This window comes from Urtica dioica, chromosome 2 (genome assembly GCF_054948205.1).
Source record: "Urtica dioica subsp. dioica isolate 48M chromosome 2, U.dioica_male_clone48M_v1_H2, whole genome shotgun sequence".
NCBI lineage: Eukaryota > Viridiplantae > Streptophyta > Magnoliopsida > Rosales > Urticaceae > Urtica > Urtica dioica.
In genome coordinates this window covers 37,157,797-37,229,885 of record NC_142757.1, presented here as the reverse complement: position 1 = coordinate 37,229,885, position 72,089 = coordinate 37,157,797, and the positions used below count along the sequence as shown (strand labels likewise).

The window sequence follows — 72,089 nt, the reverse complement described above, 5'->3', positions numbered from 1 at the left end:
TTGCCACTCATTATGATTATGAGATCTGGCAAATGGACGTAAAGACAGCATTCTTGAATGTCTATCTGGAAGAAGAAATCTATATGGCTCAACCAGAAGGATTCATACAAAAGGGTCAAGAGCGCAAGGTTTGCAAATTATTGAAGTCCATTTATGGACCTAAGCAATCGTCTAGATCCTGGAACCAAAGGTTTAATGGGGTTATCAAGACCTATGGTTTCGAACAAAACCTTTCTGAGCCTTGTTTTTACAAGTACTCAAAGGGAAAGGTAATGGTTTTCTTAGCACTTTATGCAGACGATATCCTTCTTATAGGGAGTGCTATTGAGATCATGTCTGACATAAAAGCATGGCTGGCAAAGCGATTCCAAATAAAATATTTGGGAAATGTAGTTTTTGTTCTTGGAATCCAAATCATTCGTGATAGAAAGAAAAAAACTACTAGCTCTGTCTCAAGATACTTATATTGATAAGGTACTTGCCCGCTCCTTGATGAAAAATGTTCATGGCGCATTGTTACCGATGTGCTTAGGGTTAGCCCTGTCTAAAGAGCAGTGTCCTAAGACACCTCAAGAAGTGAAGGATATGAGTCGAGTTCCATATGCATCATCGGTTGGGAGTCTGATGTATACCATGTTGTGTATAAGACCCGACATATGCTATGCAGTGGGAGTTGTTAGTAGATACCAGTCTAATCCTTGTCTTGATCATTGCATAGCTATTAAGCATATCCTCAAATATCTTAAGAGAACTAGGGATGTGATGCTTGTGTACACAAGTAGTGACTTGGTGGTATATGTTGAAGTCAACATCTGGGTCAGTGTTCACTCTTAATGGAGGGGCGATTCTCTAGAGAGGCATTAAGCAATCTAGTATCGCGGACTCTATGATGGAAGCTGAATATATTGCAGCATCCGAGGTAGCCAAAGAGGATGTTTGGCTTAAGAAACTCTTAGCTGAACTAGAGGTGGTTCCTGATATGAACGAGCTTGTGCAACTTCAGTATGATAACGATTGCAAACTCGAAGGAATCTCGCAGCCATAAGAGAGGAAAACATATAGAGCGAAAATACCACCTTATAAGGGAGATGGTTCGGAGGGGAGACGTGGCTGTCATGAAGATCTCGATGCTGGATAACATCGCGAATCCGATGAATAAGCAACTTCCTGAACGTGTGTTCTTGAAACACATAGAAGGGATGGGTCTTAGATATATGCCACATCTTCTCTAGGTCAAAGTGGAAGATTGTTAGCAATTCTTGCCCACAAGAAGATGCTTATGTAAATTCTCCTTGAAATTATTAATAAAATAAAGTTTTTCCATTAATAATGTATTCGAATCGAAAGCGTTATTTCTTATACATTAAGATTTATCAAACATTCATCAACTCATAGTCTCCGTATCAAACTGAGTCACATGCTCGGTGATAGGATTATTGCCCACTAGAAGCTGATGATTACTAAATAAGATAAGAAGTTACTTTATTAGTATAATATGATTACTGGGTTGAAGTATGATTAAATTCAGAATCAATAACAACTATAATCTGGAGTCTCCGTATCAAATTGAGTCACATGCTGGGCATCTGAGTTTGGGCGGTGAACTAAAATAAGGTCGATGACTGATATGCGCCTTGAAAGCCTTATCTAAAGTCATATATGTAGAACAATAATGAAAGTTGATCATCAGTGGGAGCATTCTACACTTTTGGTAAATGTACGACTCGGACAGACTTTGGTTTGGATAGATGTGTCATTTAAGAACTAGTATGACGCACTAGCCGAGGTCACTTATGATGGTCACGGTGACGCTTGATCTAAATCCATTAGTAATTATGGACTTCTAGGTCATGTTACCGGGTTCTTTTATTCACTGTATCAAAGGCTAATGAAACGCTGACTAAATATGTGTTTTGGTAAGTCGGGACATGATCGTAGAAGAAAGTGATTTACAGATACAGAATCCAACCTTCCTGAAAGAAGGTAAATGTTCTCTCACCTAAGGATTGATTCCTGAACCGATAGATTTCTAGCACTTCCGAAGTTGGATTACGTTCGGAATAATCTTTCGCTGGGGAAGCAACTGTGCTTAAGTTATATGTATAACGAGAAAGGTATAACGCATTAAATTGACCTATCTCGATACGGGTTGAACCTGGAGGATCATGATCACGTACTGACTAAATCAGTGGATACTCGTCACGATGAGTAAATATAATTCTCGTATTATGGGAGAGTTTAGTTTTGGCTTCCACGGTGGAGTACTTACACTACTACAAGTTTTTTTTTCTGATGCGGAAAAGTATCATGTCCCACCTAAATGGGCATTGGGTGCGACATGTCGCACCAGATACCTTTCCAGAAAACCAAAAATTTTGCTCATTTTAAGTGGTATCGGGTGCGATATGTCGCACCCAATACTATCTTGTGCAACATGTCGCACCTAAAAGTTTTAAAAATTTTAGACGAAAGTTTTTTTTTAGTATCAGGTGCGACATGTCGCACGTAAAAATATTAGGTTATATTTATAAAACACGGCTCTTTCTTCTTCTTCTTCTTCTTCTTCTTCTTCACGTCTCTCTCATTCCCTCTATCTCTCTCTCACTATCTCTCTCTCTCATCCCTCTTCCGCCGCCCGTCCTCCTCACCGCTGACCATCCTCCTCCCCGCCGCCTTTCCTCCTCGCCATTGAGCCTAGTTAAGCTCTCTCACTCGGCAGACGACCTCAGCCACCTCCGCTGTCCAAGACTGCGAGGGCTGACCTCTTTTGCTCTTCACCCTCAAACAGAGCACAACGCATCCTCCCTCGCCCATCGAGGGCGAGGCCGGAGAGGGATGACGGGGAGGAGGGACAGCGAGGGATGAGGCCCGACGAGGTAGGAGGGGGAGGTCGGAGAGGAAAGATGGGGAGGCCGGCGAGGGATGAGAGGGAGGCCGGCGAGGGAGGAGGGGGATGATGGGGGAGGCCGGCGAGGGAAGATGGGGAGGATGGGCGGCGAGGGCTGAGGCCGGGTGAGGGAGAAGGGGGAGGAGGGGCGGCGAGGGCTGAGGCCCGGCGAGGGAGGAGGGGCGGCGTACAATTTTTTTAATTAAAATAACGTAAATTAAAATAACATATTAGGTGCGACATATCGTACCTAATACTCGTTTTTTTAGATTTTCTGAAGCCAAATAGGTGCGACTTTGGGTGCGACATGTCGCACCTAAAGTGTCACATATTAATTCATCATGTCACTTTAGATGTGACACTTTACGGTGCGACATGTCGCACCCGAAGCCTTTAGCGACGGACTTTTGGGTGCAATAATGTCGCACCTAAAGTCACACCCGAAGAACTTTTGGGTGCGACTTTCTTAGCACCCGATGCCTATATTTGTAGTAGTGTGACCAAGATTAGATAAAAAGATACGTAAAAGAGAAAGGGTTGTTTCGTCTTTTGATCGAGTTTGTTGAGCTTCAAATACTAGGTCCATAGTCCCCGATTCGGCTTCGATAAAGTCGGATAAGAACATTCATATGATAATTGTTTCATTATTATAGTCTCACATGTTGTAACTGTGATTGACAACATTAATTCAATAATTGTGATTGACAACATTAATTCAATAATTGTGATTGACAACATTAATTCGCCACCTCCCTACTAGGAGGTGGGCGATTTTTTATACTGGTTTTATACCAGTTTATTCTCTTTATTTGTTCCTAAAATAAAGGAGAGAAAATATAGGAAATAATTTATTGTCCTATATTCTCTCCTTATATTTAGGAGAAATATTTTCCTATAATCTCTCAACAAATAAAATATTTTATATTTTGATATAAAATAAAATCCTAGATACTGATCTGATGGATGAGAGAAAATGTAAGATTCTTGAGATGAGATCCAAGGCCTGAGAATAAATCCACTAGTATGAACACAATAAAATGAAATAATATATTCTAGAATATTCTAGAATATCTCATTTTAACTGCTATAAATAGGGGGCCTCCTCTGATGAGAAGCAAAATTTAACCTAAACTGTATTAAAAAGTTCGGCCTCCTCTCTTTGGTTTGGCTGAGACTTTGCTTCTTCCTCTTCCCCTCGGAATTGCTTCAATTCCATTCTTAAAAATTAGAGAGAAATATCTGAAACACCTCGTTTCAAATCTAAGTGAGATCAAGAATCGTTGCCCACTCATTAGTCTTATCTTCCTTGAAGATTATGTTTCGGAAGACTACGGTGTCATCAATATGACGAGAAGGAATCAGAGAGTTTCATAATCATCTCGAAAGTCTGATCGTGAGGAGTCTTTTATAGACTGAAGACGGATTGTGAAAGCCTGATGGTTCGTGAGCCCAAATTTGTATCGGTTGCTTGATATATTGCGTTTGCTCTCATTAAATAACGTAAAGCTATATCTTGTTTAATTAATAACCATATTTTAATTAGCTTATGATAGCGTAATTAACATTTTCCGCATTTAAATGGTTGCTTGAGGTGCAATAATCACCAGCACTCAGCATCTGAGTTTGGGCGGTGAACTAAATCTGGTCGACGATCGATTCATGCTTGGGTAGCTGAATCTGAAACCATATATGTGGAACACAAGTGAAGATTTATCACTTAGTGAGAGCACTCTACACTTTTAGTAAGTACACGACCCGGATAGGTCTTGGTTGTAGATGTGTCATATAAGGACCGTTACGACACACTAACTGAGGTTGCTAATGATGGTCACAGTGAGACTTGATTTAAATCCTGAAGTGATCATGGACACGGGATCATGTTACCACGCTCTTTGACTCATTCGCTAAAAGGCCACTATCATTCTAATCACACCTTATGTCTTGGGAGTTTCGGAACATGGTTCGAGTGGTAAGTGATTTACAGATATGGAATCCAGCCTTCCTAAATGAAGGTAGATGTTCTCTCACCTAAGGGTTGAATCCAGAACTGATATATTGCGCGCACTTCCGAAGTATGAAAATTCGAAAGAATCTTTCGCTGGAGAAGCAACAGTGCTTAGGGCTTACAGGTGTCTAGAAAAGTATAACGAAATAATTGACTTTTCTCGACAGGGGTTGAACCTGAAGTTTCTTGATCACGAACTGACGATATCAGTGGACACTCGTCACGATGAGTAAATATAATTCTAGTACCAAGGAGGATTCAGTCTTGGATTGCAAGGTGGACTCTGACCAAGATTAGACAAATCGATGTGGAAAAGAGAAAGCATTTTTTCATCTTTTCATCAGATTTGTTAAGCTTCCAATACTAGGTCCATTGTCCTCTATTTGGCTATGATAAATTCGGATAAAAACTTTCGAATAATAATGTTTCATTATTATAATATGATGAGCTGTAATTGTAATTGACAACATCAATTCAGAAACATGGGTATTAGAAGAATTAAATAATTATTTATGGTAGTATCAATCATTTAATGTTTGATCAAGTAAATAATTAATCAATTACTTATTTATTTATTGTTGGACCAAGTAAATAAATAATTAATTGGGTTTTAAGCAATTGAGTCTTGTACAAAATGAGGTGGACGAATTTTTGGGATTTGGGCACAAGGATTTGGCATAAACCCTCTTGGGTGTGTGTAAAAATTCGTCCATAGCATAATTGGTACTTACCAATTTTTCTCTTTAGTTGTTTAAATTAAGGAGAGAGAAAAATATTTAAAAGGAAATAAGATATTGTCATTTATTCTCTCTCATGAATATTATGAGAGAATAATATTTAAAAGGAAATAAGATGGTCTTTCCATGATGAAACTGTATCGATGTGGTCTCCAGGATCAGTCTTTCCATCGTATGCTCGGATGCTTGGCATCCTGAAATGATAGAGTAACGTGCTCTTCCAAGGTATTTCTCAATCTGAGACTCTTGCTCTACGGGCTCTTTGCCGGGTCGGTGTGAGGGTTCTTCATCTAGGATCACTAATGCACTTCCCAGCTTGACATTCTTAGGTTGGGTGCCAGTTCTACGTGAGTATTGGGTGGTTATTCCTCGTGTGTTCGGTCTAAACCATCGAGGTGAGAATTTTGCTTTTGATTTTGCACGTGTTTAGTTTGTTTTGACTAGTCTCTGATCTACCATTTTCTCTTCTCTTCGAAGTTCTACTTGATAGGGTTCGTTCTTGACTTATGAACGGGTCATTCCTTAACCATCAAGAGTTCTCGGGCTTATTTGACTCAAACTCAGTGATGAATATCTTATGTTCTCAGATTATGGTTTTTTAGTGAGAATCTGCAGCGGTAAAGTGGACGTACGTAGCTTTCGCATTGAAAGTGAACTACTATAAATCTGTGTGTGCTAATTTTGTTCTTTGAGAATTTTGTTCTATGGGAATTTTTATTTTTATTTTAAGTTGAATTTGTCACTACCACAAAAAGGCCCTTTAACTATAGTCTTTGAATGTAGTCTATATAATTTCTCTACGGGTATTTTTCCTGCGTCATGTGAAATTGTCGTAGGATTTCAAAGGATCTCCTTAGATCCTCGGTATGTTCGCTTGTTTTTCGACTTTTGACTAGTAGATTATCGATGTATGCTTCCATCATGACCCCGAGTAAGTTTGCGAACATCCGATTTACTAATCTTTGGTATGTGGCTCCAGGATTCTTTAGTCTGAATGGTATCCTCGGTCTGTTATGAATGCAGCATGATCCTAGTCGGGACCATAAATTAGGATCTGGTTGTAAGACGAGATTTTCTACCCAGTTCAGATATTTGATTTCCGTGGTTGACCTATTTGAGATTAATTTGTCTACGTCTTCTTTTAAAGCAGTGTATCTTTACGTATCCATATCTCTTTTCTTTTGTTTAATAGGTTTTTTTTCTCGGGATTTATATACAGCCTATGACATGCTAGTTTGGGAACTTTCTGTTAGGAATTCTTGCTTACGAGAAGATGCTTTTGTAAATTCTCGCTGAATTATTAATCAAATAAAGTTTTTTCATTTATAATTTATTCGAATCGAAAGCATTATTTCTTATTTATAAAGATTTATCAAGCATTCATCAACCCATAGTCTTCGTATCGAACTGAGTCATATGCATGTAATATGAGTTTGGGCGGTGAACTAAAATAGATCGATGATTATTTCAAGCCTGGGTAGCTGAATATGAAATTATATATGTGGAACACAAGTGAATGTTGATCACTTAGTGGGAGCATTCTACGATTGTGGTAAGTGTATGACCCGGACAGGTCTTGGTCATAAATGTGTCGTTTAAGGACCATTACGACGCAGAGGAGCAAGCGATGCTAGACATTCTCGGGAACCGTCAATTGGTATGTTGGAATAGGTCCAGCGGTCCCGAGATCATCTTGGTCTATTGCTCAGGCTCAGGACGAAAGCTCGTCGTCAGGTTCGTCATCGCGGCGCGTTCGAGATCCAGTGGTTGGTGAGCTCCAGGCTCAGTTGGCGGTACAACAAGTCGCTATGGAGGAGATGAGGCGAGCCTCGCAACAGCAGATGAGGAGATGCAGCGACAAATGTTCGCGTTCACGCAGTATTTTTCGCCCTTGCCTCAGATGTCGCCTGGCATGATGCCACAGATGCCTCAGATGTCGCCCGGCATGTTGCCACGGATGCCTCAGACGACGCCGTCGCCTCAAATGCACCCGTCGCCTCAGATGCCTCAGACGACGCCGTCGCCTCAAATGCACCCGTCGCCTCAGATGCACCCTATGCATCAGACAATGCCGCCATCAGTTTCAATGGCAGATGCTCAGACGACGCCGCCAGCTTCAGCAGAGTTCCAGCGAGAGCGTATGAGCGGCAGTGCACGAGGAGGTAGCAGCAGTTCCGGAGGAAGATTTGGCGGAAGAGGAAGTAAAACATTCAATGAGTGGTTTACAAACCGAGGAAAGGGAAAGGGAAAGGGAAAAGATAAAGAAAAAGATTGAACATTTTTTTAAATATTTGTCGTACATTATAATTATTATTGTAATCGAAGAACAAACGGATAATTTTTAGGGTTATTTAGTTATATAGCCACACGGATATAGTGGATTGAGATATAGCCCACCTTTGGTTAATTTCTTGTAAATAACCAAGTAAACTTATTAACAAATTAATAAAAGCCTTATTTAACACAACCAAACATATATTTTAGGTAGTTAATAGGCTGCCACGTATGCAAGTTGGCTATTTACAAATTATTTACCAAAGGTTGGCTAATTTACAATTCATATAGTTTAGGTGGCTTACGTAGCCAATTTTTTGTAATTTTTATTATAATTATGAATATTAATTAATGAATTTTCTAATTAATAAACTATTTAGTTATATTATTTTATTACAATCATAGAATTTATAAGCATAACAGAAAAAAAACAAATTAAAAAAAATACTATCGGCTACGAATAGTCGCACCCAAAGGTCAATATTCCCCGCCAAATTATGGCGGGAAGACCATTGGGTGCGACTTTTCGCACCCAAAAGTTTGGCGGGAAGGCCATTGGGTGCGACTAGTCGCACCCAAAGGTTTGGCGGGTAGGCATTTGGGTGCGAAAAGTCGCACCCAATGGCCTTCGCGCAGACTTTTTCGCATCACTTTTGTGACTTATGGGTGCGAATGTGGGTGCGAAAAGCCGCACCTAAAAAGTCGCACCTAAAAGTCATGACCATCGGGTGCGACTTTTCGCACCCACGACCTTTAGGTGCAGACTTTCGGGTGCGGAAAAGTCGCACCTAAAGCCGCACCTAAAGGTATCATTGGGTGCGACTTTTGACTTTTAGGTGCGAAAAAAGTCACACCCAATGGTGTTTTTTGTACTAGTGTGTTTTTCAACTGAACAAACAATATACGACTCATAAACTTATTTTTTCAACCGAACAAGGCAATATACATCTTCAACTAAACCACATAACTAGCGTTCCTAATTTAAAAATTGGTAAGAAAAGGAAAAATCAAATAAGTTATTAGCTCTGCCTCTAGAGCGGAAACTAGTTGAGAAAAACAATTTATAGTATTACCTTTTTACCGAATCGAGCAAAGTAACCCCAAATTTCTAAGACATTAACCCCTAACTTTCTAAAATCCGTCACTAATATCCCTAATCAAGCAAACAAAAGAAACCCTTACTAACAAAATTGATAAAGAAATCCACTATTGTTCAGATTAAGATGAAGGAGGGTAAAAAATTTGTACCGACGAAGTCCAAGGCCTTCACGAAGATGGGATTGAGTAGAAGAAGTCGAAGATGGGTTTTTGTGAAAGAAGTCGAAGATGGGTTTGAGTGGAAGAAGTCAAAGATGGGTTTGGGCAAGCTACAGCCGTCGCCAGGGACGGTGATGGCCACGACAAGCGATGGTGTGGGTCTGTAAAAAAAATTTCGGTCAAATGTAAAAAGTCATTGTAAAAGTAATAGTATGTATGTACATATTCTATACTTCGTAACTTTTGGGTTTTCATTTGCCTCCAAATAAAAAATAATGGTTGGCAAACTTCCCTCCTTTTTCAATTGGGTAAAAATTTAGCAATTTTTTTTAGATTTTATGATTTAGACTTCGTCTTTTCGTTGACCGTAGAGGAATTTGCTATAATCTCTACAGTTTTACACTTGAATGGAGTCTAACAAACCCCCAAAAATAGATGACCGTAGTCTACTTTAAAAGACTTTGGTTTAAGGTAAAACCGCAGACTTCTAAAAAAAATGTAGTTAAATACCTCTTTTCTGGTAGTGTGTGTGTCAAATCCTAACAATTTAAAAAGTGGGGATGCTTTACAAATTGGATTAGTCTCCCTCGTCATGGTTTGTCATTTTTGTTATTATTGGAGGAACAATAGGGAGATACAATTTTACCAGCCTAGGTATATTTGAGCTCTTTATATTAAATTTAATAGGATTTAACATATTTTGAATTCGTAGTTCTTCTAATTATCTTTTGAGGTGTTCTATTTACATAGTCAACTGAAACTATTGAATTTGAAAAATAACGATGTTGCTCTAAAATTAGAAAAATAGTCATAATTTAAAGCAATTCGTGCGAGATGGAACTAAATTTCTAACTCTTTTTATACTGTGTATTTTAAACGGGAGACATTATCTTATATATATGACATATATATATATATATATATATATATATCATTATTTGTATTGCAAGCGTCAATATTGACATCGTGCATTGTCTATTTTTCAAAATAACTATTTTGCTCAAAAAGCATCATATTTTTTTATTTTTTTAATGCAATTTAATTAGTTTTGACTGAAAATGAGCAATAACATTGTTGCTAAAAACCAAAACCAAAACTAACAGAAAAATTTTATTTGATTTTTAAGCGAGTTATTTTTAATAATTTTTTATAATATATTTATTTAAATCATTTATGAGATATCATCATAACAAAAAAAAAACTGTGATATTAGCGCACACAAATAATAATACTTAGGCTTGAAGTTTTTAACTTTTGCTTGACAATATCAATATCAATAAATAAGAGTAGCTATTAGCAGCACTGATTGTTATAAAAATAATATACCAAACAATAAAGCAGCTTATCACTTTTATCAAGCTATGAATTAGCTTACCAAGAACTAATTTTTTTGGATTCATATCATTTTTACCAAACAAGAAATAAGCTTATAATAGCCATAATCATTATAGGCATAATTACCAAACAAGAGAGCAGCAACATTCTCATACTACAAATTCTATAGCTCTTATAATAATATACATATATATATATATACTAATATACACTACATACTTTTACATGAAGTGTACATAATAAATTGTAAAATTGTTAATATTTGTTGTCATTTGAAGCAAATATAATCGATAATTGAGTTAGAGATTAAAAAAAAAAAAGTACTTAAGTTGATTGGTGTTTCCATATTTTTCTTGAACTTATGCGCCTTTTGTAATGGTTTTAAATAAATATAAATATTTAAATTTTTAGTAATTAACGTATATTCAATCAGGAAAAATATATTTTATTGTTAAATTATGTTGATTACGTTGATATTCATGTCTTGTATTCTAAAGCTTTTTATTTATGTATTATAGATATAGCTAAAATGACGGTTTCCTTATCCATACCTTTCTTAAAACCGTTTCCTAACCCATAGCCGAGTATACATTGTCAAACATAGATTGGACGTATTTTTGTGGCGTGGGAAAGTATTGGAGAATTCGTACATACATTGTCGAGAATTTGTAGGACCATTCGTTTCTAGTTACCCATATGTATTCTCTCGCCTTTTTCTTTTTTCGTTTTTTTTCTTATGTTTGGATTTTAAATATCTAAGTTACTTTTCCTACAATACTAGTATAACTTAAGCTGAACTCAAACAATCTTTATTACTTTTTGGACGAAAGAAAAAGAAGAGAAGACTGCTACATTTTGTTCCATTGTAATTATGCTTATTAGATATGTGAATTGCATTGTAGTCGCAAAAGGTTATTACTATGAAGAAAACGTGTTCCCAAATTATATTTTCTCTTTATTCCCCAACATTATTCACACGTGGAATAAATTATGGTTGAATGAAATTAAAAAGTATTTAATTTTGTGAATTCAATGGCTATTGAAGGCGCTATGGTTTGATTTACATTTTTGGTTTTTATGCTGATTAAAAACGTTTACGATTGTTGTGCATTATGGGCCATTAAATTGCTACTGTTTTGATGATATGTAACATTTCTGGTTCATTTGGTTGGTTCAATGCTCATTATTATTACGTAGTAATGAGTTTGAATGAGCATATATCTATAAGTTACTGTCTAAGTCTATAAAAGGCTGAACGGTTTCTTATTCAAGAGGAGATAGAAAAAAAAAGAGGAGAAATATGAGAGTTTCTCCTTAGCTTATGCAGTAAAGAAATGAGCCAAGCCAATGGCTGAAACTAGAGTTTTACACATACAAAAATATTTCCTTCTTTCCTCTCAATTTTCTCGATGTAGGTGGTAGTATTCTGGCACGTGTTCAAGTTAGCCGGAGTTGAACAAGTTGGTGTTGTGTTCATCTCGTACATCGTTGTATCCTGGGAGGCGGTTGCTCACGCTATTCCAGCACCTCGTGGGAGAGCAATAACGCTTTAAGGAAATTGTCGAACAAGCCTCGACGTGTTCTCATTTCCCTTTCTATACCGGTTTCTTGGTGATATCCGGTCTAGTTATTATTATTATTATTATTATTATTATTATTATTATTATTGTATTCCATGTCTACGTATTTATTTCATTAGTTTCATTTATTATTTATTTAATTATTTTATGCAATTTGTCTAATTATTTTCCCGCCTATTATTACCAATATGGCTAACAATCTTAAAGCGTTATTTGTGTAGACATGGATGACTACAATTTTGTTGATCCGATGGCGCCTCCGGATTTGGCTTGTTTACCACCTCCACGTGGTATAACCATTGGGTTATTTAAATCCCTTTTTTTTTTGGTAAAAGATGCGTTGATGGCTACGGCCGGAATTAGACCCGAGGGTCTTATTCCATGTGGTTTGTGGCACGAGTGCTCACAACTATGTTGTTGGTCGTGTAGCCAATAAAAGGATATGGGCTGAAATCCCATGAAATTGAAAACAAATTTTTTTTACCATGACGGTCTCGTGAGGTTCTTGGCAATGGGTCGAACGCGTGTGGTTGGAATCTATCTAACAATGGCTTATGACCCTTAAGAAAAAGATTTAAAATTCTGACCTCGTGTGTTGAATTTTTTTGTTGACAAGTCTTTAGTGACATGCTATACTTTATATAGCTTGAAACGCTCTTTTATGGAGTGTTAGATTTTATTGGATGAGAAATCCATAACCATGGATGTAGGCTCTAAATTCTAAGTTTGAGCCACGTTCTAGTGTTGTCTTTGGTGAGGTCAAAGATGGTGGTAAATTATGTGTTAGATTTTTTTTTTCATGAAATTTACACGAAAGGGATTTAATTTTATTAATCCAATTTATGTGGTTTTTCTTTGTTACGACCGATAGTCTTTATCCCACTTATTTTTGGGAAACAACTCGATGGCGGTTACGATATGAATGAACTCGTGAGTATCATTCACTTGCTCGTGGCTACGGCGTAGAACGGACCCACGGGTCTCGTTCATTAAATGACAACTAAGGTTGAGAATGAACCTGTGGGTTTGTTCGGAATGATTGTGTGGCACCTGTGCCCACTATGCTGATTTTGGCTGGATGGCCAAAGAATTTCATGAGTTTTGAACTTCATAATATTGCAATTAAATTGGATATTCATGTTTGAATAATATGACTAAGTATGTCTAGATTATACATTGAAGAGTCTTGGTGACTCATTATACATGTTGTATAACTGATAATAAATTTTGATTTTATTGGTTATTATATAGACTTATGATGTGAGTTTTAAATATGAAATGCTTGAGCCACTTTGTAATGTCTAAAGTGATAGACTCTAAGTGTGGTAGGTCAAGATCAAGATTTGCAATTGATCAGTCATGAGATTCATGGATAGATGTAATTGAAAAATTATTTAAAGATGTGGTCTCGGTCATCGAGATTGTGCCTTCGGATTCGGAAGGTAATCAAAACAATTTTAACACCTGTGAAACATGTTATGTTTTGATAACGAGATTGGCTTTCTGTAGTTCAAAGAGATCAATAATGGCTCCAAAGAGAAGTTCTTGACCACTTAGGAGATCTTTTTACATGGTTGATTGCCGAGAATAAGTATATCCTCAACCGAGCTTGAGGTAAATAGAGGAGCATTGTAAAGGAAGTATTTCCAAAGTTCTTTGGTATATATTTTCCGAGTGACAATTACGGTTGCTGATTTACGGTTTGTTGATAACCGTAATATGGAAGAATTGGGAAACCAATACGGCGGACGTTGTTGTTACCGTGGTCTCCTATGTAAACTTAGAGTTTTGAACTTCTAATGTTTGTGGCTTTCCACCACATTTTTTATACACGAATATCTTTATGACATGGACTTGAATAAGTCATGGTTACATGTACTTGAATTTTCATGGGATGAGCTCCGCTATCCCGAGATAAGATGGTTTTAATTTTTGTTACATGCTTGAAATAAGAGAGAATCTTATTTATGATAAATTGTTTAACCATTTGTCTGAATTGGTTTATGAGACCTATATTTTACCATGAGTGGTTTGAATATAGACGTGTGTTATGTGAAACATGACTTTGTCATCACGTCTTTTTTTTTTTTTTTTTTTTTTTTTTTTTTTTGCATATGTATGGAATGACTATGGCATGTGGGTATTGACATAATGCGAAAAATAATATTAATTTCGAACACATAAATGAAATTTGTGTTGAATCAATAATTGAGAAAATCCTTTCATAATATTGGAAGTTTGGAATTTTTCCAATAATGATTTATGAACCAACGAAAGGTGAAAATAATCATTTTGTGATTTTCATTGACGAAATTTCGAAATAAGTTATTTGCTTATAAGCAAGTTTGTGGCAATTGAGTAATTTGCTTTGTTTAAAATTGAAGGTTGAGAGTCAACTTTATTAAAGTTTAATATGGTGCGAAGTGACCGTAGAAGTGAATATGATGAATCATTTGGTGTTTTTATGCACAAAAGAATTTATTCACAACATCAATCCATCATATTATCATATATTGCATGACTTTGCCAAATAATTGTATCACACTTTATTTAGTGAATGTGGTATTGGTCAAGTTACCATAAGACATGTGGGGGGTAACCGGCATGTTGGTAATTTACCCTTTTGAATAAGGTATATGGATGAAGGATGTTATATCCTTATTCAAGTTATTTAAAGGAAGGAATGCTTCCAAAAATATTTTCGAATGTGGGGGATACTCTGTTTGGGTGATGGAAACCGCTCCCAAGGAAATAGAAGAGTGAGCCAAAGGCCTTGGCTGCATCTTTATTGAATACACACATTGTAGATATGTGTATTGGTGTATTGTGTATGGTTCAAAAACCTTGATATACACAATGATTTTTTTATGGAATCTAAAATGCTTCGTTCTTCGAGCATGTATTTCCTTATAAGTCTGAGGAAGATGAACCGAGCTCTTCTTATTTAAGCAATGAGGTTATTGAAGAAATAACTCAAGAACTTGATAATGACCCCGAGGAAGAGGTTGAGTTTAAATAACTCAAGAACCTTTGGTTGGTTCAATGCTCATTATTATTACATAGTAATGAGTTTGAATGAGCATATCTATAAGTTATTGTCTAAGCCTATAAAAGGCTGAATGGTTTCTCATTCAAGAGGAGATAGAAAAAAATAGGAGAAATATGAGAGTTTCTCGTTAGCTTATGCAGTAGAGAAATGAGCCAAGCCAATTGTTGAAACTAGAGTTTTACACACACAAAAATATTTCCTTCTTTCCTCTCAATTCTCTCGATGTAGGTGGTAGTATTCTGGCACGTGTTCAAGTTCGTCAGAGTTGAACAAGTTGGTGTTGTGTTCATCTCGTACGTCGTTGTATCCTGGGAGACGGTTGCTCACGTTATTCTAGCACCCGGTGGGAGAGCAATAACGTTTTAAGGAAATTTTCGAACAAGCCTCGACGTGTTCTTATTTCCCTTTCTATACCGGTTTCTTGGTGATATCCGGTCTAGTTATTATTATTATTATTATTTTTGTATTCCATGTCTACGTATTTATTTCATTAGTTTCATTTATTATTTATTTAATTATTTTATGCAATATGTCTAATTATTTTCCCGCCTATTATTAGCAATATGACTAGCAAATTATATATATGGACAACAAAAATTTATTTTATTTTTGATATAAAGTTTTTTTTAATTATTAACAAAATCAAAATTTAATAATGTTTTTTAATATTTTTTATATAAATTAGATAATTGTTTTTACTTTTAATATAAATTAGATAACGTTTTTGTTAGGAGATAATTTCGAGATTTCACAAAAAAATGAGGATATTAAAGTAATTGTATATCAAGATACATAAACGTTTTTTCCAAAAGCTAGGATTTCTAGCTTTTCCGTTTCATGTACAATTTCTAAAATCGTTTTTAAAGTTTTTTCTAAAAACTGTTTTACCAAATGCAAACAAGCGGTTTGGTTTTTTCTAAATACAAAAACAGTGATTAATAAGCTGTGTCAAACGGGGCCAAAGTAGTGGATGGACAAACAAATATAGTACCAATCATCAAAACGAGAGAATATAACAAACCTAACAAGATTGCCTAAAGCAGACATGAAAGACTCAGGGAACACTACTACATTCGTCGGACCTGAGCATTGTTATTATTATTTGCGTTCATGTTCTCTTAATTTATAATGTTTCAATATATTATTCCCTATAGTTTAATTTTTTTTTTTTTCACACCGACACTGGTTGAACTTTGAAATGTAATACAGAAGACACTTTTGCCAAATTTTTAGTTAAATATTTTTATTTACTTTATCTTGATCTCAAGTGCGACTTACATAACTTTTATTCTTATAATAAAATACTCTGTTCACAACAAACAAATTCACAAGGGGGGAATTAATAGTTATGGATGTATTAGATAACGGGAAACAAAAGACAATTTGCAATTTTTGTAAAAATTGGAATATAAATAGTTGAACAAAAATAATAATAATAAAAAATATTAGTGAGCATTTAAGTTTTAAGTGTAGCCATGAGTGAAAAGGAAAATTAGTGGGGGTTGAGGGGTCAAGTGGTGGAGATCATCGTCCACATTTTGTGGCCCATGGTCTAATAGCCAATCTAAATCAAGGCTATGAATAGCTTTCCCTTGGATCGGCCAAACCACATGTTTTCCCTCAAGTTTTTGCTTAAAAAACTATGGCATCGTTTGGCATAGCTTTGTTTTAAAAAAAACGCTTTTAGTCCAAAAACTGTTTTTTTTTAAACTGACAGGTGTTTGGTAAGCTGTTTATAAAACAGTTGTTGCTGGTAACAAAAGCTGATTTTGCATTTGGTAAAATAAATATATTATAGTAAAAAGACTAAAATAGACATAAAATAAATATTTAACAGTGCTATGGATAATCACGTGAGGATATTAAAGTAATTTTATATCATACAAAAACGCTTTTTTTAAAAGCTAAGATTCCTAGCTTTTGTGACTCATGTACAATTTTTAAAATCGTTTTTGGAATTTTTTCTAAAAACTGTTTTACCAAACAGTAAGATTGCATTTTGGTTTTTGCTAACAGCAAAAACAGGCTTAAAAAAGTTGTGCCAAACACGCCCTATATCTTCTCTTTCAGCTCTCGGTACCAAGATATTTCAAATAGTCTTGTGATTTGGAAATTCATTTCAAATGAACACAAATATGCACTGATATTATGTTTAGAGAGAGACAAGTTGTTACACACAATGTTGATGCAATGTGTGTGACAATCTGTTCTTATGCAATAAATAGATAATATAAAGCAGTGTGTAAAGTAAATGACACAAACAATGGTAAACTAGTTTAGTGCAACGTCACTTACTCTAGTAGTAATTTACCCATAAAAAAGAAATTCACTATATGAAAAATAGTCAATAGTACATAACAGTCTTAATCTCCACTTCAAGGCCCTTTTTCTATTATTACCAGTGAATTCCATCTCAGGCTCCTTGTAAATATGAGCTCACATCACTTCCACTGAAATACTCCCAAGTGTTTGTTCATCTCGATCACAACAGGCGTGAATAAAGATCACGAATTACAAAACCCAAAACTCTAACACTCAATGAAATGAGTAATAGCATAGAGAGTTATACACAACACTACCACAAAATTCATTTCGCAGTCTGTCGGTCTTGCCCGTCTAAGAACCCGGATTGTATGAAAGAATGCGCCAAAAATCACCAAGGGCAAAATGTTTCTTTTATAGTGATCACAATCTCTGGAAATTGAATTAGGGTTTCCATACCCATTCACGCGTAGAAAATATTCGAAGAAGGTCTTATACGGAAAATCTTGGCAAAACATGAAATTAACTTCTCAAAAATACAGATTCTATAAACAACAGTCAAGATGTCTCAACATATTACGGAGCATGTTGCAAGATATCTTAGCAGGACATATTTGCCGCTAAAATAATAAGCCATTAACACATGTAAAAATAAACTTCCCCCGCTATTTTTTAGGTAAATCACTTACAGAGCAGTACTCAACATGCAAAGTCTCAGTTAAAAATATATTGACAAACCACACGATTAGGTCCGGACACAAGGTTAGAATTCTATCTCTTCCAGAGTGGTATCTCACTGATGGCTCGGGCACCCCCGAAAGGGGGCTTTCTTGGCCTTCCACCTAAGTTGCGTAGGAAAAGCCCAAAGCCAATCCTAGGGAACAGTGAAGCTTCATAGGATCTTTCTGTCCATGGTTCCTTACTTCGACAGGATACAAATATCTAAATTTGATATTCTTACATACTTTTTCAGGCTTATTGCCGATGCTAAGTAGCTACCAAAAATTTGTATCTGTTTTTCATGATATTATGCATGGATTAGATATATCATGGAAAATTCATCATAAAAAAATGTATCTTCCACTGATAAAAAAAAGTAATTATCTTTCATTCTCCAACAAAGAATTTTTAAAATCATGATATTTTTCTTATTTTTTGGTTTACTAATGAAAATTATGAATAAAAAAAATTAGACGGAAGAACTTCTACTTTATCAACTGATAGTGAGAAAACGAAATTCGGATAAATACCAATGGATACTACAGGTAAAAGAAAAGAGATCGAAAGGAACAATTCTTGGGGCCCAGAATCAACAAAATAAGAGTTTGGGACATTAAAAAGCTTGTATCCATAAAAACTCTGACGTAACATAGATAATGAATAGCTCTTTTATGCGGATCATTATTATCAATAGCTCTACTAGTTATTACATTTAAAAATTTAATAGTAAGTTTTAATAAAAGTGAAAATTTTGTAAACTATCCAATTTCGCCGGGCAAAATTCAATACATAATAGATAAAAAGAGCGGGTTAAACCGTTTACTAAAAACTTATTTTATTTTTTCTAGGTATTATTACAAGTTTCACTTGATTGAACAATTGGATTTTTGGAGTTATCGTATTATTAGTCTAGGGTTTCTTTTTTTAACGGGTAGGTATTCTTTCTATATGAATAATCCCTTTTTGCAGGATTATTGCCGATGTAATCATAAAAACTAATTTTTCGGGAATTTTAGACAAAGCTTCAGATAAACTTTGCTTTTCGGTTAACCTTGCACTAACTCTTCGAAATATTTCTTGTTGGAAATAGCCTTGATCCCATTGATACCGAGTGGGACCAATCGGGTCTATCTATAGAATTATGAATCTAGAACGAATAAAAGTATAAAAAAGAGAATAAAAATTCAGTTTTTGTACTGTAATTCTATTTATCTTTCTCTCTTTTTTTGCCGTTTCTATTTCTTCTTTCTGTTTCTGCGAAACGTTAATTTACAAAATCAAAATAAAGGATTATTTCTCTTGCATTACTATTAAGTGTATTTTTTTTAGAAAAAAAATATTTTATCATTTTTCTTTGTTATTAAAGGTAATAAGGAAAAATTGGTTTTAATTTTCCCGTCATTCTCTACCCCATAAGGATGTTGAACCCGAGTTTTTTTTTTTTGACAATATAAGTTTGAAACTAAAAATTTAAATGGCCCTCAAACGTAAGTAAATATATCCGAAACATATAAAACGCAATTAATCCCGTAGTAGAACAAGCAATTATTGAAAAAAGAAAAACGGTGAATACAACCAAGTATCATTAAGAATTTAATCTTTGGACCAAAAACAGCCAAGAGGCGGAATACCACAAGAACCAAACGAAACTAAAGGATTAACTGCATTTTGAATATTCTACTATAGTAAAAAAAAACATATCGAAAAGAAAAACCCTGTTTTAGTCAATTAATATCAATCTAAGTAAAAAAAAAAAGGATTAAGCTGTTACTTTTTTGTTCATAGAATTCCACTGAAGAATTCCCAGAAAAGTATCCTTTTTTTGTTATTAAAGATGACACTATCTGGGAACAATAAGAAATATTATATAAATGGAAAACTCTCTACTGGATTAAAATAAATGGAAAAGATTAGACAAAACACCATAAAAATAGGCCACATAGATGGTACACGTATTACATGCGCAAAATCTAAGAAATTACCACATGAAAATTCTACTATAGTGGGCATTCAAGAATCCGTACATGAACTTTTAATGAATTTAAAAAGAAATAGTATTGATAATTAATCTGTATGGAACTTGTTATGCGTCTATTTATATTAAGGGTCCTGGTATTTCATTTTTTGATATAGACTACCAAAAAGGCTTGATTTGAATCTTTGACTCTTCTCTTCACTACTACAAACAGGGGATTCCACAACGGTACAGTACCGTTGTGGAATGATTCCACAACGGTTCTGTACCGTTGTGGAATCCTCCGCTGTGTAATGATTCCACAACGGTACTCGTCCCGTTGTGGAATCTTAGACATTCCACAACGGTACAGTATCGTTGTAGAAAAATTTAATAGATTTAAACATCTCGCCGCGGCAACGTGTATAGTTCGCCGCGGCGAATCTTTACACAACGGTACAATTGTACCGTTGTGTAAAGTTTCGCCGCGGCGAAATATACACGTAGCCGCGGCGAAATTATACCTGAGAGCTATTTATATAGTTTTCTAATTAAAAAACCTGAAATGAAATTATACATCCAAAACAAAATATTCATAACATCCAAAATCAAATATATATATATATATATATAAAACATCCAAAACAAATATCTATATCATCCAAAATCAAACTAATATTCACATTCTATAAAAGTTTGTACGTAAAATACCCACTCTTCTCGAACTTTTTCTAAGTTATCCGGTGTATATGACTTCTTCAATTGTACGTAAACTTTGAATGACTATTACTTCGGGCTCCTTGGTTGTCAAGCTTGAAATCCGAAAAAAAAAAATCCTTATACGCACAACAACAAAAAACATTAGAAAACAAATATTCGTGTAAATTCAATACTTCAAATAACATGTAATTAATTTATCTTTTTATCAACTTCCTTGGTTGTAGTAGACATAATCTATGAAAAAACAAGAATCTAGGTCATGGAATATTAGATTCGACGAAACTGTGAAGAGCTTTGGCTTTGAGCAGTCAATAGATGAACCATGTGTTTACAAGTTAATGCACGAAGGTAAAGTTGTGTTTTTGGTACTATATGTCGATGATATATTACTCATACGTAATGATGTGGGTAAGTTATCCGAGGTTAAGGTCTGGCTGGCAAAGCAATTCGATATAAAGGATCTAGGAGAAGCCGCGTACATTCTGGGGATCCAAATCTTTTGAGATAGGAAGAACCGGACTCTGTCGCTCTCTCATGCATCTTATATTGATAAGGTGATGGATCGCTTCTCGATGCAAGACTCCAAGAAGGGCCAAACACCTTTTAGGCAAGGAGTCTCACTCTCTAAGGACCAGTCTCCCAAGACTGCACAAGAGATTGAGGACATGAGAAAAATTCCTTACGCCTTAGCCGTAGGAAGTCTCATGTATGCTATGCTTTGCACTAGACCTGACATCTGCTTCGCAGTTGGCGTAGTTAGCCGTTTTCAATCCAACCCTGGACCCGAGCACTGGATTGTTGTTAAGCACGTTCTTTAGTATCTTCGAAGAACTAGGAACTTGATGCTTACATATTCAGGTACTGACCTGACTATGACGGGATATACTGAGTCCGATTTGCAAGCGAATAAGGATTCCAGGAAATCCACTTCGGGATCTGTGTTCATCCTTAATTGTGGAGCTGTTGTGTGGAGGAGTATTAAGCAATCTTTCATTGCTGACTCCACAATGGAAGCAGAATATGTGGCTGCTTGTGAAGCATCCAAAGAGGTTGTATGGCTTAGAAAATTCCTTAAGTATTTGGAAGTTATTCTAAACGTCGACGAGCCCATGACCCTTTATTGTGATAATAGTGGGGTTGTCGCTAACTCAAAGGAACCTCGAAGCCATAAGCGCTCTAAACATATTGAGAGGAAATACCATTTGATTCGAGAGATCGTGCAGCGCGGAGACGTGGAAGTGAAGAAGATCTCAACGGTGGACAACCTGGCAGATCCATTCACCAAGGCCCTAGCGAACAAGGTATTCGACCAACATCGAGAGGGATTAGGCATGAAGGACTACTCACATCTTCTTTGAGTCAAGTGGGAGTTTGTTGTCAATGGTGTCCACAAGAAGAGTAGTAGTATCTATTTATGTACATTTGATGTAATATAGTCTCACAAAGACTCTTGCTTGTAATTGCTTATTCATTAATGAAAGTTGAAACGTTCATTCATTCTTCCTTGTCTGAAGCTTTATGATAAAACCTTAGTCTTTAGTCCATAAACAAACCTAACAACATATGAAGAGACAAATGTAGATTTGCATGAACAAACTCTTCATGGTTTGCTTAAAACAATATATTCGCAATCTAAGGATCAAATGACTATTGACCTCAGTATGATTGTTAGAAGAATCTATGATGTCTGGTTATGAGGCATTGAGAGTTGGAGACTCTATAGTTCTTCTAGGCATTGAGAAAGTCAGAGTTTGGACTCACTATGTAATTCCGAACAGGACCTATTGGTGAAGTACTAAGTTATGAAGATGTCATGAGTAACTTTGTGAAGTTCTCATAGACATAGAATTCATGTACAAGATTGATGAAATGCAATGTATATCACCTCATGCTTTGTTCCTTAGAATGTGAATAAATGAACTGGCCAGTGTCCAAATTGAGTCCTGACTCTTTTGGATGAAACAATGTGACTTTTTAGCTCCTCGTCAATACATTGTTTCTAACTTATTCTCAAGCGACAAAGGAGTTTAGGAAATAACAGCTAGAAGGGTAAAATTGTAATTTTGTAAATCCCGACTAGCTGATGATATTCATGAAGGGTAAACATAGATAATATTCAGTGGATCCACTCATTACAATTAGGTTGAATTCTTGAGTAGAAAATAAATTCATTTGAACCAAGAGATTTTCAGTGTCAACTCTTTAGTGGAGTCAGTTGACATTAAGCTAAACTTGGAAAAGGTTTGTGAACTTTTGAGTCCAAGTATTTAGCTCAAGATTTGTTCATTTGGATCCATGAGGTCACTGTCACTAACCATATCGAGTAGGAATAGTTAAACTAGAAACTAAGTCAAAACAAGAACGAGACAAGTTTTACGAAAATTGTCAAAAGGGTAATTTTGTCTTTTTGGACATAGCATGAAATGAATGTCAATAAATTTTTTGACATGGTCATATGATGACCTAAGTCACTCGGCCATGATGTGTTCATTGGGCCTTGTGGATTAATTTCATTTCAAAGAATTTTACATGAAAATTCTTAATTGGCTTTTCTTATGTTGTCATGAACAAGTGAAGAAAATCTAGAAATGCCTTCTAGAAGGTCTTCTTGGCCGCCCAACCCAAAGGAGAAAAAGAGAGATTATTTTGTGCATAAATGTATCAAGATACTTGCCAAAAGAAAAAGAGGAAACAAATTTCCTCTATGAGGAAGGTGAATTTCGGCCAAGGTGAGTCAAGGGAGAAGCTAAACAAAAGAGGAAACAAATCCAAGGCTTCTAGAAGCCTTGTTTGGCCGTGTGCCTCTAAGGAAATAAGGGGAATATTGCTCATGAATATGTGATATTTTATAGAAGAGGAAACTACCTTATTGATGGTAAAACTTCTCATATAAATAGAGCCCTCATTCTTCACATTTCATTCATCCAAGTTTTAGAGATTTGAGAGCTTCTCTCTCTAGCTTGGCCGCCAACTCCTCTCTCTCTCTCTAAGTTCTTTTCGTTTTTGTTTTGGCACCTAGGTCCACATTTGACCTAGTGTTTTAGCTCTTCGACTTTGAGACTTGTTCTCGAGTCGTCGTGTTTAAAAGTGCCCACACACTAATTCCTTTCTTCTCGAGTTATTCTTGTGATAGAAACTTTCGTGGTTGCTCGAGTTGCCGAGGAAAGAAGAGAGACGTGATGTGAGGGGAGACGAACGTTTTCAACCTTCCGAAGGCTCATCAACGTTCAAACTTCTAAAAAGGTTAGTAAATTTTTAATGCTCATAATAGTTTTTATTTACATGTACTTGTTCTTTGTCTAGGTTAGTAAAATCGTTTTACTTGTTTTAAAGAAAAATTTTAAATTCCGCCGCTTGCTCGAAGCGTTAAACTTTTTCTTAACCCTATATCAATTCCAACAGTTTGTTGTGTTGGCCTCGGTGATTCTGGCTAGAGGCTCGACTTCGACCACGCACTTAGTGAAGTAGTCGATAGCGACGATGGCGTATTCGTACTGTCTCGGAGCTTTAGGAAGCTTGCCGATGATGTCTACGCCCCATTTTGCAAAGGGACGTGGTACGACGATGCTACCCAGGGGGGATGGCGGTTTCCGTGGAACGTTAGAGAATCGTTGACACTTGTCGCACTTTCTCACCCAGTTGTAGGCGTCCTTCTTCATCGTGGGCCAGAAATAGCCTTATCGGAGCGCTTTGAGCGCGAGGGATCTCCTAGCGGAGTGGTTCCCACAGATGCCCTCGTGAATTTCGTGGAGGACATTAGTCGACTCGACGCTATCGAGGCATCGGAGCAGCGGGGTTGAGTACCCGCGCTTGTATAGGGCTTCACCTCTTAACACATATTTAGATGCGATGGCTTTTAGCCTTTCGGCTTCTCTGCGGTCTTCGGGGAGTATCCCTCCTCGCAAGAAGTCCGTAAGCGGAGTCATTCAAGTCGGATGAGCGCTGCTCTCGATCGTTCCAACCTCGTCTCATGAGACGGATGGTCGCGAGAGAGACTCGACCGGGATAGTTCCTAACCCGTCTTCGGTGATACCGGAGCCGAGGCGACCGAGAGCATCAACCTCGGCGTTTTCTTCACTTGGGATCTAGATGATCTCAAACCAAGAAAAGGCTCTTTTGCAATGTAATCGCCATTAACCTGATTTACGATCAACTGCGAGTCGCAGTGTATTCGTAAATTTTGTACGTTGAGCTTTTGAGCGAGCTCTAGTCCCACAATGAGGGCTTCATACTCAGCCTCGTTGTTGGAGGCTTGGAATCCGTAGTGGAGGGCATAGCGTAACTTCTCCCGATCGGGATTGGTTAAAATAACGCCGGCGTCGACTCCCTGAGCATTGGATGCTCCGTCTACATGTAATTCACAGATGGGATCCGTAGAGTCGACCTTTCTCTTTCGAGCCGACAAGTCGTTGGTCGAGTAGTCTTCTGCTCTTCCCATGTCGGGAGTATAGGAGAATTCTACCACGAAATCGGCTAGGGCTTGAGCCTTTATTGTCGGTCTCGGGTGGAACTCGATTCCGTACTCGCTCAATTCTTGGGACCAGATCGCCATGCGAGTCGATGTTCCCTTTTGAAGAGCTTTACCGATGGGGTGTCCTGTTCGGACAGCGATAGGGTGAGCCTGGAAGTAGGGTCGTAGCTTTTTGGCGGCTACGAGGAGAGCGAGAGAGAGTTTCTCTATCTCTGTATAACGGATTTCGGCGTCAAGTAAGGCTTTGCTCATGTAGAAGATATGTCATTGAACCTTATCTTCTTCACGGACTAACACAGCGCTTACGGCCCGTTCGGAGATGGCGAGGTAGACGTAGAGCGTCTCGCCTTCCTTCGGTTTGGAGAAGAACGGAGGTGTTCCAAAGTAGGCCTTCATTTCTTTGAAGGCCTTTTCACACTCGTCCGTCCATACAAAGTCATCTGTCTTCTTTATAGCTTTGAAGAACGGTTGACACTTGTCGATTGCCTTAGCCACAAAACGCGAGAGGGCGGCAATCCGATCGGTCAGACTTTGGACTTCCTTAACTCGTCGAGGATATCTCATGTCAAGGATTGCCTTGATTTTTTCGGGGTTTGCTTCGATTCCTCGCCGGCTAACGATGTAGCCTAGGAACTTCCCGGACTCAACCCCGAACACGCATTTGTTGGGATTGAGCTTCATTTTATACCGGCGGAGGATTAAGAACATATCCCTTAGGTTGTCTAAGTTATTAGTAGCCAGTAGGCTTTTAACGAGCATGTCGTCCACGTATACTTCCATAGTCTTGCCGATTAGGTCGGCGAAGATCCGGTTTACCAATCGTTGGTAAGTAGCTCCCGCGTTCTTAAGGCCAAAAGGCATGACCTTGTAGCAGTAGAGGCCTCGATCAGTGACGAAGGTTGTCTTTATTTGATCGGGCTCGTGCATTCGTATCCGGTGATGGTTTCATTAGATATCTTACAACTAGAATCCTTTTTTTCTCCGAGCCGATTCCTCCACCATCGCGAGCCCCAGTTAGATTCAAGCATGATGCTCTGAAAGGAGGGGGAAAGCTGGAACGCCAACAAGCGTCTATTATTAAATTCACCCGACCCGAGCGTACCTGTTTTTGGAACGTCCAGCACTAAAGTTACTGAATGGGTAAGCCGTCAATCCCTAAAACGGACTGTGTTATGTACTTTATCTGCTAAGTAACTAAAAATGACAAAATAAATGACAAGATTAATAATTATCTATCCTTGTGATTGCCTTAAAAACAATCCAAAGGCAAAGATAAACTAAATAAGACGGATGCACAAAAGAGAATACTTAAGCAACATAAGTATAAATCCACAATCCACAAACATAAATTCAGAACACAAGCAACCTAGAGAAAAGTAAATATCCAGCAAAAGAGTACATGCCATAATAATCCAGATAAAATAAGTGGAGACTAAGAGTTAATAGCACCACATTCTTCAGTGTCACTGGATGAGCCGGAGTTAACAACAATTTCTTCATCATTAACAGGGGCAAAATTATCAGCAGGAGTGGCATGCTGGGATGAAGAGGCACCATCAACACAAGCAGTAGTAGTAATTATCTTGATCAAGCCTTCACACATGGTCTTCTGGTTTCTGGAGGTGGTAATGATCTCTTGAAAGGTACGCGAGGCCCGTTAATCAAAGTCTTCAGGAAGTGACTACCCATAGCCCCATACATAGTGGCAACAACAATCATCTCATCACTATTTCTTAAATCAACATCAACAAAAGGCCCACTAGATGGTCTAACAATGTTAGGGGTATGTTTTCCATTAAACAACTTGTAAATGAAGTTCAACTTAACGGGAGGGGAACCAAACTCATCATCAACATGAATAATGTCCTTCTTTTGAGACAGAAGGATACTATTGATTAAGGAGGGAGACCAAATAGGCAGCTTGACAACATAGGACGTCGTGCTTCAACACATGATCAAATATGAACTCTCTGAAATCAAATGCAACACGTATACCAATCTGATAGAGAAGAGTGGCAAGGGAGTGAGTTACACCTGAGCCATGAGAAGAGATGGCTCAATTAGTAATAGCAATCTAAGTCAACATAAAGGAAACATACCCAACATAACCTTTTTAGGCCAATCCATATTGTCATCTCCAATAAGCTCATCCAAAATGGTACTCATAGGAGGAAGTCTGTAGGCAGTGACGATTCTATCTTGCCCTGAGTAGTCATTGATAATAGTCATAGAGAAGGAAAAGTACTGACCTCTTACATGTATCTGCTTGAAATCGGGATTGTTAGGCTTGTTGAGATCATCTGAGAAGTTTACAATAAACTCATTCACCAACTTGGGGTAGTATGGACCAACGTCAATAACTTTCTTCATCAATTGAGCGTCACTTAGAAACTCCTTAATCTCACAATATGCCTGGGAGCTTTTAGATAGCTCTCTCTCAGGAACCAAACCCTGATGGTAAACAAACTTCTACTTGATTACAGATGACACATCTCTTTGAATCTTACTGTTTGCTCAAATTGGGGCACTTGACAGCACACTCATCTTCTTATTCTTCTTCATCAATGTCTCCTAAAATGTCAGCAACATCCTACTCAACATCATCCCTATGAGACTTGGCCACATGAGTCTTCTTCACAGACTTCTTCCTCTTTTCTTTCTCAGCTATCTTCTTATTTTTCTTATTTGAAGCCACGAGAGGAGACAACACAACATCATCTTCATAAACATATTTTCTCTTCCTCTAATATCTTCAAGCACTTGAAGTAGAAAAATGCACACTCAACAAGTGCCTTTACAATATTTTTCTCAACACTAGTCTCAGGAGCAAGATGATCAGAAGAAGTGGGGACATCCTTCTCAACATTAGGATACACAGACTGAGGACGATTCTCAATTGAAGGATGAACCACGAGATTATACAAATTGAGTATGGCATCAATTGAATTCTCATTAAGGGATTACCACACTTAGGAAAACTCAACAATCACCGGAGGAAAATGATGAACATCATCCTTCTCAGAAGACTCACTCGATGAAGGTTCTCGAATCAATTTTGTGATTGAAATCAACATTCTGTGAGAAGTTTCTGTTGCAGTATTTCGCGCGAATAAATTTGAGACTTGAGGGGTTTACCGTTAAAGGAAACACCTCCGAATTTACCATACACACTTTTTGTAATGTTGATTCCCTTCATTTGAACACCATGCACATTAGTCTCGCCCTCAATGAAATTCTTTGCAACATCCTTCTTCTTGGGAGACTTTTTCACAGGAAGAGAAGACCTGGTTCCTCGTCTCATTCCAAATACTCTCAACAAACATAACTGAAAGGAAAGAAGAATCAAAAAGGAAAACATATGCAAAGAAAATTAGGAAAATTAACATAATGTGGAAGCATAAAATTAGGAAATTGAGGTGTAAAATTTCAACATGAAATAAACTGTCTTTTGCATGAGCTGACATGGGTAATATAGCTCAACACGATGTCGCATAGCTTCTTTGGCCAACTAGAAGAATGAGCCCAAGTCAAAATAAGAGACAAATGATATGCGCATCAGGGCGAACTAGAAAAATGGGCCCGTAAATAAAATTGAGTAACACATAAGATGTTGTCGTACAATTGAATGGGCCATCAAGCAAAATGGGTCCATGAAGAATAAAACACAACATATCTAGTAATTTCTATAAGTTGATCACACAAAGACCAAGAGCAAATCGAAGAGTTTCAAACTTATTCGTACTAAGATCTTTCGTGAAGATATCTACAATTTGTATTTCAGTATGCACATGCTCAAGACTTATCTTCTTCTCTTCAAGAAGCTCACGCCTAAAATGATTGTGTGTATCAATGTGCTTCGTCCTGCTATGCTATGCAGAATTTTTGGAAATATTGATGACACTTATGTTTTCGTAGTATAATGTAACATCTTGTAGGACATCATACTCGGCAAGCATATATTTCATCCACAAGATTTTAGCGCAACTACTTCCAACAACAATGTATTACACATCAACATAGATAAAGAAACACAGTTTTGCTTCTGACTGAACCAAGAGATATGATTATTTCTAAGAAAGAAACAACCAACAGAATTACTCTTCCTATCTTTTGCATTTCTAGCCCAATCAGTGTCAAAATAACAAACTAACGTGGAGATGCTTATCAAATAGTATAGTATACCATAATCAGATGTTCCTCTAATGTATTTCATAATACACTTAAACTAAGTGAGATGACTAACTTTTGGATTTGCTTGGTATACATCACATACTCAAACATAGAAGTTTACGTCAAGTAGGCTAGTAGTGAGATACAAAAGGCTTTCGATCATGCTTATGTACAAGCTTTGATCAACAACGTCACCTTTATCGTCTTTGGAGAACTTGACATGAGTAGCAGCCAGAGTGCGTTTGTGACGAGCATTTCAAGACCAAATTTCTAAACATTATTTTTCGCATAATTTCTTTGCAAAATAAAGATCCCGTCTTCCAATTACTACACCTAAAAACCAAGGAAGTAGGTAGGTTCTCCAACGACGCTCATTTCGAACTGAACTTGCATTGATTTGTTGGACAGAATGATCCACCATCTTGGAAGACATTCCTCCAAAAACTATGTCATCAACATAGATTTGAGCAGTCAAAATACTTAAATCATACTCTTCACAAATAAAAGACTTATCCACGAACATAGCTATTAAGAACAAAAAATCAAGTGAGTCTTTCGTACTAAGCTCTAGGTGCTTGTTTGAAACAATAAAGAGGCTTTCTTAGCTTATACACATGACCTGGGAGAGTAGGATCCATAAACCCCTTTGGCTACCCATTTATAAAGGCATTCTTAATAAACATTTGGTACAATTTGAAGCGAAGAAGACAAGATATACCTAACAACAATCTGATGACTTCGAGACGGGCAATTGGAGCAAAAATTTCATCAAAATCTACTCATTAAACTTGAGTATAAGCTATGGAAACTAGATGTTCCTTATTTTGAGTAACATGCCCATGTTCATCAGACTTTTTTTTAAAGAACCACTTCGTACCAATTATATCCATAGATCCTGGTCTTGGGACAAGTTCCCAAACCTCATTTCTTTCAAATTGGAAAAGTTCTTCTTGCATCGCACTAGCCCAAAATTCATTATTCATACCTATATTTACAATTTTGTGTTCAATCTTTTAAGTGAAATATATATTAGCAATCATCTATTTGTAATTAACATGTTCTTTTCTCCGTGTAGTTACACCATTATTCTGATTCCCAATAATTCCATCAATGAGATGGTTTCTCATGACCCTTGAGGAGGGGCTACCTTGAATCAGTGATTCTTTCCTCTTCTACATCAGTCTGAACATGTTCAGTAACCTCAAATCTACTAAGCATAATTCCAACAGCTTCAGCTTCAATTGGCGTAATTTCAGCCACAATGTCTGAAACATCCTTCCTGACATCTATTGTAGTAGGTTCTTAATTTCATCATTTGAACTATCAGTCTCATGAGGATTGTCATTTATGACAATATTTATGTATTCCATGATAGATTTTGTGCACTTATTGGACACACGATAACCACGGCTATTTCTGGAGTATCCAAGAAATATACCTTCGTGTAAGATATCGAATTTTAATTATTATTTATGTAAATAATAATTATATGGTAAGGACTAAATTGTAAGGTTTTTGGACCCATTTGAGATAAAAATGAGAAAAGAGGGTCAAGTGGGAATTTTTGGGAACTTTAGCATTTGTTCTTATCCTTGCCACATCATCATGGGCTAGAATTTTCCTCAAGTGATTTAAATCACTCGGCTGCCACACAAACAAAGAAGGAAAAAAAAAAAAAAAAAAAAAGAAGGAAGGGATTAAATGGTAAATAGGAGGATATATATTGCCACGTCATCAAGTTGGAGACTTATCTCATGGGGCAATATCCTTGCCGTGTCAAACACACCAAACGCATCAGGAGAAAAGAAAAGGAGAAGAGAAAAAAAAAAGAAGAAAGAAGAAGGAAGAGAGAGAGGGAACGCGAGGGAGAGAGAGATCGAGAGAGCGAGAGAGAAAGAGAGCGAGAGTGACTGAGTGAGTGAAGGAGGAGAGTTTGAGGAGGAAGAAGAAGCTTGGCCGACAGCAAGCCACCGAGACCAAATCTCACGTGCGCGCTCGGACCGAGAGGAAGTGAGCCACCGCGAGCACGCCAAGGACGCCGGACCGAGAGAGACGCCGGGAAAAGAGGGAGTGAGCGCTGAGGAGACCCAAATTTCATGAAGTAAGGTGAGAATTCGTTCTTGCCCTGTTTTGATTTTGAAGTTAGGGTTGGAATTTGGGGCTTTTCAATTATGAACGTGTTTGATACTCCTTGAATTGGTTTGGTGCTCGAATTGGTGTTTTATGATCCTAAGAATCTTGATTTTGGATTAAATTCTGGGTTTTGGGTGTGTTAGTTGGCCGTGTGGTTGGCTGGAGATTTTGTGATGGTATGTTGAAGTTATTGTTGATGATTCGAGACTGTTAGTGTTGTGTTGGCTGGAATTGTTAAGCGTTTTGTTGTTGTGTTTTGGATCGAAATGATGTGAAGTTTTTGTTGCGAGTTTCTCGTCGAGAGTTAGGCTCGGTTTAGGTAGGCTGAACAGCGCTCGGGGCAGCGGCTCGGGACGGCGAGGAGGCTGTCCGAAGTTTGGCGGAGGTGCTGCGCGAGTGACAACGAAACGGGGCTGGTCAGCGTGGTTCATCGGCTCGGTTGGAGCGAGCTGTTGGGCCAGGGACGGCAGCGACGCTGTGGCGGCTCTCGGGGGGCTGTTTACGGGAGTCTCTGCCTAATGTTAACGAGTCGAAATTTCCTGAGTTCCGACTCGAGTCTAAGACGTTATTAAGTAGTTTATTTTTCGAGTTAGTTACGAAGTTTTGATTAAGTTGTGCGAGTGCTCGAGTTAGTACGTTATTATTATTATGTTTTATAGTCAAACCCGTTTGATATATGTTGTTAAGAAAAATAAATTAGTATGTTATCATTATTAAACTCGTTGATTATTCAAATAATTATTTAGTATTCTTATTTACTTAAGTATTAAAAATCGAGTTCGACTATAAGCTCGACTCTTTTAATTTGGAAAAAAAAGAATATCAACGAGAAATGTTTTATTTACGCACGAAAATAGAAATAAAAGAACGGTTCGACTACGAACCGAGGGTTCGGTTATTTCATAAACATTTTATTAAATCGAATCCAAGATTATTTATATATGGTTAGATATTTAAATAAACGACTTGGTTTATTTTAAATGGAAGGTTTTTACGTTATGTACTTCATTTCTCAAATGGTTATAACTTGTCAATTAAAAGAGACAAGTCAAAAATATTTTCTAGAACATATTTGAAAAGTATCGTTTTGAGTTATTTTCATACAACTTCTGTATGCTATAGATAGTTCGTAATAATTTCTTATTACGTTCTTTTCTTCTAGTTTCGACTTCGGGAACCTATTCTAAGCAGTCGGTCTTGCCCAGTCAAAAGAATAGGTGGTCGAATAGTATGTGACGTTTCTTAGCTTAAGTCGGAGAAGTTATGTCAAGATCTTATTATCTTTAGGCATCGATTCTTTTCTGCATCTCTGTTATGTTCTCATGTGTTCTTGATTGCTCGTGTTTGAGACGCTTTGAGTAGCGTGACTAGGAGGACGTTTGAATACGTTCCTTATGAGCTTTCTTTCCAGTAGAAGTATGTACGTTAGTATGCCGAGGGATGAGATACTGAATACGCTCCATGTTCGATCTTCCTCTTCTATAGATAAGTCCAGATTGCTACAAGGATAGCAGTGAGCGTAAAGATATTACGTGGACGAAGCTACGTGAAGTAAAGAAAAGACTCTTTCTGTTGGAAGAGAAGGATTCGGGATTCGAAAGAATCGTATCTAGGTAAGTAGAAACATTTCAACTGTATCACAAAAACAATGTGTTGTGTGTGCTGCTTATGTGCTTGCATTTACATGATATGATATGTGATTGTTGCATTTATTGCATTTGCATTCATGTGCATCTCATCTAAAAATGGAAAAGAGTTTTACGAGAAACGAGGTTTTTCGAAAGAAGGATGTGTGTTGTGGATCGTCCATGAATGGTTGGCTAGTTCCTAGGATCGGGGAGTTAGCTACAACTTCGCGAGATAGGATCGGTCTCACGAAGGATCGAGTCATTTGAATAGTTCTGGGAACCTTATGACTTCGATGAGCGGACCGTATGTAGTACTGGGTACCTTATGGTCACGTCGGACCATTTGAATAGTGCTGGGCACCTTATGGTTACGACCTCCAGGCTGTATGTCATAGTGCTGGGCACCTTACAGCTGCGGCGTTAGTCATACATGTATGCGAGAGGACATGAGTGAACTGTTTAGAACGCACACCTTGCGCGCAATAAGAAGAGATTTAAGAAGAAGAAAAGATGAGAAAAACTTGCTTGAGTTTTTTTAAAGTGAAAATCATATCATATGCATTGTTTCTGCTTACTCGGCGTTTGCTCATTCGTTTTTTGTGATACAGGTGAGGGATGTGGTTAAAAGATGTTTATACGGTAGCAGGTTGGCTGGCGAGCGCTTCCACGTAGACGAGACTTCGTATATGGGCTATTTTGACCTGATGGTCCTAATAAGAAATCGTTTTGAATAATGTTTTGTGAAAGTGGTTATGTTTTGTGAAGTCCATCTAAAACCTAGAGGTCAAGTAGATTGTTTCTTTCACTATGTCGTTTATGCATGTAGACTTTAAGTCAATACGATGGTGTTGTGTGTAGATACAAAAGGTTTGTCATGACGTCGTGTCGTTTATGTTTTAAAGTAAAAAAAAATATTCCACGTGTTTTCATTTAAAATAAACGACTCGTCGGGGCGTGACACTTCGTCACTCTTAAGATCAAACTTCTTTCTTTGGTCACAATCAGCAATAATGTAGCAAATAAAGCATAAGATTTGAAAATACCTGACGTTGGGCTTTCTCCCCCTCCAAATTTCACAATGAGTTGTAGTAGTGTCCGAACAAATGGTCACTCTATTATGAATATAATAGACCGTATTGAGTGCTTCAGCCCCAAAAGCGATAGGGAAGATCCTAAGCATGGATCATGACTTTGGCCATTTCTTGCGAGGAGTAATAGGAGATTAAAATTCATAAGATATACCTTCAAAGTTGCAAAACAAAGGGAAACTTGAGTATTCAAATTCCTTTACGTGATCACTTTGAATTTTCACAATCTTCCCAATGAATTAATCTTTTCATGCTGCATGCGATGACATAGAGCTTCAAACAAAACAAAAACATCAGATTTCTCACGGATAAAATCAACCTAAGTATACCAAGAATAGTAATCCACAAAAAAAAACAAATAACCCCTTCCCCAAGACTTTCTACATGCATGAGATCCGATGATCCATGTGAAGCAAGTCGAGAACACGAGATGTAGTAAGATGTTGGACCATCTTATGAGACATTTTGACATATCTTCCCACTTGGCATTCACCACAAATGTTTTCTTTTTCAATATTTAGCTATGGGATACCCACAATAGCCTTCTCATAAATAATCTTCTTCGTACTTCTCAGATTTAGGTGTCCAAGCTTCTGGTACCACAACTTGGTTTCTTCAACTTTAGAAATGAGACAAGGTTGATTCATGGAGCCTTTAAGAGGAGACCAAATATATCAATTTTCGGAAGATCTGGTGAAGTTAACAACAAGTTCCTGATATCAAAGCTAACTAATTATTATATTATTAGTAGTAAGACCGTCAACTAACAAGCATCATTAAGCCTTAGAAGACCAAGATAGTTCAATTGACATTTACCAATGATTTTACCTCGTGCACCATCACCAAAGGTAAAGTAATTGTTTGAGTAGACCTTCATATTGATGAGAAAACTCCTTTCACTGGTCATACTACAATAATACCAACATACATATGGAGTTCATAACCTTAGCATCTGTAGATTGTAGATTAAGGAATAACATGACCTGAATAATGTGAAAAAGAAAAGAAAAAATGGTGAATTATAATGGAACAGAACAACGAGAATGATAGTGCGACCCATAATAGTCTCCATATTCCTAGTCTTGTCTTTGATGATAGTCTAAATTCTTTCCTTCTATATCTCTAGAACCTGAGATTCTTCAAGCCACTTCAAGTAAAGACTTCATAAGTTTCAGCAAGAACCTCATCAGGAAGCACATCATCATCAAGAATATAAATATGAGCACTAAGAGAGGTACTAGCAAAGTAGATGACTCAGTATGCAAAGCATTGATACGCTTATCAGATGTGTGAGTTGTAAAGGCAACAAAATTGCTTATCTGATCAAATTAACTTCCATTACTAAAAGCATCATCAGAAAGAGTAACAGTGTAGCCATTTCTTTGCTTCTTTAGTACGTTTGGACATTAACCCTGAATGTGTCCAAACCCCTCACATTCGGAATACTATACCCCTTTGGATCTGTTGGGATTGTTGTGTTAGGTCTGTCACCATCACATCAACGCCGCTGAAAATGTATGCTTTTTTTTTTAACGTTGTTGTGGCTGATTGTCTTTAACAACATGAGATACATTTTTTCCCATATATTCTCTCAAGCATCCTCATGATCCTACTAAATTTTTTTACAAGCATAGCAACAGAATCACCAACGCCACCATCAGTTCAGTATATACCCACTCTTGGTGATCAGTGAGTAAGTTATTGAAGGCCATCCCTTTATTTTTCTTTTAGAGTTTATCAATAGACATTTCAAAAGTCCAGAGAGATCTAAAGAGCTCGTCAACCTTAAATTTAGAGAGATCATATACTTCTTCCATGACAGCCACTTTCATATCAAATCTCTGGGGAAAAGACCTCAAACATTTTTGAAAAGCTTCTCTTGAGACATTTTCTCACCCAGAGCAAACGACTCATCTGAAACATCACATAGACGAAAATTGAAGCCAGAAATACATCTTCAAGCATCTTTAAATTCGTGAACTTAGTGATGAAAAGATGAAATCTAGATGTGCGCACTTTAGATGCCCCCCTCTGTGTAACTTCAAGGATTTTCCAGGCTTCTTTGGCACTATGCAGCTATTAATAATGAGATCTAAGTTGTGTTATGAATAATCATCTTTCGAACAGAAAAACCGTTAAAAATAAAAGAAAATGGAGAAAAAGTGACAGTGCAGTATTTCTTTAATCACCAGTCTTCCCACTTGTGTCCAAAAAAGTGATAAAGACAGAGTTTATCATCGTAGACATACAAGGTATCGAGATTGAGTTGAGTGAAATACAATGAAAATAAAAATAAAGTGAAAAAGAAATACTGTCATAGCTGGCATTGAAACCTGGTCATTTCATATTCGTAACGTGTTGGAGATAAAGCATGTACACATATTCTATCCTTTTTATAGAAACACATATTCTATCTTAATATATAATATTTCACATTTATTATTCTTTTTGACTTCTACATTGTCAAAATTACTAATTATTGTTATTAGGGTGATGTTAGGTCATTTAAACAAAACAAAAAATTATGCAAAATGTCACACATTCTGCAACATGTTGTAACATGTTGCCTACTACACTACCACAAATTAACGGCGTCCAAAAAACGCTCAAGTTAATCAAGGGTACTTCAATTTTTTTTACTTGATGATGTTTTCATAAGTGTTGTGTATTGTTAGACACACATGATTTTGTAGAAGAAAAATTAGACAACACTCAATCGACCGAAATCCTCATAATTCCAATCCTTGATTCTAACTAGTTCTAGAATAAGAAATCCGGATGGTACAAACATGATCTTGACATATTACTGATGAATCTTACTGACATAGACATAAAATTGTTCTCACTACTCGTGTCTTCCTAAAACGAGTACTAATCATATAAAGAAGATGTGGATGTCTATCATATGTTACAAAATTCAAATAGAGCTACTTGCTACTATTTCCTAGCGTAAATCGCCAATGTGTTGCAGCAAGAACTCTGAGACTATGACACTACCATTGATTAAACAAAACCAAAAAAATCATGTTTATGATAGTATGCTTGAACCAGGAGATATTATCTTAAAGAGCCATCTTAAATCTTTGATGGATTGATACTAAACTTTTCCACGCACAAGCTAGCTAAGTTATACAATAACTAAACTATTAAAATAATCGAAAAATACAATAAGACTATGTATTTTTGTAACTGATGCTATACTCGTAGGAAACACTACCATGACCAATTCAACAAAAGGGTACATGGAACAGAATCCGACACATCTATAGCAAGAGGTAACTTATTACTGAACACACACCTTTTCAGCCCTACACAAATTTTTAATTTAATTTTTTGCAGCCAATTATTTGAATTGCAATAATTTTTTTAATGGTGCCAAAAATTATGAAATTTTTTGTAATTATCATAATTACCATAGCCCTTAAGGGGAATGTTAGAAATCTTGTCTACAAAAGGTATTATGATAATTCCCTCTAAAGGGTATTATTATAATTACGTTATATTTCCAACTAAATTAGATAAAGAATTTATCAATAATAGAATAGATGGGTTAGTACATGATATTGTATAACAACATTCGTCAAACCCTCAGCCCTATGCATTATCTGTGACAATACATCTACATTTGATGTGAGAAGTATAAGTCAAAGATGGAGCACTTAAGCTAGTCTATAATAAATCTATTTTTGGGTAGCTGGATCTGAAATCATATATGTGGTTCGCCAGTGGATAGGTTTTCACAGAGTCGGAGCATTATGTTTAGTTGGTTTGTACATGTCTTTGACAGGTTGCGATTAAGTAGGTGACCATCACAATGGGACGTATCGCAACCACAACCAATGGCCACAGTATAAATCACCCCGAATCCTAAAGTTCTCCTGGAATTCAGGGTTGTGTACTCGGCTTTTTGGTTCATTCGTTCACAACTACAGAAGATGCTTATATATTTATGTTTTTGGAGACTGAGGTATAATCAGTTATGAAAGGGAAACATAAAAAGTGTAATCTAGCTCTTAATAAAGAGAGTCAATGTTCGCTCACCTGATAGTCGATTCCACAACCGTCATATTGCACACACCTTTGCACTATGAGTGGCAATGAATATTTCGCCGGGAAATCGATGGAACTTAGGGCTCATAGGTGACTCGAGAGTATAACGGTATATTTGACACTTTTATGTTACGAGCTAAACCTGGAGGGTAGACTATACATACTGGTTATATCAATGGATACTTTATCTAAAAGATAGTAAATACAATTTTGATAACTTCGAGAGGTTCAATCTTAGGATTTTAGTAGAATATAACAAAGATTTGATGAAACGAAAGAAGAGAAGTAACAATGTCTACAATCTCGCTCATGTTCATCTAGCTTTGAGTTGTTAGTTACATCGTTCCCTAGTCCGTTTTGAAAAGATGGACAAGGATACTCTTGTAATAAATATGAGATTTGACTACGAGCTCACAAACACAGTTTTGACTGTAACACTAAAGGACATTTTACATTAAAGTTGTTGAAGGTTAAATAACTTCGAGAAATATCACTTAGATTTAAATAGGCTCTTCAAGAACATTTAAATCAACTCACAGTGCCTGAATAAACTTGTGGTATGCGTGTACACCATAGTGCATGTGCCTTGGATTTGTTTGATAAAAGCCCAATAGGATTGTGGCTTTTCACAAATAGAAAATAAATATTGTACATTAAATAGATTTAATGACTAATATACTATCATTTCATAACTCAAATCTTATTTTGCACTTAAACCATAATTTGGAAAAAAAAAATACTATTAAAAGGAGGAGAGTGAATATTTTTTATCCATATCTACCCCATTATTTTTTCTTTTTTTTTTCTCTGGGTCTCTCAAGAATTTTTTTTTTAATCTGAGTTTGTTTGACGATTTGTTGACATATATATTTCAATAATTGAGACAATTTATCGACGTATATATGTCAACAAATGACATGATTTGTAGACATATATATGTCAATAAATGAAAACATTGAAAACTTTGTTGATTTGTTGACATAGATTTCAACAAATGACATAAGTTGTTGACATAGATGTCAACGATCGGCACAATTTGTTGACATATACGTCAACAATCAGCATGAACTGTTGATTTGTGGACATAGAAGAAACAATTTCTTCACTATTTATGCTAAACAATCAAAGCAAAAAAAAAAATCAAATGATTTTAGCATTTCATCAATACCTAATATACAAAGTAAATTGATATAAATTAATTTCAAAATGTAAAATGATTCAAGCATTTCATCAAACACCTGAAAAATCAACAAATGTTTTAACAAGAGGCGTTTCAAGAATCATCAACTAAAAAATATAACACCGATGACATACGTATACAAGGAAGAAAAAAAAACTAGAGGAAGAGAAATAAAGAAAAAGAAAATAATGAATTTTAAATTAAACATACCATTAGTCTGGTAAAAAAAATCACAAACTTTTTTTTTTCCTTTTAACCCTTTATTTTCTTCTTCTTTCTTTTCTTCATATAAAACACAGGCATAAATTATCTGCTTTTGGCTGATCCGATGCACTTCGGGGCTCAACAATCCACGATGAGAAAACCTATAGAGCCAAAACACCTGATCATCTGCGAAATTAAAAGCCCGCTCAAGAATTCGAAGCGATTACAAATTCGAAGCAGCTATTACCATCGTTTTCGGTGGTGGCGATCTTCAACACGCGGAGCATGACCAGGGCAAACCCAGAGTGACTATTGTTTGTGGTGTTGATCGTATGTGTGAGCCATGAAGCCGAGTCGAATGGGAAGAAGAGACAACACATTGCTAGGGCCGGCAGCAACGTTTCCTGCGACCAAAACTAAACGAAACATTAATTTTTCGCTTCCCTTGGAATTTCCAAACTAACTAACCTTACCTTTATCACTAGCCATTGAATCCGTTCGAGTTCTTCTCATCTTTGCACCTTCCCGCAGCTCTCAGGAAAAAAAAAAAAAGAAGCAGCGAGCCTTCCTCCCAGAAGCATGGCTCGCCAGCAAAGCTCGTTGCACTGGCAAGTATTTTGTTACAAGTCCCCGAGCTTCTCTTCCGCTCAAAAAAAATAAAAAGCGAGCCTTCCTCCCAGAAGTATGGCTCGCCAGTAAAGCTTGTTGCACTGGCGAGTATTTTGTTACAAGTCCCCAAGCTTCTCTTCTGCAATCGATCGCTTGCATTCCATCGTCGGAGAACGTACTTTTCCGGAATTTCAAAGACCCCAAACATAAAAAAGAACGACTGTTGCGAAAATAACTCGCGCACGCAAGCGTACGTGTGTCGCCCAAGTAATATAGAATGTAAATTCGAGTATCGTACCCACAGAGACTAGCGAAACAGCGATTTCCTAAAACTTGATGCTAATTAATTCCAAGTAAGATTAAGAAGATGGTTGTAACAAAAGCAATAATAAAACTAAAGCAGAGAGTTAAATACGAGTTTTGCAAGAAGAGAAAGTAGGGGTCACGACTTCACCGGAGCTAACTAGGTCGGGGGTTTCGGGTTTGAACAACAAAATCTACTCCTATGGATGCTAATCTCACTCTATCAAAATTATTCACTAGCCTCTCTCGAGTGTTCTAGCAAACCTATGTAATTGATGGATTATTATCCTCTCGGCATCTAATCCTATTAAAACAATCACACGCAATGAAACAAGAGTTCAAACGATTACATAAATTTCCTAGATTTTCTAACCTAGGATCAACTATGATGACATGAACAAAAGCACGATTATTTACTCTCTCCCGAGTAGCTAAACAATCCTAGATAACAATTCTAATGGTGATCAAGCACTAGAAAGCATAATGAACAATTCATATCAAGCAATCCATAATAATGAAGCAAACAATAATTATCTAACCCTAACGAGCCCCCCAACCATTATCAATCCCGGCTACATCGCAACCCCATAGGAAACTTAGCCTCTAATGGTGTTCATAATCAACGCTAAACATAACAGAATAATTAAAAGCACTAAAATAAAGATTGAAACCAACATAGAATCCATATTAAATAAAATTGATGTTCAACAATAATTTAGAGCAATAAAATAGATAAAATAAGAGAAGAAAGAAGAACGAATGAATTCGGAGAAGGAGAACTCGTCGGGTTGTCAATTCCGTTGAAGAACGCATTTTTCCTCTTTCAAAAGCTCTCAAGAACAACCAAACAATAAATAGGAAACTTAAACAAAAGGGAAGATCTGGTTTTTAGAGCTTAGAGTCACATAAATAGGTCAAGGGGTGATTTTCGGAGCATATTGGGCCTTTGGAATGGTTTAATTCGCCCAAAAACATCAAAAACGGAAAGTAAGTCCGTCAAAACCCGAAGGAGGGCGTGGCGCGCGGTCCGAACTCCAGGTTATGCGCGGAGCGCGCATAAGACTCTGTGCATTTTCACGATTTGCGCTCCCAATATGCGCGGCGCGCGGTCTCGAAGTATGTAATCGCGCGGCGCGCGAAGTGATGCGCGCGGCGCGCGGTTGTCGCCAATTTCTTGCTTATCGCTTTTTTACTCTATTTCGACCGTTTTGTCTCCAAATCCCGTCCTTTTTCCACGAAATTGATTGTAGACGCTCTATTGCTCATTTGAACCTGAAACTACTCAAAAACCTACTAAAAACCATTAAAATACTCGAGGACTCGTCGGTTTTTGGTTCGGGAAATAGGAGTTTTACGCGTGATTAACGCACATGTCAAATCCCCCCAAACTTAAACCGTTGCTTGTCCTCAAGCAACACAAAAGACTAGACAATAAAATAAACACACCAAAGAAGTTACACTAAAAACGAATGGTGATCACAAAGTTTAGCAACAATGTCAAGTGTTAGTTACATGCCTCAACCTACAAAAATTTCCGAATCCAAGTCAATCATCATATGAAACCAAGAAAAAAAAATAATTAGATTGACTAAATGGCCTTTTGCAACACGTTCCCGATCAAAATCTCCCGTGTGTGAAATATGTCCCGAAAGAGAGAGAAGTCAACTCAATATGTTCGTTCACGTCTTCTAATGTAGAATGCTCAAATGATAATGAGATGAATGTGAATCGAACACCATAATGCTTTTCGCCGCTCATTCTCCACTAATGCAAGACACTTACCAAGGAAATCAATAGGGCTTTGTCGGCTTGTAATGTTAGGCTAGGGTCAACGGTAGGATATGGTCAAAATGTGGCTAAAACGTCAACCTAGCGACTCAATCTCACCAACTTTCACATGATATTTCGTACTCACTCATTCCCACGTTCATGGTATAACATTTCACCTTTCGCGAACGTTTTCTTTCCTAAGCCTTTACTTCCCAATGTTTTCCCCCAAAACTTTGACTATGCAACATCTAGTCTCTAAAACTAATGTCATAGAATACCACGCCAAAATTAATAAAACGCATAAATTAAACACTCTTTTTTTTGTAGGTTTTTTTTTTTTTTTTTTTTTTTTTTTAACAAAACAATAAAAATAAAAACGAACAATCACCGGCGTGGTGTCTAATGAACTATAAAACACGTAGAGACTATTCGAAAAACATGTTACAAAATCGAAAGAATTCACTCAAGAGTCGCTTAGTTAACGGGGTTCTTTGTGGGATTTGAAATATTATTGGCTCGGCTTTTTCTGACTAAGTATCGAGAAAGGATTAATCGTTCGGCTTTTTTCTGAAAGGGTGCTCAAGGAAGTATTACGGGTTGGCTTTTTGGCTCTGATCGGTCCAAATGAAGGCCTATGTCATCTTTCCTAGGTTCGTGTCATGTCATTTCGCCTCGATGAGGGCTAGAGCGGTTCTTAGTGTTCGTGAGCTAAAAAACATTTAAAGATGTGATCGAACCTCTAAGGACTACTCAAACCCCGGGACGACGTGTGTGCATAAGTGAGAAAAATCAACCGAAATTGTGTTACTCAAACCACTAGTCAATCGCAATGAGGCACAAAAAATTTTAAAATTGACTCAAACTCGGATTTCTTCGAAAATACATGGTATCATTGGAAAATAACGAGAGAAAACACTTTAATATTATCACTTATAAGCAATCACCAAACAAAATTAAGAAAAATAAAAATTAAATAAAGACAACCTAATCTAACATAAATCCCCCACAAAGTAGTTCACCCCCCCAAACTCAATCTCTACATTGTCCTCAATGTAGATCCATAAAAAATAACATGGGAGACAGAGAACTTACCTCGCGGGGGTGGTAGAACTCCCCTTACTCGTCGCCACCGTGCTCGAGCGGCGGTGGATCTTCTTTTACGCGCTCTTTCTTCATCCATACCTCTTTGAATGGTTTCGGCCAACGTCCTCGCCATGGCTTGAATGGAGACTTCGGCTTTGCCTCATTGCTCGCATTTTTTGTTGATTCTTCTTTAGGAGCCCGTGGCGGAGGTGTGGGTGATGGAGTGGCAATTTCGTACGTCTCGAGGACGTAGACCTCTTCTTTTTCCTTCTTGTGCTTTCGGGTTTTACAGATCCCGAACGTCTCCTCCTCGTTCTTCATGCGCATCATCAGCTCGCCTCTTTGCACGTCTATGCGAGCACCGCAAGTGGCTAAGAAAGCTCTTCCAAAGAGAATGGGGATATCGCGATCCTCGTCCATGTCGATGACGTAGAAATCGGCCGGAAAGTGAATTTTCCGACTTTAACGCGGAGGTCTTCCACGAAGCCGCGTGGGTGCCTTACGGTCCGATCTGCCAGTTGGAGAGTAGTGCGCGTGGGCTTTAGTTCACCCACCCTGAGTTTGTTGAAGACGGCCGATGGCATGAGGTTGATGCCCGAACCTAAATCACACAAGGCGTTCTCGATAAAGACGTCTCCAATAGTGCACGGCAATGTGAACTTGCCCGGATCTTCTAATTTTGGCGGGAGCTCTTGTTTTAGAAGTGCGCTACACTCGGCGGAAAGCGCCACCGTGAGCCGTTGCGGGAACGGAAGTGGCGTCTTATAGATGCGCACCGACGAGGGCGGCGTATGAGCTTTGTTGACCAAGGCAGCCTCTGCTTCTTCTTTCTTCGGGCTCTCAGTGACTTCCACATGTTGATGAGAAATGGCATTGAAATGCTCCATTGGATTCACTTCGGAGGTGCTTGGAAGTGTGCCTTAGGGTCGTGTGTGGATGGCGGTTGCGAGTTGCCCCACCTGCGTCTCGAGATTTCGGATATGAGCCGATTGGTTCGAGAGTGCCGTCTTCGTTTCGTTCATGAAATCGGTGGTGGTATTCACGAAGGCAGTCGTCGATGTGGCCAGATTAGCTACGAGCTCCTCCAGATTAGTCTCGTTCTTGTAAGCTCGTAATGGTGGGGCTTGATATGGCGGTGGTCGGGGCTGATTCTGAGGCGGTCGAGGCTGAGCTTGCGGTGCGGGTTGCATCGGCATGTTATTCTGGTGACCGCGCCATCCCCTATTCTGATAGTTGCTCATCGGGCCTTGATTGTAGTTGTTGTAATTTTGGTTGGACAGCCGATTGTAGACGAAATTTGCTTGTTGGCCCTTGTTCCCTTGCGCGCACTCATCGCTAGAATGAGGGCCGACACACCAGAAGCACGGCTCGGGAATAGGGGCTTGGATAGCATGAACTGTAGCTTTCTGCTCGTGGAGCATTTTGGTGAGGTCGGCCAACTGTGCTGCCAGAGCTTTTATCAATTCCATCTCGGGCGTGACGGGCTCGCGCTTCTGAATTCTTCGCTCAGAAGGACATTGGTCGTTGTTGTACGCGAGCTCCTCGAGGATGGCATGAGCTTCTTTCTCGGTATTTTGGAAAAAGGATCCCCCTGCGGCGGTGTTGACGAGGGTGCGCGATGAAGGAGAAAGGCCGCCGTAGAAGATTTGCACCATCATCCACCCTTGGATGCCGTGGTTAGGACACTTCCGCTGCAGCTCCTTGAAGCGTCCCCAAGCTTCAAATAAAGACTCACCCTCGAACTGGGAGAACGAATGGATCTCGTTGCGTCTCTTTTGCATCTTCTCGAACGGGAAGAACTTTGAGATGAATTTGACGCGCAGGTCGGCCCACGAGGTGATGGAACCCGGCGGGAGGGAGTTGAGCCACGTCTTGGCTCGGTCCCGTAGTGAAAACGGGAAGAGGCGGAGGTGGATGGCTTCGTCGGACACGTCGTGGAGCTTGAACGTGTTGCTGATCTAGACGAAGTTGGTGAGATGGTCGTGCGGGTCTTCGGCCAGTGATCCCGAAAATTGGGATTGTTGCACCATATGGATCACGCCGGTCTTGATTTCGAAATTCTGATTACCCGCAAGAACCGGAAGAACAATGGCCGATTGTGTGGCATCGGTCGGCGGTAGCCCGTATTGGAACAGGGTCTTGGGCTCCTCGGCGTTGTTCCTGTTTTCTTCCATTGCTCGTTCCTTTGATTCTTTTCGGTTTTTTCTGCAAAATCTTTCGATCTCAGAGTTGATTGGAACGAGAGCTGATGACCCGTCTTTTCGCATACACCTTCAAAATCAAGAAAGTGACGCGAAAAGTTAGAAAACAAAATTTAAGAAATTAAATAGCAAGAGCAAGTAAATTCAATCGCTATTGTAGACTAGTCCCCGGCAACGGTGACAAAAACTTGTTGCGAAAATAACTCGCGCACGCAAGCGTACGTGTGTCGCCCAAGTAATATAGAATGTAAATTCGAGTATCGTACCCATAGAGACTAGCGAAACAGCGATTTCCTAAAACTTGATGCTAATTAATTCCAAGTAAGATTAAGAAGATGGTTGTAACAAAAGCAATAATAAAACTAAAGCAGAGAGTTAAATACGAGTTTTGCAAGAAGAGAAAGTTGGGGTCACGACTTCACCGGAGCTAACTAGGTCGGGGGTTTCGGGTTTGAACAACAAAATATACTCCTATGGATGCTAATCTCACTCTATCAAAATTATTCACTAGCCTCTCTCGAGTGTTCTAGCAAACCTATGTAATTGACGGATTATTATCCTCTCGGCATCTAATCCTATTAAAACAATCACACGCAATGAAACAAGAGTTCAAACGATTACATAAATTGCCTAGATTTTCTAACCTAGGATCAACTATGATGACATGAACAAAAGCACGATTATTTACTCTCTCTCGAGTAGCTAAACAATCCTAGATAACAATTCTAATGGTGATCAAGCACTAGAAAGCATAATGAACAATTCATATCAAGCAATCCATAATAATGAAGCAAACAATAATTATCTAACCCTAACGAGCCCCCCAACCATTATCAATCCCGGCTACATCGCAACCCCATAAGAAACTTAACCTCTAATGGTGTTCATAATCAACGCTAAACATAACATAATAATTAAAAGCACTAAAATAAAGATTGAAACCAACATAGAATCCATATTAAATAAAATTGATGTTCAACAATAATTTAGAGCAATAAAATAGATAAAATAAGAGAAGAAAAAAGAACGAATGAATTCGGAGAAGAAGAACTCGTCGGGTTGTCAATTCCGTTGAAGAACGCATTTTTCCTCTTTCAAAAGCTCTCAAGAACAACCAAACAATAAATAGGAAACTTAAACAAAATGGAAGATCTAGTTTTTAGAGCTTAGAGTCACATAAATAGGTCAAGGGGTGATTTTCGGAGCATATTGGGCCTTTGGAATGGTTTAATTCGCCCAAAAACATCAAAAACGGAAAGTAAGTCCGTCAAAACCCGAAGGAGGGCGCGGCGCGCGGTCGTCCATGCGCGGCGCGCGGTCCAAACTCCAGGTTATGCGCGGAGCGCGCATAAGACTCTGTGCATTTTCACGATTTGCGCTCTCAATATGCGCGGCGCGCGATCGTCGATGCGCGGCGCGCGGTCTCGAAGTATGTCATCGCGCGGCGCGCGAAGTGATGCGCGCGGCGCGCGGTTGTCGCCAATTTCTTGCTTATCGCTTTTTGACTCTATTTCCACCGTTTTGTCTCCAAATTCCGTCCTTTTTCCACGAAATTGATTGTAGACGCTCTATTACTCATTTGAACCTGAAACTACTCAAAAACCTACTAAAAACCATTAAAATACTCGAGGACTCATCGGTTTTTGGTTCGGGAAATAGGAGTTTTACGCGTGATTAACGCACCTGTCAACGACGATAGCATGTCGGCACATATAGTCCTTGAACTCAAACGACCGGAAAGCGCAGTAGATCTCTGATTTCGCCTTGTCGTCGAATGTTGTAGATTTTAGGGTTTTTTTCTCTTGGACGAGAAATAAAAAAGAGTCTGAAAGAGGAGAGAGAACGAGAGAACAAAGGGAACGAGAGAAAAGAGAGAAATAAAGAAATAATAGAGAGAGGACAAAAGAGTATTTGTGCATTATGCCCTCTAGTATTTTTGTCCAAATTATGGTTTTGATGCAAAATGAGATTTGGGTTATGAAATGGTAGTATGTTAGTCATTTTTTCTAGGGTTATTCATGAAAATCGCCAAGCCGAACAACCAGATCATCCAAACCAAACCGCACTCTTTTTTAAACCGCCCCATTAAAACCCGATGAAATTTGGGTTGTAACCAACCAAAACCGCAATTGTTTCAGGTTGGTTTGGTTTTTTTTAGTCGTGAGATTGGATTGAACCAAACCAACCCGATGGTGTTAATCATTTAATTTATTTAAGATTGCAAGTATTTTATATGTACTATTGTTGAAAAAATATATATCATTTTTAATAATATTATAATGAAATAAATAAATACTTAGTATTATACTTTATTATTTGCGAATACATGAAGATTCTGTTATTAAAAATATGCGTAATTTTAATTTTAATATGTAAACTTTCTAAAGATAAGTAAAAAATTTATTTTATTTGACATAACGTATTAGATATAATATACATATATGATTTTCATTCAAGTTATAAAGTCATTTGTCGATAATTATAATCAGAAAAAATTAACACAAACCAACCCGATTATTTTTGGGCTTGGCTGGTTTGGTTTGGTTTTACCTTTCAATTAGGTTGGTTTGAGTTTCAAAACAAAAAAATTAATTGTAGCAGTTCGGTTTGATAACACATGAAAAAACCGACTAACCCAACCCGATTATACCCTTAATTTTTTCTATTAAATATGATCCGATTTGGTGAGTATTTAATATGATAATTATTTATGAGAGTATTATGAAGATATTCTCAACTATTCTACTTATAAAATAGTATATTTTGTGAGAAAAAAAATATTAACTATATTATTTCATTAGAATATCTATGAGATATTATAAATTGTTTAGTTAGTTGAGTGATATTCTAATATGAGAAGTAAATATATATTAGATATGATCTAAATATTTTATTTATTATAATATATTGAAGATATTTGATTCGTTATGTTTAGTAGATAAATATTTCATATTAATTAGAATACGATCAAACCAAATTAGGAAAATGATTATTTTGGTCTGACCTAAACATAGCAAGTTGCAAAACACGTTGCTCTTGTTCCTCTTACAAAAACATATTTGGTAGAGAAACAGAGAGGAAGAGAGAGAATGAGACATATACAAACTAGAATGTGAGATACAGAGAGATGACCTGACGGATGCATACTATGGGAAAAGGCTCAACAACTACGGCAGAAAGTTGTAGTCATTATATTATGACTACGGTTTCGCAACTGGCATTTATCGCACTAGACTCCAATTTTTTTTCAAAAAATTAGAAAAATAGTCAATTTAAACATTTGATATTGCTAAATAACCAAGGTTTGGTAAATATTAGGTAAATAGCCATAAATGATGACGTGACTTAATATGACAGTGGTTATTTACTTAGTATTTACGTTTGTAAATATATAAAATTGGCTATTTATCTAATATTTACCAAACCTTGGCTATTTAGCAATTCTCAACGTTTAAATTGGCTATTTTGCTAAATTACCCATTTTTTTACATAGTTTGTTAAGACTTAAAAATTGTAGTAATCTCATCTTCAAAAACTACAACGTTAGAAAGTAATTTTAATTTATTCAAATAATTAGTATATTAGACTACCTATTTTTGTTGTAGTCATACCGTACTACTTTAGTTATCTAGAGTGTTTACGTACCTCGTAAATTAATACTACGATTTTAAATAATAGTTTATGAATCTCTTTTTTGTAACATGTATTATTTAAATATTCCATTTTTCTATAAAAATATATGCTAATATAAATTAAAAAAAAAACAAATTACATTATATATATACAGGATTATATATATACAGGCATGAAGCCACATGGGAGTGAAAGGGGGCTATAGCCCCCCTCAATTTTATTTTTTTTGCATTTTTTATTTTATTTTTACATTTTTTTACCCTCAAAATTGACAAATCAGCCCCAAAAATTTTTTGTTGCAAATTAACCCCCCCTTAATCTAGATTTTTGGCTTCGGTCCCTGTATATATATATATATATATATATATATATATATATATATATATATATATATAAAATGATCAAAAATATCATTTTACAATGACATACAAATAAGAATCAATATTTAATTTTTAAACATAACGTAACTAACTTATTCGTAGACTACAAGGTCCTCGATCGATAGCCATTCAGTTCATCCCGGAATATGCTCTTACCGTAGGCATGTCAATCTGATCTTCTATTACCTGCAATGAAATGAAAAATAAAGTAAGCAATTAAGAGGCTGAGATAGAAATACGTTGCTGATTTATACCCCAACACATTCACCAAAGTTCCTTTCATAGTACATAGCTCAGTTGACATAAATAATAGTAGATCCAAATAAGAGGAAACTAACTAACAACCCATTTTACTATATTTTATTCAAGACACACTGATAATTTATTAGACTTAATAATATACACCCTTTAAATGATATAGGAATTTCAACAACTATTAGACAATTTTGAGAAACTTGAACTTTTCTATCAAGTACTCCACTGATTTTCTTCAAATTTGAAATTGTGGCAAGCATATAAAATAAAAAAAATCTGCAAATTGCATATCATGTTGAGGGTAATTACCTTGTGCATAAAAATCCAGAGTTAGCAAAATGTAGAGATACAACTAGATAAAAAAAAAAAAAAAAAAAAAAACCTAGATCAAAACATTGGGATGAATAAGTATACATACCTCAGCATACCGGTGATTGAATAGAAGAAAGAGCTTCAATTATCCGTAATTTGACATTCATCATTATGAACAACATACAAAAAGCATGAACATTTTAGTTATTGGGCAGTACATAAATTAATTGTTCCTTGTGAACCCTGCAATATTTTACATCAGGAAACTTTCCAAATCTCAACTGAGCCATTTCCAAGTAATGTATCTGCATGGATAGATATACTCGGTCACATTACAAAAAAATTAAACAAAACGCAATAAACTTACAGCGGCTTGGTAGCGAGACAGTGGCTTGTGACAGTGGCTCGATCGCGGGACAACAGCTCTGAAAAAAAAAAAAAAAAAAAAACTAATACACGCACAAACACTAATGCTAGTAGCACCTGTTCTCCTGTTTGATAAAGCAAAGTTCATTGAGGAACACAAGTGAAAACTGTATGTGAGAGTGAGCTCTCGGCATTTATGATAGTAGCACCTATCGTCCTGTTTGATAACCCCTGCAACAAGTTTCTATTTATTGGAATAAGGCACATGAAACAAATAAAATTACATGCTCTAAGAATCTAAATAAAATTCAAAGCCACAAAACCAGCAGACTAATGTAAAATACAAGAAAAAAGAGAAGACATAGCCCAATATTAGACTATAATTAATGTTTCATTGTTATATGTTCTTTTACGTTTCAATCCCTGTACTGGTATTATATATACCACAACACTTTTATTAACTGATAAGCCTTTCCCTAATATGGTATCAGAGCACTCTGTTTAAAAACAAAAGATCCAAACCCTAACTTAAAACACCCAGCCGCACGCCGGCTTCCCCACTCAGCGGCACGACCGTCTTTTGCGATTTTTTTTTTCTTCTCTCCTCTTCTTCGATTTGTATCGTCATCATGACCTCCAGCATCAGCAACGAAGAAGAAGAATCAGCATCACCGATCAATCCCCGACCGACTATCTCGACAAACATCGACTCGTCCTCACCTCTCATCGCACTAAATGTCTCTGCACAAGTCCCTCTCAAACTCACCTCAACCAATTACGCGGCTTGGCGTGCTCAATTCGAGTCACTCTTAATTGGGTACGATTTAATTGGATATGTAGATGGATCTGTTGTGGCTCCGCCTCTCACGGTCACCGATCCCGTAACGGCCACCAATTCTCTCAATCCCGTGTACTCGTTTTGGAATCGACAAGACAAACTAATTATTAATGGTATTATCGGCTCTATCTCCCCGGCCCTTGTTCCGTTTATCGCCGCCAAGAATACCTCATTTGCTGCGTGGTCATCATTAGAGAAAACCTATGCCTCTCCGTCCCGAGGTCGTATCATGGAACTTCGCCAAAAGCTAAGAGCTCCGATCAAAGGCACTCGCACCATTACAGAGTACATGATGGATATTCAATCCACCATCGACTCATTGGCACTCATGAATAAACCAGTTGATTTTGATGAATTGTCTATCCGTATCTTGAGAGGCCTTGATGAGTCATACTTCTCTTGCAAAAGCAATTGAGGCACGAGAAACACCTATTGAGTTCGATGAGCTTTTCGAAAAGCTGCTTAATCTAGAGGCACAATTAGCACTCCCGACGACCACCGTAATATCTCCGGTGCCTACCACGGCCTTTGTTGCTCCAGTGACTTCTTCAAAATCTGGGTCCAACAATAATCGGTCCTATTCTCAGCCAACAAACTCACGGTCGCCTAGCCATGGCTCTTGGACCCCTCGCCCACTGACCCCATGGTCACCTCCACCTCTGTGGAATCCTCGAAATACTCAGCCAACAAACGGCGCATCGAGCCCCCGCGGCTACATGGGAAAATGTCAGGTTTGTGGAATCCAAGGTCATACTGCGCGACAATGCTCACTGCTTCCTCCATCCACTTGGACGCACCTTCCTGCTCCTCCCAGGGGACCGCGTCCACCGCCTCGCGTGAATACGGCCACCCATAACTACAACCCTTTCTCGTCGCAAGATTGGGTTGTTGACTCTGGCACATCGCATCATATCACAACGGACCTCAACAACCTATCTCTTCATCAACCATACTCTGCTTCCGATAACGTGATGATCGGGGATGGCTCAGGTCTTCAAATTCATCATACGGGTTCCTTGAGTTTCACTACTTCAACTTACCCACTTTCACTTACAAATGTTCTACATGTGCCATCAATGTCGATGAATTTGCTCTCTATTTCTGCTTTATGTGCCGCTAACGATGTCCTTGTTGTATTTTTTGATGATTGTTTTCAGGTGTGGGATCGTCACACGGGAGTAACTATTGTCATGGGGCAGCATAAGGATGGCGTTTATCTTTGGCCACGTGTGTCCCTTTGTCCACCTATGAGTCAGCCCTCAGCTTTCACCACCATATCACCTTCATCGAGTCTAGTCGCCATTTGGCATAGTCATCTTGGTCACCCGTCTATCAAAGTTTTTCGTCAATTATCGTCGTCTTTACGTATTTCTTTTCCGAACTCTCAACTGAAGAATTTTTCATGTAATTCATGTCATATCAATAAAAGTCACAAGCTTCCCTTTTCGAGTTCCACCATCTCTTCTTCCTCTCCACTTGAAGTTATTTTTTCTGATGTTCGACATCCTCAATGGCATGCTGCTATGAAACTTGAGTACCAAGCCCTCATCGACAACAACACTTGGACTCTTGTTCCAAGCGATCCCCACCGGAATCTTGTTGGAAACAAATGGGTATTTCGAATAAAACGCTTACCTGATGGATCCATTGAGCGTTATAAAGCACGACTTGTGGCTAAAGATTTTCATCAACGACCCGGTGTCGACTTTCACGAGACTTTCAGCCCTGTGATTAATCCCGTTACGGTCCGTGTTGTGCTCAGTATTGCTCTCAATCACCAGTGGGAAATTCGACAACTTGATGTCAACAATGCATTTTTAAATGGTCATCTCTCGGAAGAGGTTTATATGGCCCAACCGACAGGAATGGTTGACCCTCGATTTCCCGACCATGTGTGCCGCTTGCACAAGGCTCTATACGGTCTCAAGCAAGCTCCTAGAGCATGGTATGATGAACTACACGGGTTTCTTCGGTCGCTTGGATTTGTCCCTTCACGCAGTGATGCATCCCTCTTCATATTATCGCGCTCAGACTGCCTTCTTTATTTCTTGGTTTATGTAGACGATCTTATCAGTACTGGCAGTGACCCACGTGTAGTTGATCAGATTGTTCATCAACTCGATGCTGCCTTCTCCACCAAGGACCTTGGCATGCTCTCTTATTTTTGTGGTGTTGAGGTACTTTACACTCCCGCTGGTATTCTTTTGTCACAACATAAGTATATTGTGGATTTATTGAGCAAGCACAACATGCTTGATTCTAAGCCAGTTTCAACTCCCCTTGCTGTTGGTACATCTCTCACTGTTCATGATGGATCGCCTCTAGTTAATGCCACCATGTATCGCCAAGTCATGGGTGGATTACAACATCTTCGTATGACACGTCCGGATATCTCGTTTGCTGTAAATAAACTCTCACAGTTTATGCATGCACCGTCTGAACATCATTGGGGCGCCGTCCAGCGTCTCCTCCGGTATCTAAATGGCACTCGATACCTTGGGATTCGACTTCTTGCTTCGTCACCCCTCTCCCTCCATGGGTATTCCGATGCCGATTGGGCAGGCAACCCTGATGATCGTTCGTCCACTGGTGCGTATGTTATGTTTCTCGGTGTGAACCCAATCTCTTGGAGTTCTACAAAGCAACGAACTGTTGCTCGCTCTTCCACCGAAGCCGAGTATCGTGCGATTGCTTCCGCTTCCGCCGAAATCCAATGGATTCGCCAACTCCTCGATGAGCTTCAACACCCACAATCTTCAACCCCGACTCTCTACTCAGATAATCTTGGTGCAACGTACTTATGTGCTAATCCAGTGTTTCACTCCCGAATGAAGCACTTAGCCATTGATTACCACTTTGTTCGTGAGCTCGTCCAATCTGGTCGCCTTCGAGTTATCCATGTCTCATCCGCAAATCAACTTGCCGACGCTCTCACCAAGTCTCTCTCGTGTCCTCGTCTCTTAGATATTTGTGACAAGATTGGTGTTTCATCGGCCACACCATCTTGAGGGGGCATATTAGACTATAATTAATGTTTCATTGTTATATGTTAATTTACGTTTCAATCCCTGTACCGGTATTATATATACCACAACACTTTTATTAACTGATAAGCCTTTCCCTAATACCCAAGAGGGACAAACGTTTTTTAGTTTTATCTTAAAGAGCTTCAAGGAGAGTTTTACAGTTATCCTCAATTCAGATTCAAACATATTCAATGGTAAATCTAACTCCTCTTATTACTAAAAAAAAAAAAATTCATGAACAAACCTTGTCAGTTGGCGGTCGTCAAGCAGAACGGCGAAGAGAGGGTCGGCCGTTGACGAAATCGGGTCAAATAGCTATGTCGTTGTCTGAATCCTCACCGGGATCTCAAGAACCGACAAACCCAAAAACATAACACAAACTTGTAAGATGAACACTTATAACACTACAAGATTCAGATTATACATGCAATTGATGCCCGAGTATACCAACCAATAGAATTTATCCAGTGTACATCATACCAGATCAACTGTACCCAAAAGCCAAAACAATCTACTTAGTTGAGCTTCTTCTTTGTAGTGGCCTCAACAACCCAATCACCAACACAGTTTAAATCAGTCCCTTTCGGAAGCAGATCAACCTGATGCGGATAGTAGAATGCATATAAATGCATATTATGTCATAGAGCTCTGAAAAGCGGAAAGGAAATTGTACTAGCAATTAAAATAGTTAATCTAACATCAATCATTACCTTTGTGATAACTTTTATTAATTATAGCATTTGCCTCAGCCAGATCCCGAACTCTTAACCAAAAAGCTACCATCGAAATCCACAATGTCCACCTATATAGCGTTAGCCAGTAAAGATAGGCAACAGAACAATAATTGTGTCCTCAACAACACAATTAAAACCCTCATTATAATCCTTGCTTCAATACTAAAGTTAATGTCGTCGCAATTTTCTTTTAATATTAAGCAAAAGTAGTCTATATTTTACTTATTGCCGTATAAGTATTTTTTGTCTTATTTCTCTCAAAAACGTCAAGATTTGTTTAAACCAGACAACTGTTCGAACAAGATTGCTTCCGACATGTAGCTACACAGAATTGCATATGATTTTTTTTTCCTTACAGAGATACATATACAAAATATTCCATGACTAATTAACTATTGATTGAGCGTTCCGACAAGCTTCCACTTCGTGGAAAATCTCTTCTCCTCACTCTATATGTACTCTTTCTAGCTCTTTCTCGCTCTTCCCCTCTGCTCTCGTTCTTCTCTTTCCTTTAATACTTTTGTTTTTTTTACAAATTGGGATAATGGGAATATATTCAATATTGAGTTAAAGTGAAATATATTCTACCGCCAAAATGAAATGTAAATTCTCAGTGAGAAAATTTTTTCCTACTCTAATTAAGTGAAAATTTTAGTAAATTTTTTATATTTAGATATTTACACTATCTTTTTTATAATAACTGTAGTGAAAATAAAAAATTTTACTACAGTTGTATATTCGAATGGAGTTTATTATACTATCTAAAAATAGTGGTTGTAGTCTATGTTAACAAACTCCATTTTAAGGTTAAAATGTAGTTCAAAAAAATTAAAATTGTTGTTGTTAAACAGTTTTTTTTAGTGGCGGTGGCTGTTTGAAATGAGGACTGCAGCAATTGAACGCTGGGTGAGAGAGAGAGAGAGAGAGAGTCTTGCGGCAGATGTCTGGACTCTGGGTTGGAGACGAAGACCGATCATCGATAAAATATTTTTTTTCTATAAGTCAAGTGTGAACGCGTAAGGAAAAGATACGGAAACAGAATGATTTTGGAGACTTTATAATTTTAACAGTCAACCGCCGTGGAAATTCAAATAGCGGGATTGAATGTGAGTTATTCAAATCTCTTATATTTATATGTTCTTATTAGTTTTTTATAGTAGTTCATCGATTATTTAATTAAAATAGAAATTATATATGTTGTTCGTGTTTTCATATAATCTAAATTGTTTAGGATTCTTATTTTCGCATTAATAAATCTCGATACTTCTCAACAAGGAATTCGTTCATGGTGGAACGAAAGACGAACGAAAAAAAATGACAAACTATATTTATGAAAATAAAACTCAAAATAATAAACATAAAGGGATCCTTTGACATGATCTGTGCTCCATCAAAAGTGATCGTAGCCACGGCCTCGGCACCACCCGCTCGAGCACCACCAGCGGAGGACAATGTCCTAACTTGAGGGGTAGGAGGTTTTTCTTTGTTCGCTCTTAGACATTCACATTATGTTGTAGCTTTAGTACTTTCACATAAAATTCCATAAAATGAAATTCAATCCTCAAGGCCCAAAACTACTTCTTGGCTGTGTGAATTGATTCACATTATCATCATATGATAATGTCCAAAATCTTATTTTGACATTTATACTATTTTATGTCCTAATGGATAAAATTATCCTTTAGACAATCTTCGTAAAATTCGTCTAGTTCAACACTTGAACTTGTTTTGACTTAGCTACTAGTTTAACAAATCCTACTCTATTGACTTGTGGTAGTGACCTCATGGGTTCAAATGAACAAAGCTTGAGCTAGCATACTTGGACACAAAAGTTCACAAACTTTTTCCAAGTTCTAGTTTAATGTCAACTGACTCCGCTAAAGAGTTGACACTGAAAATCTTTCGGGTTCAAACGAATATATTTTCTACTCAAAATTCTACTTAATTGTGATGAGTGGATTCATTGAATATTATCTACATTTACCCTTCATGAATGTCATCAACTAGATGAGATTTATAAAATTATCATTTTACCATTCCGGTTGTTATTTCCTCAACTCCTTTGTCACTGGTGTTTAAGTTAGAAATAATGTATTGACGAGGAGCTTACAAGTCACACTCATTCATCCAAAAGAGTCATGACTTAATTTGGACAATTGCCAGTTCATTTATTCACATTCCAATAAACAAAACATGAGGTGATATACATTGCATTTCAGCAATCTTGTACATGAATTCCATATCTATGAGATCTTCACAAAGTTGTTCATGACATCTTCATAACTTAGTACTTCATCAATAGGTCTTGTCTATATTGTGGGAGCAGATTTCGCCCCTCCTGGTTCGGTGGGCTAGTTCGGTCCAAAGCCCAGTTCGGCCTAAAATCCCAGGCGCAGGCGAGATCGGCCCAAAACGATAAGAAGAATTCCTTATTGAAGACCGAAGCCCAATTCAACCCAGGCCCATAAGCGTTCCTAGACGATCCCGCCAAACGATTTGCGCGATCCACCTTCACTATGGAACGATCAAATCGCCTTGAGAAGAGGATGAAAACGAGATTGGTGGACTGAAGACCGGTTCTGTCCGTACGCGTGTAACGATCTGAAGAAGAAGGAAGTTTGGCGAGCTAGTTATAAAAGGCCCGCTCAACCTTCATTTGCCAGATTATTGATTTTCAAAAAAGAAGTGCTTATAATTGTATCTCGATTCATTATTGTCGTTTAAGATCTTCTGCGTATTCCCTTTATTTCGTATTGTTTACACTCGAATATCAATAAAGAAATCTCTTTTCGCCTATTTCTTCTATATATTATATATCGTTTATAAGTTTTTTTTTCAGATCCCGGTCTAATCTTCATAATCGGATTCTGAGACCCTTTCCCCTTAAAAAATAAATATACGAAGTCACATCTAAATAACCGTTGTATAGATTGTTGGGACGAGAAATCGGCTCAACAATTTGGCGCCGTCTAAGGGAAAACAATCAGAAACCTAACGCCGAAGAACAAAGATCATCAGATCTGAAAAATGTCATCCAACAGCGAACACGAGATCCTGACCTCAGGAGCTGATCCAGAGATGCGAACTTTGTTGCTGAAACTCTTTGAAACAACTTCCGAATTCCAGAGGTCAACCTGATCTCAGCTCGATAGCTTGACGGCCGGACAATCTTCGCTTCAGGAGCAGCTAGATGTCGAGCGAACTGCCTTGCTGAGCTCGATTGGGCCCGCCATTGCAAACGGGCGCAGGGCTGCCCCGCCCGGAAGGCGTCTGAGTTTCTCCGGAATTCAGATGCCCCCCAGTACTGCCGGTCCTAGTAACATGGCCGGGATAGGGCAGTTTGAAGGACTGGCCGAGGCCAACGCTCGGCGAGCTCAACCAAACCAGGGCGACCTGCCGCCGCCCCCCCAGGAGGTCCCCCTCATGGATATGGTCCTCGGGTTATCGACCTCCCTCAGGAGGAAGAGAGCCAGGAGGAGCCGAATTATTTCGTACTCGCAGTTCGATAGAAAGAAAATCCTCGGGGACAAAATTGAGCCGGGATAGAACAGCTGGGAGTAGAGCCCCTAGGAGATAACCACCCCGCCCTCAATGCTTTCCGCCAAGCGGTGGAAGAAAAATTCCGAGCTGTAGACTCCAGGATGCATTATGCCACGAGCTCGACTCTTGAGATCGATCGACTGGTGGCAGACACTCGGCGAACTCCCTTTGCCCATAACATAACCCGGGTTAGAATCGGGGACGCCGGGAAGTTCAGACTCCCAAAGTACCCCGGAAATTCCAATCCAAAAACTTATGTAATGGCCTTCCGCATTGCGATGGCCCGAGCATGTTGAATGATAACGAGTTAGAGCTGGGTATTGCCAATTGTTTTCTGAAAACCTCTCTGGGAATGCCCTTGACTGGTTCTCACGTCTCGAGGAAGGCTCGATAAGTTCTTTCTAGCAGTTGTCAGCCGCGTTCATTAAGCATTACTCAATGTTGGTTGAGGAGGAAGCAACCTTGGCAGACCTGTGGAACACCCAATAAACTCGAGACGAAACCCTAAAGAACTTTATGACGCGGTTCAAGATTGTTATGTCAAAAATCCCCTGCATCGAGGGGAAATCTGCCATGAACGCCCTAAAGAATGGACTCTGGCACGAATCCAGGTTTCGGGAAGAAATGACCGTAAACAGGCCACCCACCATCGAAGATGCAATCCATCGCGCCTCAAACTTCGCAAAGGCCGAGGAGGAGAGGGTTCTCATGGCCAAAAAACATAATCCAAGGAAGATCCCATCCATGGCACCCATCCCAGCCATGCTGAGGACGCCTGGCATAAAACCCCACCGAAACAATGAATGGAGGAAGCCCCTCGGTCCTCCAGAATACGCTTACAACGTAAACAATGAAGGGACCTCCGAGAATGGTCCTTCAAAGTGGCCTCGGGATAAGAAAAAATATTGCGACTTCCACAAGAGTTACGGACACGATACTCTGGATTGCGTCGTAGCCCGAAAAGTCCTCATCGAAAAATATAAGAACGGCGAGCTAAAGAACGTCGACCTGGGCCCCCCGCCCTAGAAAAAGGAGCATAACAACGCCAGACCCCGAGGAAACCCCTCTCCGAAGCGTGGGAGGGCGAGGGAAGAAGACGATGACGTACCCCAAGCGAAACCCCGAATCGACTACATAATGTTAGGTTCCAAATTTTGTAAAGACGGCGTGCATTCCATCAAAGCGCACCATCGCCAACTTAAGGGTGCACCAAGATCCGCAGGACCTAAGGAAAAGACCGACACCGTGATCTCGTTTAACGATGACGATGTCAAAAGACTGCACATACCCCATGACGATGCTCTAATCATCGAGCTTGAAGTAGGTAACTGTATAGTAGCCCGAATCCTGGTCGACAGAGGGAGTTCTGTGGATGTCATATTCAAGGCAACCTTGGATAGGATGGACATAAAAAAAGCAGAGATCGCGCGTAAGCCCAACCAGCTCACAGGGTTCAACGGCGAGACGACCCCTTCCATGGGGGTCATCGAACTTCCCGTACGAGTCGGAGATGTGAATCGTATGGTAGAATTTACTGTGTTGGACTGCCCGTCCCCATTCAACATAATCCTCGGGAGGCCATGGATACACGGGATGAGGGCAGTACCTTCGACATATCACCTTTGCGTACGATTCCCAACTCCCAACGGGATACAAGAAATTAGAGGAAGCCAAGAGGCCTCCCGGAGTTGCTACTTGAGCAATCACAAGAGGATCGCTGAGAAGTATAAGTCAGAGGAGAGCGGTTCGGAAGGTCCATCCGACGAAGAAACCAACGAGGGTAAATAGCAATTAATGACCATCGGATATGAGAACGCCGATCCCCCTCCAATGGAAGATTCGAAGGAGAAGGATGAGCCTAATATAGAGTCGGTAGTACAAATTCAGATCGACGGGACTGACCCCGAGATGCGTGGGCATCGGGGCCAAGTTGAAAGGAAGCATACGCCGAGAACTAATAGCCTTCTTGAAGAAAAACAAGACTACATTTGCATGGACGACAGAAGACATGCCATGTATAGACCTTGAAATCGCCGCACATCAACTCAACGTGGAACCTAGTTACAAGCCCGTAAAACAGAAACGTAGAAAACTTAGCCCCGAAAGGGCTAAGGTGGTCAACGAAGAAGTGGAACGGCTACTAAGATCTGGGCTGATACGAGAAGTAAAATACCCCGATTGGCTCGCCAATACCGTCGTCGTTAAGAAAAAGAATGGTAAGTGGCGAGTATGCGTCGACTACACCGATCTTAACAAAGCTTGTCCTAAAGACAGTTTTCCGCTACCACACATCGAACGCCTGGTGGAAGCCACAGCTGGCCATAAGATCCTGTCATTTATGGACGCATTCTCTGGGTACAACCAAATCCTTATGCATCCAAGTGACCAGGAGAAGACTGCTTTCACAACCGACAAAGACATCTATTGCTACAAGGTAATGCCATTCGGGCTCAAGAACGCAGGAGCCACGTATCAACGATTGGTGAACAAGATGTTCGCCGATAAAATAGGGACAACAATGGAAGTTTACATTGACGACATGTTGGTAAAATCATTACAAGAGATAGACCACGTCTCACATTTGGAAGAATGTTTTAAAATCCTGAACAAATAGCAAATGAAATTGAATGCACATTCGGAGTATCATACGGGAAATTCCTCGGATACATGGTAACTCAAAGAGGGATCGAGGCAAACCCGGACCAAATACGAGCACTCCAGAGTTTGCCCTCCCCTAGGAACAAAAGAGAAATTATGATACTAAAGGGACGCATTATCACGACCCGCAGGACACCCGTCGCCCTCGGATCGCGACCTTTCTCGTAACATTATCATAAACCATTTATGTTTTCAAATGAAATGAACATAAAACATTTTCAAACGTCATTTACAAAACGTTTATTAAACAAACAGCGGAAATAAAATTAATTTACATATACGGAATAACAAGGGTTCCTAGAGCTAGTCCGCTAAAAACTGGTAAAATTTTTCGCTTTTGGAAGAGTTACAAAAATGGGGACTACCCTAGCTTGCTATCCATAAGCACAGGCCCATAATCGTGCTAACCGAGTTTCAAAACGTAAAAAGAGGTTCGGGCCGATTATCTAAACGTTATGATATCATAAAAGTTCTTCCAAAGCTATATAAAACTTTCACGAGCATATAACCTCGGTTTTCAAAAACCTGATACCCATTTCTTAAAAAGACATTTCCTATGCCACAGGTCGTCATGAGATCTACCTTGACTAGCACTCCTGCTTCGCCTGAGCTTTTCCTTTATCTACAAGGAGAGGGATTTAAGGGGTGAGTCACACCGACTCAGTAAGCAGGATATCTAACCTAGCACTACATGAGATGCATGGTTGCAGATGATAAAATGCAGATGACAGCAGGTGATAGATTCAGAAGAATAAAGAAGTTCCATCATACAGTCAGGATAACAAAAATATCATTCAATCAACATAGACATATTCAGTTTTAGAACCCCGTTCTAAAACAATTAAACACATAATCATATAGGAATCCGGCTAACAACCGTCTTCCTAGAAACTCATCCATCTCGCTCATACCGGCGCCTTACATCAGTGGACTGGCCAATCAACACTTCAGTTCGCAGCCGTTCATGAGAGATGAGTAAACCATTCTGAGAACTTGAGCCTAGCCCTCAGAAGGCCGAAGTTTTAACGGCTGGGATCCACTAGCACATGTAGGAGGGCCTTGACGCGCGTATGGTAGAGGGGAGCAAACCCTCACCAATCCCTGGTTAGTCCAGGGTTCATATTTCCCTCAGGACAGGTAAGCCACCCGTCGACTTACCTGAAGCCACTCATCGACTTCCCACAAGGGCCTTTGGGAATGCCACTCGCTACATTGCCGACAAGAGTTCATTATGTTTTACAGGAGCTGTCTACAGCCTACCTGCCTATCCTATTACAGGAGGAGATCTTATCGGGATAAAGCCCGTCATTAACATTATTAGTTTCACTGTATGGCTCTTTACGTATTTTAGAAGGAGTTGTCAACAGCTGTGAGGCTTGACCTTCTCCTAGAACAGTCCCTCTCGGGGTTGAATCCGGAGGACACCGTCTTTCCTCCTCCTGTTGTCCTCCTCATCAGGACGAAGGGTTAAAAACCTATTACAGAAGCTTAACATAGTTTTAAAGGCTTCAAGGTTCTTAACTTGCTAATCGTTTAACCCTACCATTTTATTATCTTATTAGTTAGTGGCCGAAGCCTTATTCGGTCATCTTGTCTAACTGAGGGTTTCTCTTTGTTTTAGGATTAAACGAAAAAACATAAACAATTACTCTACTAGGCACCATTCCCCTTTTGGCGCCTCAAACTTAAATCCCACTTACCTGGAATAGTTCGTCGGAGAACTCGATGAATTCCGGAGGACACTTTGCTTTACACGCTTCCCGAGACCTTTCGCACGTCCTGGAGCGTCGAGAGAACTAGAATCCGAAGTTGAAACTTCGTTAGTTAGCGAACTACTTGAAAAGATAATGGTCGTTGTCGGGATTAAATTCGAGTCGGTTCGGAATTCGAGAATTTAATTCATTATTCTCCGGGTTTTTCGGAAGTCAAACTTATTCAAGACTCGCGTATTTTCGTATCGAGAATAATACGAAATAAAATCCAATAACATGCTTATGAGTCTCAAATAAATTGATCCGAATAAAAAGTAACCGAGAATTCCAAAGCGAATCAAATCAATTTCTTAAACGTTGTTAAATAAATAATCATAAATTATTTATTTAAATACAAGAATACATTCCAAAATCAAATCCAAGAGTATTTAAACGCTATACGCGATTAAAAGACTCACGACTTAATCGAGCTTTAATTTCGATAACTCTTTCTTAGAATCTTCAAAACCGGCTTCGTCGCCTTCGCCTCGTCTGGTTTCTGTTCGTCCGTCTAGATCTGTAATCAAGTCATCGAATCCGATAACGAGTCAATTTCACAATTTCAAACTCGTATCAATTCCAAAATCCAAAACCCGACATGTCAAACCCGAACCAAATCAAGTAAACATAACCCGAATCCGAGTAACTAAACGCTAACACACAAAAACGTTCACACACAATTACCAACCCGAGACTCAGATTCAACCTCACGAAGCATAACGGCCAAGACACATCACACGGCCAAAACAACCATTTAATCCAAATTATCCAGAATCTTATACCATCATCACCGTCTCATAACAATACTCAAAAATTCGTTCACAAGCGACTCAAGCTCATCAATCAAAACGCAGAATCAAAAGAAACCCCAAAAATCAAAACCTAGTTCATGAAATTCGGCAAAACATACCAAAACCAACAAAATACGAGATCAATCCTCCAATACAAAGTTTCAACATCGAGAATCAAGTTCAAACAACAACTTATCACCCCCAATTTCTCAAAAATCATCATCAAACTCGAAATCCCCAAATCCTATCTCATGAACCCTAGCTTCGAATTTCAATCCAAGGAGAGGAATTCTTACCTCAATCAACGAATTCAAGCTTCTTTGGAGGGTTCTCACTTCTTTCCCGGTGGTTTCTCTTGCTCCGGCGTCACGGCGGCTCTCGGCGAGTCACGTTCTCCTCAGCTCGGAGCGCGCGGTGATGGAGGCTCACGGCGGAGATGGCGCGCAACAAGAAGAAAGGAAGAAGTAGAGAAGCAAGGTCGGGTGGTGATGATGAGTCTCGGTGAGCTTGAAGGAGATGACCGAGAGTTTCTTTTTTCTCTTTTTTTTTTTTCTGTGTTGCAGGTTGGTCTCGCGCTGGACAAGAAGAAGAAGAGAAGAAGAAAGAGAGAATGAGAAAGAAAAGAAAGAGAGAGGGAAATGATGAGGTGGCCGAGAAAGAGAGGATAAGAGGAGAAAAATTGCCGCATGGCATCCTCACGTTACGCCACATGTGCACAAGTGGCCCAATAAAATTTTGACACGTCTCTCTTAAAACAACCCCTCTTTACTCTTTTCTTTCAATCTCGTCCTTCAAAACGTTGCACATAAGTCCTTCCAAAATAAAATCTCACAATCTTGTCCTTAATTAATTGAAAATAATCTCGAAAAATAACCGAGAAAATTCTCATTAATTCTCGTTACCTTTAATATATCTTTAAGGGGTTTCAGAATTTATTTTCACCCTTGAGATTTTAAATCTTCGGGTACATTCCGAGTAATTTTTATTCGGAAAATAATATCGAGTTTACTCGAATATCCTTATTCCGAAATTTCGTCACCCTTAAATATTATCTCCCTCGTTCTCAAGCACCTAAATGTATTCCAACATTCAAGTGCTTTCAAAAATCCTTTTCCTTATATTCGGATTATCAAAACTCACCATTTCCTTATTGTGAATTCTTATAATTCATTCAACATGGAGAGAGAAGAAAATTTCCTTTATTTATTGATAAGGGGAAATTTTTACAGAAGCTGACGTGTACGAAAGTCGGGTCTCACACGCATGGCAGCCCTTAGCAGATTCATTTCTCGATCAACGGACAAATGTTTGCCTTTCTACAAGCTCTTGAGAGGAAACAAGAAGTTTGAATGGACCGAAAAGTGCGAGGAGGCGTTTGAGCAACTAAAACAATACCTGGCCGAGCCTCCAGTCTTAGCCAAGCCCGAAACGGGAGAACCCCTCTACTTGTATGTCGCCGTATCACACACCGCAGTTAGCGGAGTACTGGTCAGAGAAGAGCGCGGAGACCAAAACCTGGTGTTCTACGTCAGTAGATCACTCGTTGACGCCGAGACAAGATACCCAGCAATGGAAAAATTAGCTCTGGTCGTCGTCATAGCAGCTCGAAAGCTGCGACTGTACTTTCAATCTCAGTCGATAGGGGTGATGACCACTCAACCTTTACGCTCTTTTCTCCACAGCCCTAACCAATCAGGAAGACTAACCAAATGGGCTGTCGAGTTGAGCGAATACGATATCGAATACCGCATTAGGACATGTGCAAAATCACAAGTCCTAGCCGATTTCCTTATCGAGCTCCCTGCAAGCAAGAATGAGAACACGACAGACGCCGGAGTTTGGACCCTCAAAGTCGATGGTTCCTCCACAAAACAAGGGGCTGGAGTAGGGATACACCTGGTATCACCGCACGGGGAAGTGATTGAACAATCATTCCGCCTGGACTTCACCGCCTCGAACAACGAAGCCGAATACGAGGCGCTAATCGCAGGATTACGCCTAGCAAGGGCTTTAGGAGCAAAGTCAATATCCGCCTTCTGCGACTCGCAGCTTGTTGCGAGCCAATTTAGCGGAGAATTCGAAACAAGAGACGAACGTATGGAGCCATACATGCAATTAGTAAAAGAAATGGCAGGCCAATTCGAAAAAATTCAAATTAACCCGTATCCCTAGAGGAGAGAACACCACAGCCGACGCCCTCGCCGCTTTAGCTTCAACGTCAGACCCAACAATAAGCCGAATCATACCGGTCGAAGCAATAAAACAGTCTTCTCTCACTACCAAAAGCACAAGCATAATGGGAATAATAGAAGAGGGGGACTGGAGAAGGGATATAATCAGATATATCTCCGAAGGCCACACCCCGATAGACAAGCAATTGCACCGAAAGCTAATTAGTTAAGGCGCAAGATTCTCCATAATTGACGGAGTACTCTTCAAAAGAGGTTTCTCCGGAATTTACTTATGATGCGTAGGAAAAGAGGAGTCCAAACGCATCATCTCCGTAATACACGAAGGAGAGCATGGAAACCACGCGGCCGGACGAGCTCTGGCCGTTAAAATAAAAAACCAAGGGTACTTTTGACCAACCATGGTCGCCGACTGTGAGCAACACTCACGGAAATGCGACCAATGTCAAAAGCACGCCCCGAATATCAAGCAGCCAATTGAGGAGTTCTCCTCCCTATCCGCTCCATATCCATTTATGAAATGGTCCATGGATATCGTTGGTCCCCTAGCCAACGCACCAGGAGGACTAAAATTCCTCCTAATCACAACGGATTACTTTTCCAAATAGGTTGAAGACGAAGCATTCTTCTCGGTGAGGGATGTGGACGTAAAAAAATTTATTTGGAAAAATATAATCTGTCGACACGGAACGCCGCAAGAGATAGTCACGGATAACGGGGCACAACTCATATCAAAGGAGTTCCGACACTTTTGTGCAGCAGAATGAATCACTTTACGATTCTCAACACCCCGATACCCGCAAGGGAACAGACACGCAGAGGCTACCAACAAAACAATCGTTAGTAACCTAAAAAAGAAACTCAAAGCTAAAAAAGGATTATGGGCCGATGAACTCCCTGAAGTTCTATGGGCTTACCGATCAAGTCCAAGAAGGCCCACCGGAGAAACCCCATATTCCCTGGTATATAGAGTAGAAGCAATCCTACCCATCGAACACGAAATAAGGATAATTCGCACCATATACGCGAACGATAACAGAGAGACTAACGATAAAATGCTTCGCGATTCTCTCGACCTGATAGGCGAGAGAAGAGACCAAGCATCGATGCGCATGGTGTTGTCAATGGTGCCCACAAGAAGAGTAGTAGTGTCTATTTATGTACATTTGATATCATATAGTCTTACGAAGACACTTGCTTGTAATTGCTTATTCATTAATATAAAGTTGAAACGTTCATTCATTCTTTCTTTGTTTGAAGCTTTATGATAAAACCTTAGTCTTTTAGTCCATAAACAAACTTAACAACTTACGAAGAGACAAATGTAGATTTGCATGAACAAACTCTTCGTAGTTTGCTTAAAACGATATATTCGCAATCTTAGGGTCAAAGGACTATTGACCTCAGTATGATTGTTAGAAGAATCTATGATGTCTGGTTATGAGGCATTGAGAGTTGGAGACTCTATAGTTCTTCTAGGTATCTTCCGAAGGTACTAAATTGACCAGTGCACTTCTAGAGACAAGATAAGAACAAACCATTTAACCTCTTATGTCTCGAAGTCACTATGTATGAATTGCATCATGCTTACCTTAATCTTGAAATGAGACATGCCATTTCACACCTTAGTATTCTCATTTGAGAAAGTCAAAGATCGAACTCACTATGTGATTCCGAACAGGGTCTATTGGTGAAGTACTAAGTTGTGAGTATGTCATGAGTAACTTTGTGAAGTTCTCATAGATATGGAATTCATGTACAAGATTGCTGAAATGCAATGTATGTCACCTCATGCTTTGTTCCTTGGAGTGTGAATAAATGAACTGGCCAGTGTCCAAATTGAGTCCCGACTCTTTTGGATGAAACAATGTGACTTGTTAGCTCCTCGTCAATACATTGTTTCTAACTTATTCACAAGCGACAAAGGAGTTGAGGAAATAACAGCTAGAAGGGTAAAATGGTAATTTAGTAAATCCCGACTAGCTGATGACATTCATGAAGGGTAAACATAGATAATATTCAGTGGATCCGCTCATCATAATTAGGTCGAATTCTTGAGTAGAAAATAAATTCATTTGAACCGAGAGATTTTCAGTGTCAGCTCTTTAGTGGAGTCAGTTGGCATTAAGCTAAACTTGTAAAAGGTTTGTGAACTTTTGAGTCCAAGTGTTTAGCTCAAGATTTGTTCATTTGGGTCCATGAGGTCACTGTCACGAATCACATCGATAGGAATAGTTAAACTGGAAGCTAAGTCAAAACGAGAACGAAAATAGTCAAAAGGGTATTTTTGTCTTTTGGGACAAAGGATGAAATGAATGTCAATAAATTTTTTGACAAGTTCATTTGATGACTTAATGTCACTCGGCCATGACTTGATCATTGGGCCTCGTGAATTAATTTCATTTCATAAGAGTTTTATTGAAAATTCTTAATGGGCCTTTCTCATGTTGTCATGAACAAATGAAGAAGCTTCTAGAAGCTCCTTCTAGAGAGACTTGGGCGCCTACCCTATAGAGAAATAGAAGAGATTATTTTGTGCATAAATATATTTAGATACTTGCCAAAAGAAAAAGAGGAAACAAATTTGCATATGCATGCATAAGGGAATCGGCCATGTTGAGAGAAAAGGCAAGCCTTGAACAAAATAGGAAACAAATCAAGGCTTCTAGAAGCCTTGTGTTGGCCGAGTGTCTCAAAGGGAAAAAGAGGAAATTGGCTCATGAATATGTGATATTATATAGAAGAGGAAACTACCTTATTGAAGGTGAGAGCTCTCCTATAAATAAGAGCCTCATTTCCTCACATTTCATTCATCCAAGTTTAAGAGATTTGAGAGACTCTCTCTCTAGAACTTGTGGCCGAAAATCCTCTCTCTCTCTACAGTTTATTTTCGATTTTTTCTTGTCTTGGCACCTAGGTCCTCACTCGACCTAGTGTTTAGCTCTGCGACTTCAAGACTTGTTCTTAAGTCGTAGTGTTTAAAAGTGCCCACTCACTAGTTCCTTTATTTCGAGTGATTTAGTGATAGAAACTTTCGTGGTTACTCGAGGTGCCGAGGAAAGGAAGAGAGACGTGCTGCAAGGGGAGACGAGTGTTGCAAACTTTCCAAAAGCTTCTTCAAAGTTCAAGCTTCAAGAAAGGTTAGTAAACTCTTAGCTCATATTGGTTTTTAATTACATGTACTTGCTCTTTGTCTAGGTTAGTAAAAACTGTTTTTACTTGAAAATAAATTTTTAAAAATTCCGCCGCTTCCCGAAGCGTTTAATCTTTTTCTTAAACCCTAGATCAATTCCAACAATTGGTATCAGAGCTATGGTCAAATATTAGCATGTACATGTTTTTAAAATTATGAGCTTGAAAATCGTTTTCGAAAGTTTACTATTTTTGTGACAAGTTAGAATTGTAATCTTAGATTTTTTTTAATTTATTGCTCTTGTCTTTAAATTAAAAACCATGTTGATTTTCTATGAGTTTGGGATGATATTAAAACACATTAAAATCAGTTCTAAAAGTTTTTAATTTTTTATTGAAAAACGTATTTTAAAGGTTTGAGAAATTTCGAGTAAAATTTTGTGACTAGTTTTCTTGTCTTACTAGTTTCTTATTTTTACTTGAATCGTTTTATGCTTGTTGTTATTTCTTTTATGCCCTGTTATTACCTTTCTAATAAAACACAAATAAAAGCTTTAACAACCTTCATAAAACGTTCCGTTACACTCGATTCTTTTTCGCACCTAAAAAGGACCAAGCTTTAATTATTTCTTTTTCTTCGAGCTGGAGTAAACCCGCATTAAAAGTGGCATAACTCTCTGCTCAGAAATAGAAATTTAATTATTCTTGAATCAAATTAAAGCTCTGTTTGTCCTCTGTCCAATGCCACCGGTTTCGGCTCAAAAGGACATCGGAGCCGCCAGATATGGCGATTTTACTCCGAGGTGCGCGGCTGTTCCGAAACTCCAGTTTTTTAGAAATCCGGATTTTCAAACCCCACTACCATGAGTTATAGAACTCTAATGAGAAAATTTTCTTGAGCAAAAATGTTTTTCATATGATTATAAACATGATGTGTAAGATTAAAAAGTTTTGATTTTTGAAAGTTTAATTGAAATTGAGTTTTTACAAAACTAGTTTGAATTTTGAAAAACCGTTTTCACTTTCAAACTTGAAAATATTTTATCATCCAAATCAAATAAGTTTTCAAAATGTTTTCAAAACTATATCTATATCACATATGTTCAAAATGTATATGCTCTTGAAAATTTGAGTGGGAGGTCTCCTTGTAGACAAGCCGAAAAATAAAAAGATGTGTAATCTCAAACTTTCAAGTGTTCGAGTGAGTTGAAGTTCACACTTCCCTCACGCACTTTCCCGAAATAGAAAATAGGAAAAGATCGAGGATGTACCTTGTGCCTTTATGCACTAATACTGCTCTGAACATGTCGATCTAGGATTCTCTTCTAGTTGTCCGCTCTGTCGCTCTCTAACTAGGAAATCTGTTTCCGAACTTATAAGAGTCGATGAACCAACTCCAAAAACTAAGTGGGAGGGTTATACTTGTTGTTTGTAACCCACGATCCCCAACACTAATGAAAAGTGCAAGTGTCACCGGACTAAGAGTCACCCTCGTGGCCCTCTCTTAAATGAGAGTACTCAAGGGCGCTTTGCTCTGATCATTGCTCAATGAGCTACGTCCGAGAGTGAGACGATGATGGCAAGGCTTCCCCTTGGGGGATTGTTTTTCAAAGATGATCTTTTGGACTAAGTGGTTGGTTGCACACTTAGGCTCAATCCCTAGTAATCCTCCCTCGAGGCCCTGCGAAAGGATGTGAGTGATCAAACCAATTTACAAGGTGGCTAGTCAAAATAGATGTATTGACATCTTGGCTTAGCATTAATGATGTGTCATTTACTTATAAAAGGAGATTTTTTGCGGCCTTCTCTTGAGGGAGTAAATTATCGTTTGGTTTATAACACCTTTGGATTTTATAAAAGTCTTAATAAAACTTAAATCCTAAACCAAAGACTAATCATAAACTTGTTTCTACTTATATAGCCAATATGTCTCTCAACCATCTCTCAATCTTTCTTTCCTCGATCAAACTCGAAAACGAAAACTACGTAGATTCGAAACGTAACCTCGACATAACACCTACCGTTAACAAGCACAAATGGGTACTCACCACCCCGTGTCCTCCTCTGACGAATGATGATTCAACTCAAGAGGACAATGACGCCTTAGCGGCCTGGCTTTGATCCGATGAGATTGTGAGGTGCTATATCTTGGCATCTATGAATAATATGCTGAAAGAGCAACATCGTGACTTCGAGACTGCCGCTGACATGCTCTACAATCTCCTTGAGATGTTTGGAGGGCAAAGGCGTCAAACAAGGCTACAAGCAGTCCGACAGTTTATGAACTGTCATATGCAGGCTAGGACTCCTGTTGGAGACTTCATGATACTGATCATTAGTTTTCTGAATAAAATGGAAATCCTAGGATCTGAGATTGATGGGAAGAATATCATAGATATGATCTTAGAAACTCTCCCCGCATCTCTTGATACCACCAAGATGAACTACTCCATAAACAAGCTAGAGTACACTGTTACTAAGCTTATGAATGAACTTCACACTGCTGTAGGTCTCACTAAGAGAAAGAGGAATCAAGGAGAGGCACATGCTACTGAGCAAAAAGCCTCCGCCTCTGGAACTAAGAAGAGACCTCACAAAGCCGATAAAAAGAACTGTCCTGCCTATCTCAAAGCAAAGGAACATAGTATTGTACTAGTTACCGAAGTATGCTTAGTAGCTGATAATGTATCAATGTGGATTCTTGACTCCGCTGCTACTAACCATATTTGTTGTTCCTTGAATGGTTTCAAGAAAACCAAAAGCTTAGAGGAAGGCGAGTTCTGTTTCAAATGGGGTGATGGGAGCCTGGGGTCC

The 72,089-nt window shown here is 38.5% G+C and overlaps 1 protein-coding gene and 2 long non-coding RNA genes across 3 annotated transcripts; 2 read left to right on the top strand and 1 right to left on the bottom strand.

Annotated features, from left to right (window-relative positions):
* Positions 1–31,179: 31,179 nt before the first annotated feature.
* Positions 31,180–32,165, top strand: LOC149404583 (uncharacterized). The gene is made up of 2 exons (XR_016295372.1): positions 31,180–31,527; positions 31,832–32,165. It is a non-coding gene; the product is annotated as an uncharacterized LOC149404583 (long non-coding RNA).
* A 17,561-nt stretch (positions 32,166–49,726) lies between these two features.
* On the bottom strand, positions 49,727–50,685 carry LOC149404582 (uncharacterized). Its single transcript, XR_016302037.1, has 3 exons — positions 50,618–50,685; positions 50,357–50,555; positions 49,727–49,869 (listed from the first exon to the last, which is right to left on the bottom strand). It is a non-coding gene; the product is annotated as an uncharacterized LOC149404582 (long non-coding RNA).
* A 9,206-nt stretch (positions 50,686–59,891) lies between these two features.
* On the top strand, positions 59,892–60,542 carry LOC149404581 (uncharacterized). Its single transcript, XM_089607595.1, has one exon. The coding sequence runs from the start codon at positions 59,892–59,894 to the stop codon at positions 60,540–60,542; it is 651 nt and encodes a 216-aa protein (XP_089463721.1).
* The last annotated feature ends 11,547 nt before the right edge of the window (positions 60,543–72,089 follow it).

Coding starts and splice junctions, on each gene's coding strand:
- LOC149404581 (XM_089607595.1), top strand. CDS start 59,892: ATGTTAGGTTCCAAATTTTGTAAAGACGGCGTGCATTCCATCAAAGCG.